Raw genomic sequence first — 71,281 nt, 5'->3', positions numbered from 1 at the left:
TTCCTTAATTGTAGTTTACAGATAATTCCAGGTAGAGCAGGCATCATTAAAACCTCATTTGTCACTCCATAGTGACTGCAGTAACGTAGTGTCTCCTACTGTAACTAGTAGAAGGCTCCACAATAATTGCACATCCCCAGGCAGTGAACACCGAGAGTTTAATGGTGCCAACTGTAACTCTGTGTATGTTGTAGCAGAAGGATAAAAGCCCAGGGCGCATAGTACAGAGCGTGCTAACACGGCAAATCATCTTCTGGCGGATAACACCTTCCCAGATCTCTAATCCTTGAGCTGCTAACCTGGTCCTGAGATTCAAGTCTAGGCTCTAATGTAGGAAAAGCCCAATCCAAAGAGATGTGCATCTTCTCACGCCAGGGCTGATTAGAGCCACAGGGCTCAACTCATCGGAAGCCACACACAAGTGCAGAAGGCGGGAGCAGATTTGCTCTGGGCTCTTCCTCTTGTCGAAGGATGGAGGTGCTTGCCAAAGGAGCTGCAGCCACCTGCAAGCGGAGGGAGATGGCATTAAAAGGTTGCCTTTTGAGACTGAGAGCGCGCCACTTAAAATGTGACTGTCAGGACGGTAAATGTATTAAAGCAAATTAAATCCACTGGAGTGAGGGGAATGTTACAAGGAGAGAAGATAGCTTGTGTGGTTTGTATCATCGGGAGAGAAAGCAGCGGAGCAAAGCAAACTTTCACACCACCATTTATTAAGATTACACACAGCACTTTTCTCCCTTGCTTTAGAAACATTAACAGATCATTGGCCCTGTTCTCATCTCATCAGTAGGGAAACAGCGGCGCAGGATTAAGTGGCAATTTTAAGGGGAAGCAGATAGCTACAGGGAGCCCATGGGAGCCAGGACCAGAGCTGCAGGTAGAAATCCCAGTTACTTTGCACAGATATCGATCTGCTGGACCAAGGGGATGCGCAGCCTTGCAGCTGGCCTATTTAGTATAGGGAAGTGCCCAGCCCTGCTCGTAACACCATGGGCTGCATCGCCTCACCTAAAGTAAAAACAAACGCCATCCCTCCAAATGCGTGTTTCAACTAATCTTGCACCAAGTGGAGCAAACGCCACCAAAATACTTAACTACCAAGCTTTGAAAGCACTGATTGAATCAGGCTCAAATATGAGAGTCGGCAAAGGAAGTCTGTCCCTCAGCAGGATCTGAAGTTTTCCCTTGCTTTTCCATTTTTATATAAAAAAATTACAGGGGCACCAGAAAGCAAATTTCCAGGTGGTGGTGGGGATTCTAACCATTTGGACATGAGCTGGCACTGATAGGAAAACAAGAACTTTTCTTGACTTCTTATGCTTCAATGTTTGTCATCCATGCATGGGATTTTAATCCATGTACTTAGTGATGGGTTAGGCAGAATAAAGCAAAAATCAGAGGCCTGATTAGTGGATGTGCATGAAGAAGGAGGAAGAGTTAGTATAATTAGAACATAATCAGTGGATGAATTGGGAATAATTACACCCAGGTCCATTGCTGTGATCTTTATTCTGTCAAAACTTTTGCTGGCTTTCAGCATCTTACTGTACCGCCCTAGGCCAGCCTGAGCCTTGGGTCTATCCATTGGGGCAAAAATAAGCGAAATATTTCCTCGGCTCAGATCTTGTGCTCCGCGCTAACAACAGCCTCGGGGAGGAAGGCCAGATGGGTCTCACCGCTGCCTCCTCCCCCAGGGATGTGCTGAGGATGGCTGCACGAAGAGCGCCCGCAGGTCTGCGTTTCCTGCGGGGAAACGCTGCGCGTTGCACCTCTCGCACGAGAGACCTGCCCTGGTTTCACGGCATCTGTGATTCTCTGCTCCCAGAGAAGCAGGAGGGCAGGAGTAGGAGGCCCTTCATGTGAACGAGGAATAAAAATGGCAATTTGCATATAATGAAAGGCATTCTGAGTCAATGCCATATCCAATGGAAGGAGTGGCGGGAATGGCAATGAAATTTATAAGTGGAAAACTCTTTAAGGCTTATTTGCCAAAAATGGTTATTTAGATACGTATTCTATTTATGCACGGTGCTCTGTACAGTGGTCTCCAAATGGTGCTTTTAGGTGAAACAACAGTACGCATAATAAATAAAAATAACAGGAGAGACCTGGAAAGCCATAAACTTGTGCCATTGCCAAGAACAGCATTGCTCAAATGCTGTTTTTAATCCTCTTCTGGTTTTTATGGGTCTGAAGACGTACCTTATTGCCTCACAGGGAACAACTAAACCTCATCAACTTATTCAAAATTCTTTTATGTTCAAAAAAAGGAAAAAAACAAGACAAGTAACTGGTATGAATCCCCTTCTGATAGAGCGGCACACACCTGCCTTTCATTCCCCCATCGCCAATACTATGTTCATTCTGGAAGCAGAATCTAGGCAAAAATGATGCTTCAGGTATTGATTAAACAAACATTAAAAATGTGCCCAAAATGGAGCACAACCAGACAATCATTTTGACAGGGGAGGGAGTAAGCATAAAACTGCTGGGAAAGCTTTGGAAATTATTTTGTGACTTTGGAAACACTCAGAGGTGGTATCCCAGTGGACCTCCCAAGGAGAGAAAGAGAGCCTGGCTATCAGATTAGTTTTGCAATGCATTTTAAGGGATGGAAAGACCTGTAAGACCATGCACCTCGAGCTGCATAAGCTGCAAGAACTTGTTTTTGTCTAGAGCACGCCTTCCGGAAAGGCATCGTTCCTGGTGTGATGCTGCTGAGGCTAGCATCACGCACAAAGCAGGTGGTGGCCTAGATCAGAAAATTAACAGAGGTGGCAAAATCATCACTGTCGGTGGGAGAGGCCAGATGGGTTTCAAAAAACGGGCTGCTCCAGAATATTCGCTTCACGAAGTGATACCCTCACCACATGCCTGGAAATGGAGGGAACTCCTCAATCACAAGTGACCATGGCCCCGCTGGCTGGGAGGGAGAAATGGGTGCTGTTAGTGTGCGATGTACCTGACCTGCTCTTGGCATTTACTCAAGGATCAAACAAATAGCTTCCTAAAAGTGCCCATTTCTCTCCTCAGACCAAAAACAGAGGTCAAGTGACTTACAGGATTTTGTGAGGCCTGGAGGACCTCAGTTTGCAGCAAGGCAGTAGATGCACTTTCTGCTGCATTTTAGCACTCGTGTGTTTACTCACGAAGAATGGGAACTAGATGCCATCTTTGGTATGGCTTTGCCCTGAAATGAAGCTTCCAGGAAGTGAGACATTCCCCTTTCCTACAGAACTATATAAATCTGTGTGCTTTTCCCACTCTCTTGACGTGACAAATTCAGAAAGGAGCAATAGTTGTAGGGACGTGTTTCCATGTGTGATACTTTGCATTTACAGCCAGCAGGCAGTTTACAAGTGCAGTGATTTCTCACTAGGGAGATCTGCCTCCACTGCCCATGGTGCAAGGGAGCACCAACCCCACCATCCCCTCCTGCGGTGCAGGACGTGCCCGCAGTACTGCTCTGCTCATACAGAGCATCCCCCCAACACACCCAAACTAGCCTCTCCTTTGGCCAAGGCACCAATATCTGGCCTATGAGTTGGGTGGCTGTGAAAGAAAGCCCCAGCGTGAAGACACCACCACTGCCGTCGTGATTTTCATCAATAAACTGGACCCACTGAATTCATTGCCATGTCCTAGGAGCCAGGTACGCAGTCTCTCCCTCCTCCTCCTCTTCTCTCTGACAGCACACTCCCCTCCTCACACCCACACATCTCCTGTCCTGCAGGATTATCTTCATGCAAAAGGTCATCTAGATCTGAGGTGTCCAAACAAAAGGTCAAAGTCAGGTGTTCCCCAGGAAGAAGTTACCCTTGGGGCAGAAGATGCAGATATTTAGTAATGCTTGGTGATTTAAAGGTTCCTCCTCTCTCTGCAGCTCCCATAATTTGGCAATACTTACCTTTAATAAGGTATTGCCAAAGGCTTCCAGTCCCACTTACCTCAGTTCTGAGTTCCAGCATGATTCAAACGAAGCCCAAACCTTGGGCAGGATGCGTAGGGGACCAGATGGTTGTGTTTTATATCTCTGTCATACGAGGGAGTTTATTGGAAAAGCGCTGAAATCTCTGTCTCTCTTGCCCACACTAATAAAATAAACTTGGGCCCGTGACTAGGTAAAAAATGTTTATAGCAAAATTTTTTTTAGGGCCTGATTTTGGAAAGAGCAGATGACAGGAACTTCAGATGCTCAGCTCTGCTAATATCTGGCCTCTTCATGGAGGTGTTTAACCTGATCTTTCCAAAATCTGGCCACTTAATCAGGTTCTAGAAGGAAACTATTATATGGATTTAGAAAAATCTAGCCCAGTAATTAATTACTCTTGGGGGTGTCTGTTTGGCGATAGCATTTCAAAGACCTCCACAGTAAATTGCAAGATAACAAGAAAAATGATAGCCCTTTAATTTTTGATCTAATCAAACAGCTTTTATTTACATGATCTACTAGTTAGTTCCACCATATTGAAGCTGACAGACTGTCCAAGTTACTTCAGTCCCTAATTACTGAAATGAAGCAAGCACCTCCGCTGAATGACGTGTATTTTTTCCTGTCACCATAAAAGAGACCCCCCTCCGGGTGATTTAATCAGACCCATGTCCTTTCTGTAAATAACATTTAATCATCTTAGCCAACCTCATTTTTATAACGGCCTCTTTCACTGGAGCTCAGAAAGATATTAATCCATGATCACAGACGCAAAAAAAGGATTGTTTCTCAGGATCAGGAGATACTTGCATTCTTTTGATGGCTTATTTACAAGGAATTATTTTCAAGATCAGATTAAATGAGTGCACCACAGAAAAATTTGTGCATTTTTTCCAAAGCTTGTCCTTGTTCCCATCCAGCAGTTGATCCATATGAGCTTGCACCTTCTGGCAACAACCCGTGATGGCACATCGCTAACTTTGTAACCTGCTCTGGGCTATGGTTTCTCACAGCGCTCTTCTTAAATTAATAAGGATTTTTAAAAATCATCAGGAAACTTAAGAACTCTTCTCAACTCTTGTGTTACTCGGCAAAAACTTCAGTCACAAACTTTCCCCAAATACATGATATTTCCTCAGCACTGGGGAACCTTCAGAGCATTCCCAGCCCCATCCAGCTCCAGGTAGAGAGCAGGAGCGCAGGATGGCTCCATGTGCTGCATGCAATAGTGAGAAGTACAAATACAATCAACTTTTTAAGAGCTTGATCAATTCATATAAACCCTTGGTATTATGAAACAAATAAAAGAAGAACTAGTTTATGTTCTTTCATAGCTCTAAAAGGTACCATGGGTGAAACTGTATTTAAACAATACGAATTTCCTCTCAAAATACTATGATTAAATTTTGGCCATTTGGCCAGAATAAGTTTGTTATAACATGAGCCACATGGTGCAGCGCTATCTGGTTTCACCCACAGGGAGAAGAACGAACTTTTCTGTAGCATAGCTACTCCAGTAAAATACATTTTTCTTTATGTGCTAATGTGAAATGGGATACTATAATGAAAAAACAAAATGAAAAGCCATGAAGATCAGGGTGGGCATAGAAGATATGTAAAGCTGTTTTAAAAGATTAGAAGGGACAGGGAACAGAAATGTTCCGCAAATTCATGGAAACATTAACAATAAGATCTGGAGACCAAAGGGAGCAATTTGGTGTCTCAATGCTAAAAGAGCAATTCAAAGATCAGGGACCTCCATGGGAGATTTTGCCTTGAAAGAAGTTTTTTCTACATATCCTTTTTACTAGGAAATCCAGAGACAACACTTCCAGAAAGACAGACTAAAAGATAACTTAGATGAAAAAATATACATCAGGTAAATGTGAAATGCTCAGAAAGAAAACAAATGTCACATCTGGAGATTTCCTCTAAAATCAAGAAATACTTGGCATCCAATACCTCAGAGGACTGTGCCAGAAGACCTGGAATCTGACTACAGAAATGGTGTCTAAACCTTGCAGGGAATCACTGGCATCCCTCCCCAACACCCACCAACCAAATTTCCCTTTCTGGAAAATCAGGTCACTGATCCAGAGTAAAAGTTTAAAGGAGAAAAGGGAAGAGCCAAGTTATTAACTTTATGTATATTCAGAGCTTGAAATAATTTCCCCTTGACAATTTTAAAGCACATATCCCAGCTCGCATTTGGCTGCCTTTCACAGATCAGTATGACTAGGAGAACGAGTTTCAGGTCTGCTTGACATCAGCACCGGTTTCACCACCCACTTCAAGAGCTGCAAAGCCAGCCCTCACTCTGGAGCTCCAAAACACCAATGCTGCAGGTCTGTCCCACCAAGTGGATGGGCTACCAAACTCCTTAAATATGTGCTGGGACAACCCCAGCTATTCAAAAGTGCATCTTTTACTCTAGTTGCCTATAGCAAACCAGAAACAGAGCAAGACATTGTCTTCTCTGGTACTTAGGGGTCTCAGAGTGTTTTTTAGGATTCTTATTCTGCTTTCAAACTCCATGGTGGGATATGAATAAACATTATATTGCCAAATCTTCTGTAAAATGAGTATCAGAGAAGCCAAGGAAGGTGCTTAGGGAAGCCAAGAGCTGGTGGAAGAGGCAAAGCCACGGTGCAAACTCCATGACTCTTAGGTCTTCCCTTAAATTACTAAAATAGTCTTGAACTCAAAGGAAGTGTCCTTGTTTAGCCAGTTCAAATACTCCTGAACAGGGAAATGAACTCCACCGCAAAACCTGATTTTCCTCACTTCAGTGACAGAGTATATACTACTAAAGAGGGCTGCACAGACAAGCTTCCTGCTTTGTATGTCTCTAACGGGCAGGAGTTGCGTTTCCCAGATTCAGGCTTGGATTTTGGAGACACAGCAACATTAGCATTGGCTAATAGTCAAAGCGACCGAACGAAGAGAAGAAGGAGACTCTTGTATCTTCCACATACAACCTCCTGGGGGAGCTTCGCAGCTCAACGTGCTCAATTTGCAAATGAAGACCACCTTTGCAAGTACAGTCTTGTATCCATATCTAGTGCTGTGCTCCTTTGTTTCCTGCCTTACGGCAGCTCAAAAATGACAACAAAAAGGATGAAGCATGAGCAAGCAAGTGCCTTCTGCACTGAGAAGAATGGGAAAAAATGTTTGACTTAATGGCAGTAATTCCTTTCCCAAAATAGTCCTGAATCTCCTTTGCTGCTGCAGTAGGCTTAAGATCATGTAGGAATGTGGAGTTATTATTATGTTATTTCATTACAGCAGTATTAGGGTTTATGATTCTCACGTATTTCTCATCCCAGACAAGAGGGTACAACCAGCCATTCATCCATACAAACACAGGCATGGCTCACGCAAACGCTCTGCCTCCCCAGCAGCTGCCGCCATGCAACTTTGATGATTATACCTCTCGTGATAAGATCTACAAAACTTCCAAAAGTTGTGCTGACATAGCAATAATCTGGAAATATCCCTTTGGAGGAGCCTATTGATTGCCGCTGTGGGCGGATTATACAAGGAATCTATCTTAATTACCAGAAACTATCTACTTGGAATGGCCAGCAATGTAGCAAAAATGCTACACGAGGAGATCCATTACTCTCAGGGAAAGGTCAATCCGATAGGATGTATGTTTGCATTCAGGTCAAGTGATGGCTAGTCCATCACCACGCTCTCTTCTCACTGCCCTGTCAGCTCCGTAATGGCTTCACCTCTCCTCCGTACCTCTCACCTCCCTCTCCCCAGCGCCAGACGGATAACACGAATTAGGGCAGCTGGAGGTAACGGGGCACGGCTGTATTATCGCAGATGATAAACAGTGTCAAAGACAATTACGGGAGCTGCAGAGAGAGGAGGAACCTCTGAAACATGGCTCTTTCTTTCCAGGCTATGGAAGGACCATAAGGACCATAAGGAGAGCAGAAAAGGGGAGGTGGAAGAAGGAGAACAGCTTTGCTGCCTCTTCCTCTGCAAAAAGCTTTCTCCCCTTTGAGCATTTCTCTGCTCTGTTGGAAACCCAGATCTGAAGAAGTGCCACAGAGCAGGGCAGGGAGACCTGAGCAGAAGGGACCTCACCGCAATGGGAGCAAGACAGGGTTCAGAAAGGAGTTTCGTGTTGGTGGAGGCACAGACATATCCAAAATGGTCATAATTACCTCTGTCAGCACCCAGCTAAATGATATTAATGTTAGGCAAAGAAGCTTGCTAGAGGCTTGCTGCTCTAGTCTCAGGCACTAAGGAAGGGTGTGCTCAACACCCCTGCTCAATGCCCAGGGGCAATGTGGAAAATTCAGGTGCCACCCAGGATCCTCCAGAGCATGTGCAAAACTCAGATTTTCAGAGGCTTATAAATTGCCTGGGTTTGGGTGGCTTTTTCCACAGGAGTGGCAAAAGACAAACGCCTCGCTCCAGCATTATGCCTTGCCTGATCTCACACCTGTGGGCACTTTGGAGCCACCTCTAATGAGAAGCAAAATGCGTTTACCCCGAGAGCAATGTCATATGGAAACAGGAATAGTTTTGAATCAATTTTGACTTTTCTCCCCCAAGCTAACACATTTGGGAGGAGAGCAGAAGCCAGGCTAGAAAAAGTGAAGCTTGCTCATCATTGCACTTCTGCAAAGCCACTGGTGAGTTCCCCCTTGGCATGGCCACCAACCTGGAATACCTTCAAGGTCTCTCCCCTTCTTTCACTCCCATTCCCCATCTATTTCACAAAAAGACTCCATCTGGAATGGAAGCCAAAAGGATTTTGCAAAATTGGATCTTCCCACCTCTGCCTACCAACTCTTCCCATCACAACCCTCCCAAAATTTTTTGGGAACCAGCACAGACACTTTCTAGGTAACCAGCATGGGTGTACTCCAGCAGTCTTAGTGATGGCCTCATTTGGAATTGCTTTATTAATATTTATTAAGCGATCACTAGCTGCAGGTACATTCTTTAATAACTTATTTATAAAGCATGCTATAAAACACATTAAAAATACATTCTTTAACAGATAACGCCATAACAAGGTGCTGTAAAGCAAATGACAAAACGTAAATGACAGTTGTACCTGATCTGAAAACTCACTGGAGGCCAGGAGCAAGGAAGAGAGAGAGAAGAGGAAGCCGTTCCTAACATGACTGAGAACTAAGATTACCTTTTGGTGGAGCAGAGGATTCAGTAAAATGACATTTAAAAGGATAAATACAGAGCACTGGCCTGTTTCAACCTGTGGCTATGGATGAGCAGAGGGGAAAGCATGGTTGCCAGAAAAATATTTCCAGGCAGGGTGTGAAAGGGCTCCTAGTGATGGATCCCCCAGGATCCCCTTCAGGTACCTCTGCGCCTGCTGCTTTCCACTCTCCCGTTCTTCCCTTTCCTCCATGCTCTCCTCCTCCTCCTCTCCCCCTTTTTCCCTCTCTCACGTTCCTGTGCTTTGTCCTTCATCTTTTTGGCTTGTCTGTGATATTTTCTCACCCCGGTCCAGAGGGTGAGAAATGGTCTGGCAAGGACTACGTCCAGCAACAGATCCCAGCAAGGGCTTTTGCCCTGCTGCACCACGTGTGTCTCTCTATATATATATTTATATTCCCTCTCTTGCCTAACACAGCCGTGTTACTGAGGGTGCCAGGCAATGTCTTGACTCCATCTTCAGTGCCTCTGGACAATTTGGTTAAGCTTTATAAAAGGGTTACGGAAAGGCTACGCCTACCTGTACTTACCTTCCAGAAAATAGCTCCTAACCGGCCAAGTGTACCAAAACCCAGCCACAAAAACAGCGGGCACATGCCACTTTTCTTTTTACCTGCCTTTTTCTCTCACTCTGGAGCAAGGAAATGTCAATTTTTTAACTGTGGGAGAGTCCAGCCGTCTGTCAGACAGGTTTGTCCATCTGCGCCAGCTGCCCCGGTTCCCGTCAGAGCAAGGGAGGAAGATCGGCACGTCCAAGGGACGGCTCCCAGGAGCCTGGGGTGGGCAAATCCTGCCCCCGACAAGCTCCTGGGTCAGGCCCTCCAATCCTGCAAGTCTCTGCCCTTGCAAGAGAAATGACCCTTTTTTAGGCTTCGCCAAATATTTGTGAGCAACGTTAATTTGTGTGCGTGTTTGGACCACAGCTCCGATTCCCGAGGTTTGCACGGTCAAGGAGAGGCCGGAGAGGGGCCGCGGGTCCTGCCCAGCCCTTTGCATCAGCCACATTTCCAGCTCTGAGGTCTTCTCGTGTGATCCATGAGCTAAAAAAATGGAGACAGCAAATATTTGCTGAGATATTAAAAAAAAAAAAAAAAAAAGCCACTCATGGAAAAGCACAATTTGTTCCCAGACAGAACCCGGAGCTGACCTGGCCAAGATGTTATTTGCCACCAAAAACCTCTCTCCCATTTTCACCTGGGATCCCAAGGACATTCCATTTTTTTGTGAAACCAGCCTCGATTCAGGACACCTCGGTCTCTTCATTTCCTCCTTCCAGGGTTATTAAAACCTCTCTCACAGCCTTTTCCCTTTCCCTCTCCCCTCTCCTCCTGCTGCAAGCTAAAATGGCAAGACTAATTTCATTTCTTTTGCTTTAGTTTGTCTATCTGTGACAACCCTTTTCATGCATTTAATTCATTCTCAATTTCTCATAATCAGGCAAAAGGTGTCCCCTAAGGTTAGGAGAGAGCTTGTCAAAAAGGCAGCGTAAATTTGCAGAGGTAATCACCAGTCTATCTCCTTTTCCCACTGCCCGTGGAACTATTAACTAATATCACCGTCTAATCTTTTTTGTACTTATTTATTTTGCAGCGAGAAACTAGTGTTATAAACACCCCTACTGTCAAAACTTGTCATCCTCATTACCTCAAGGCGGGCTCCATCTCAGTTATTCTAATTTCATAGTTTCTCGAATTTACAGCCGCTGGAAATTGAGTACAAAATCCATTATCATTTGTATATTTTAATTATGCAAATGAGGCAGCTCAGCTGCTCTGGCCGGGACCTGCAGGGATGCCTAACTTCAGTCTGGGTGATTACAATTTATCCAGTCGAGTCACTTTAATTGTAACAAGCTAATTACATTGTTTCATTTGGCTTTAACAAAAGAAGAGGAGACGGAAGGCGCCTAATGGCAAAGGCCCGGCGTCGCGCGGCTCCTTGCGGGCGAGCGCCCCGGCGCCGACGCCAGCCCCGTCCCCGCACGCCTGCACCGAGCGCGTCGGAGCAGCCCAGGAAATTCGGGAAAATCCGGGAAATTCGGGAAAAGGCGCTCGCCGGGCTCCTCCGTCGCCGGCTCGGAGCGAGCCGTCGCCAACCACGGCGCTCGCAGCCTCGAGGGCTGGATTGATCCCTCCGGATGAGCCGAAATAGGAACCCTAGGAGCCGTCAAGAGTGAGCCGGCTTGTGCCTCATCAACTCCCCCAGCACCTATAGGGAGAACCAATGTGCACGTATTAAGGACCGACTTTGGTAGGGTAAATCCCAGCCCCGCTTCCCGGGGTTGGGAATAATCCTGTACCGCTGCTCCCGCAATCCCGACGGCCCCTGAGAACCCCTGGGAAAAAGCGATGGGATTTCACAGAGACGCCTCTGAGCCTCAGCTAAGGTCTCCAGCACTGTTAGGTGAAGCCCCTAGGTGTCAACCCTCACCGCCTCTGAAAGAAATATATTATCTGCATTTATAGGCATTTCATTCAGGTACCAAAAAAAAATAAAAATAAAAAATCTCACCACCTCCAGCAGCCCAGCTCAGCAATTACTTTCTCAGCCCCACAGTAAATGCTCAATACCTAAATTAAATACCCAGGAGAGGTGTAATATGGCTGCCCACACCTTCACGGAGGCCGTTAATAAATAATTACTCCTCTTGCACTGGCCATCTGAGGATCTCCAGACCTTTGGCAAGCATTAACGAAGGAAGCCTCGGCATGGCGGAGCGTGTTCTCATCAGCTCTTTATTAATGAGCAACGAAGGTTGCGGAGAGGCGAAGCGGCCGTCAGAGGTTTCACAGGAAGCGCTGGATTTAGGATCCAGATTTAGGATCCACGACTGCCACCGCGGGCCCTGGCCGCTGGCTCCGGCAACCGGATGCACATGCCGAGCGCAGGGGGAAAAAAGCAAAAGCAGTGGAAAGTTAAGCCTCTCTCCGCCCTCGGAAAAACACCTCCCTTCTCCAAAATCTCCGCCTGCCGGTTGTGGGTTTAACGGGCGAGGAGAATAATCGTTCCTCGGCAGAGAGCAGATGAGAGACCCGCGCAGATCTTCGCCTCCAGTTGCCATGGACGTGCACGATTACTGTTATTGTTATTTCCTTTGATACACGGCATTCAATTAATTTCCTCCGGCGCCCGCTGATGGGGCTCCGAGGAGCGGTCCAGGCGCGCTGCTTATCCAGCCCCGAGCATCCCGCGCGCCTGCATTTTGTGCCGTTTCGGTTGCTCGGAGCGGGGAGGAGGGAGGCAAAGGGGGGGAGACCATTCCCAAAGGGAAGCCGGCGCCCTGGGCGAGTGGCCCGGGCCCTGCTCGCGCCACCCCCAGGCCACCACTCGCACGGTCCCGTTCGATGGAGCAGCGGTACCCACCATCCCGCGGCATTCCCTTGCCAGCTGCCAAACCGCGGCGGGGAGAGGAAATCGAGCCCATTAAACACGCGCGCAGATGCCTTCATGCCGTTGCCCCGCTCAGGAGGGGAGCGAGGAGCTGCTATTAATTTTTCTTTTTTTTTTTCCCCCCTATTGCACCTTTACCAAGTGCAGATGTTTAATCATTAAGAAGAGAGAAGGGTAGGGGGGGAACAGGGGGCACCTTCGGGTATCCGGGACAGACAGCATATTCCAGGGTGAGCAGACCTGACAGCACGAAGGATTAAGTGCGTATCTAAGAGCACAAGAGGAGGCACCACTGAGTCAGACCAGAAGCTTCGCCCCAATTCCCATCTCAAACAGTGGCCGTAAAGAGACGCCAAGAGAAAAGTAAGAGCAGAGCAAGCATACATACACACTTCCATCAGCTACCGTCCGGCTCCCCAGCCATTTTCAGGGACGTCCTGTGCCAGATGCAGCTTCTCCACCCTCCCTCGCGTGCCGTGCATGTCTCCTCGTTCCTCCGTCCCCCGCTGAGCACACATAAAGCGTTAGCACCAGCCTATAATGCAGCATACGGCTTCTTATGCGCAGAAACCAAGCGAGCAGAAAGGCCTGAACATGCAAAACATGCAAGTCTGGGAAACTGTGGGGTGACACCAAAGATGTAGTCGTACATATAATTTTTTAGCCTAGATATTAAATGCACTTTCAATCCAAAGAGGGATGAGACCCTACCTGCCTTAAACCGAGGCTTTAACCCAGCCCACCTGAGCAAGTCTGTGTTTAAAAGTTATTGTGGTTTATGGAGAGTGACAGGCAAACAATTTGCGCAAAGCTCAGCTCAACTGAGGGCTGAGCTCAGGCAAAAAACAGATTTATTCCATGAAAGTCCTACCGCGACTAAAGGCTCAAAAGGGTGAAACTTTTGCTCTCAAACACACCTTTAAAAATAGCAGCACTTCTGACAGCTTTCCACCCCCTCTAGCAAGCAGGTAGAGCGCCTTCGTGCCGTGATGGGTCTGGCGGGGTGACGTGTCCGAGAGATGCCGAATGCATCAGTGCACAGAGTTATGCGCGGTCTCAGAAAGCCAGCCGTGCCCCGCGTGGTGAAGCACACTCTGTACAGCCGAGTGCCTAGCGCCTATACCCTGCTCTCCAGCATCCCGGCTAAACACCGCCAGATCATTTTACTTAGGCCTCCATCAGATGTTAACACAATAACCTCTCCTATGGGTTTTTAATGTTTGCTATTTCGCACAGTACTACCGTTGACATAGGAGGTACGTTCTGCTATATGGCGCTAATGGTATATGAGTAAAACGCCCGGAGAAATAAATAATAATAAGTTCTTTTACGGCTTCATATACTGGCAGATCTCAGATTAATTGGAATTATATGCCTTATGCCTGCTCATCCTCAGGACGGAGATTAAAATGGGAAACGATCTTTTGCAGCTACGTAGACGAGAATGCGAGGTGGGATTTTTCTGACAGTCTGAAGTATTTGGCTTCACTTTGTTTAGCATTGCAAAGGCCTACACGAAGTCCCGTTCCCGAAGGCGAGTGAGGCTGCTCAGAGCCTCCGTCCCATTCGTTTGCCCCAAGACAAGCCCACGCACGCCTGCGTGGCTTTGGAAAGTGAAAATCACTTGAGTTTTGTAACGTTCAACAGAGATGCTCCTAAATCCTTATAGGATTAAGTGATATAAAGGCCTAAATCCTAGCACGGGCTCATAGGAACCACATTTCTAAATGGGCTGGAGTGCGGGCGATACAGGGATGTCCCAATGCGGTGGGTCACCATTAGCCCTTGCCAGAAGGTCACTCAGTGTCACCACCACCGGTGGGGTGGTCGGTAGAAGGCCAGCGCCATCTGCCAGACTCAGAGCTTCAGGCTGTTACAGCTCGTGGGAACCGGGGGAGATCTGAAATGAGAAGTGAGATGGGACAGATTTGGGTCCACCTGGAGAAGAAGGAATTTCCTTTAAGGTCTGATACCGAAATAACACCACTGGGAGGCAACCAATCCTACTGTTGAATTCAAGTGACTGCTTCAGACGTAAGAAAGAATTAGCCCAACGTTTCAGGAGAAAAAAATGCTTTTTCCACTTTTTTGAGTGGAATTAATTATCTTCCTTTTTTTTTTTTTTTTTTTTTAAGATTTTAGATTTAGATAGAAAAGTATTTCAAGACCTAAAACCAAAATGGAGACATTTTACTTTGGTTCAAAAGTGGAAAAAATGGAGATGAGATAATTTGGGTAAACCTAAGGCAACTCTTTATTCAATTTTTTTGGCAGATAAGATGTCAATCCAGCTGTTATAATTTCATAAGCAGTATGTATAGATTTTAAAAAAGCAAAAACATTGAATATGTCTCATGGCCTAGGCTCTTTTTATTATTTTAGGTAGTAAGGGACACCGATTCCAGTTAGGGGTTGCAGCTATGGCTGCATAATTTGTTAACAACAGCAGTGATTCCTGTATCACAAGCATAAGATTTTTTCCTTCAAAATTTCTGCCACCTTCCATGTTTAAATTTTCATTTTCCAGGAGATAAAGTGATGGGGAAACAGTTTTCTAAACATTAATAGCAAAAAGGGTACCTAGATTTTGGGGTTCAGCTTTATAATGTTACAATAACAGAATTTGAGACATATTCCTTTGCATTTCATTTAGATTTGTTAAAGAGTTTCCATCCCCTAGAAAGACAGGGAAACTTTGGGACAGTACTTCTATAGCTATAATGATCTCTATGGATAATACATTCATTTTACTCTGTAGCCTTACACTAATCTATACTCATAAAGTCTTAGCACTCTTCTCTCTAATGTCCTCTCTATTAATTGCTGTTCGCATCAAAAATAAAATTGCTATTGTCAATAATTTATATTCCATTGATGTTAAAAAAAAATACTATTGCTGGGCAGGAAAGTGCTGCAACCATGAAGAGAAACGTTTTATTCCAAGAAATATTCTTCTGGCTAATTTAGCTCGTGTTGCAGAGGAACCCAAGTACTGCAATAGCAGCTCCACCTACCATGTGTTGTGCACTGCGGTCATGCTAATGTGTCTGAATATCGGTTTGATGGCTGAGGCAAACATAGCGTCGTCCGTGAATTCCAGCAGGCGCTCGCATGAACATCGCGCAGGCAGCCGGCATTTCACGTAATTAAACAGCCAAGTAGGCAAACCCGGACAAAAGAGCCGTAAGTTGTTGACAGTCAGCTTGTAAGGCCATATATCATGGCTGATATACGGCACAGCTGATGTTATGTTGCTACCAGCAAAAAAAAAAAAAACTTGGATTTTTTTCGCTAAAGGTTTGGAGGTGAGGGAGAGAGAAACGTTTGAACTTCTTCGTTGTCGCCGCTGCTGCTAACAAGGATGCCTCATTGATTATGAAGTTGGCAGCCTCAATCTTGCTTCCCAGCCTCATTTTTACACGGCGCCATGGGATCTTGACTCAAGGGACTCATCCAGGATGGACTCTCAGGATTTACATGCAGCGGTCACAACGCAAGGGAGCACGGGGCTCCCCTGCCCACGAACAACGGCGACGGCACCACCACCCTCGCCTCCGGACTTTTGTCGATCCCGCGGAATAGGAAAGGACTGCATAAGACGGTTCTTATTTAAATTAATGCCATTCCTGGGGAAGCGAAAAAAAAAAAAAAGCCTGTCGAGTAGCATGAAGGAGGTAGAAACTCCTTGCAGCAGGCCCGAGCCTGCCCTGCAATAGATGGAGGGCCGTAAATAATTAAAGAGAATCATTTTGTAATGCACTGACCCCTGAGCATTGCCCATCAGTCATGCGGATCCCGTCTCCCTCTCATCCAGCCCGTATAGGTCTCCCGTTCACTGTACGCACCATTAATGACCTTTTATGAGAATTAACTGATACTAACGCATCAGCTCCACGTCTACTGCATTTTTAAAAAGCGCCGGCATAGTTCAGCTACTTGTTTGCCCGCGTAGATTAGTTTTGTAAAAACAATTACAGTGATTTAAACCGCTGGTTATGGAAATGGCTATTGAGCTGCCAGGCAGAATTTTCTGCTCTGTTTATGGAAAGCATTAGAGCGTCACCAAAAAAAGGAGGATCTCATCCTGGTAAGCCTGTAAAAGGAGCTAATTATGGCAAGTGCATTGGCAAGTCCTGAATGGAGGAGACTCAAACCCAGAGGGCAATTCAGGGATTTTCTTATTTTGGTTCACTTTGTCCTATGTGAGTATCTAGACAGCTAGAAAGGTGAACGGCTGGACAGATGGACAGTGAACAGAAGAGTCTTCTCCACCGCTCTAGGGCATCCTTTTCTCCTTGGGCAGCACCTGGGACATCCAGCCACGGTGTCGTGCTCTGGGGTGGTCACCAGGGTAGAGACACAGAGCAAAAAGCTGGTCTCGGTCCCTGAAGGCACACAGTCAAGCCTGAAAATAAAACTGCAGGCCTAGAGACCTAAGCGAAAATAAACCACAACAACTCCGCTCACGCTGCAGCTTAGAAATTCAGATCACCATAAACGGATGAGACATTTCCAGCGTTCGTGTGCTCCCTGGCCATCCCAAAGGCTTTTCCCCTTCAAGATTTATTTAAACGCACAGGAATGTAAGTGATCACGTTAGCAGCAACAACGTTAGGTGTTTCTATTGCATGTTCAGTGTCCAGGTCCCTGGGCTCTTTATGAGCATTAGCTAAATAGACAACACGGCATAATAGGCTTTGTACCAATGTTACTGGTCAGGAAGGCAAAGCCCGGAGAGGTGAGCATTTCTCCAAGGTTGCACGTGTGTAGGCAGCTGAATGAGGAAGTAAATGCAGGTTTTCTGCGTTCGGTGGAAGGTCCCAGGAAGATGCGTGCACCCACCAAGATGCTTTCCCTAGAGCGGGTTGCAAAGGTGCCTGAGACAAAGCCAACCAGTGCTGTAAAGCATGTGAAGGACATGGGTACTTCACAGAAAAGACATAAAACGTGAAAAAGATATATGTCTGAGTTGCAGCAAAATTACAATGTTTTCCTCCCAGAATTTCTTCCTGAACAGAGCATCGGCATTTCAGAGCGAGGAGGAAGAGTGACCCTGTGGAAGGGATTTGCCTGGATTTTGTTCCCAAATCCTCAGGGTAACGGCACAGAGAAGGGCTGTTTGAACATAAGATGGGCAATGGCCACAACGTGCTCTGGTGCACTGGTCCTTTCCCACTCTGCAGACCTAAGGATAGACACCCACTTCGGCAAAGCATCGCGAAAGACCATTGTAAGTCAGTGTCCACAGGTTCCAGGAGGAGATAGAGGAGGGGAGAGACGTTTCAAGCTAGGAAGTGATTAAAAGACAAGCTACTTATCAGCTGACTATTATATGAAAGCTGATCTTGCTTCTCAACATCTAACTGCGTACTTTGGTTCAGCGTTCAGCGAGGGGCTTGCTGCTGAGTGTGACAGCACAGGCAGGCTGGATAATGAGGAAGAAGGCAGAAAAATGGAAATTGCCACCTTTAAGATGTAAAAAGTCATGAAGAAATTAATGCAGTCTAGGTGAAGGCGCTGCAGGATCTCCATCCCAGAGTCCCCCCAGAAAGGCATGATGAGGTTTCTAATAAATCTATTTTATGAGGGTGGTGTATAAGACAGTGGAAGAGCAGCTCCAGAGCTTAAATTTTACAGCTTAAAAAGTGCTTTGGCCTCAGTAAAGTGACAAAATTGGAAGCAAATTCGGAGAAAAGAATGGCTACAGAGGTAGTGCTAAGATCTTAAATATAACTTGGGTTTTCCAAAGATAGACTGTGTCACTTGTGTTTAGCATATTCCTTTGATAAGAGGCCTGATGCTTAGAAAAGGAAATGAAACAGGTCTCACTTATCTGGGTTTCGGAGAGGGATTAGCTGGATTAGTAAAGTTGGAGAAACTGGGGATTAGAACAAAAACTATAAGGTGTTTACCTGTAAGGAAAATAAGAATCTCTAGTAACAGAAGAAGTACTGAACTGGGGACAGTATATTAATGGAGTTCCTCAAGGATTGGGTTTTGAGTGGTCATATTTAAAATGTTTGCGAGTGACCTTGGTACAAAAAGTAGACATATTCTAATGGTGTTTGCTGAAAATGCAAAACACTTCAGTTCGGGGACAACTGGCACATTGTGCAGGAAGAACTGGGTGACCTTGAGAACAGGATTAACAGAAACAGAGTGACAGCACTGAGGCACAAGTTAAAAAAACCTCTGCCATGGTCTGGGGATGACTGAAAAAATACTTGAGTGCATTAGCAGATCATGGATTCTTTCCATTTAATGAATGAACTTGGAAGGGTTAAGACCATGCAGGAGATCCCCTAAGATTAGAGCTGCTACCAAATCATTCATTTGACCAGCATTTCCCTGGGTAAGTAGAAGTTCTTCAGCAGAGAAGGATATTCCTTCATACAGGCAAATGTGGCTCACACCAGCAGCCCTCCTAACCTGAAGCAATTGTAAAGACATCAGTGTGACCAGAATGAACCATCCCACAAGCAGCTACTAGAAACCAGAAGGTTTTCCCATCAAAATCAAATCAACACAATATTTTTCCCATTTTCTCAACTCTCACACTGAAACTGCAGTTGGTGAGCAGTCCAAATCAATACTGAAGTGAGTAGAAAGCCACAGGCAAATTCTTGATGGCTGGAAATCTTTCAAGAGTCTTTTATTTGCTCAAAGTTTCTTCTGAGTCACAAAGCAACGTGCTCCATTTTCCCACCCTTTTTTTTAGTGAAAGTGTCCCTGGTTGGGGCATGGAATAATGCAAGATTTCTTTAATACACTGAACATTAGTGTCAAAGAAAGCAAAGTTTCCCCTAGTTCTGGCTATGTTTCATATGAAAGGTTGCATACTAATCATAATTTATCATCATCTTCATATATTCTTATATAAGTAATACAAATCACCACAGTCAATTAATCAATCTGTAATTAGGAACTGACATGAACATTTACTACCATCAGGCATAATTTATATGATTACAGATGATTAAATAAAATGTAATTGAGTGAACAGGCAATTTGTTAAGCACATGTAAATTCAGCCATACCACCTCAGGCTGTGATCTTGTCAGATCTCAGCAGCTAAACAGGGTCAGGATGGGTCAGTGCTTCGATGAGAAACCTCAAGGGAGAAAGTCAGGTGTTGCAAGAAGTGGTGACGGTTAAGAGGTAGTGCCCTCCTTGCTGAGACCATGTTGGAAGCAAAGTATCTCCAACATGTTACAGGAGCGATGGACGTAGCCTGCCTGAGCAGTTCTTGAGAGAGGTGGGAATTTGTCTCCTGGACTTGGGTTAACATAATTTCACGTAGAGCACACATCTGGCCAGTCACTGGGAGGAGACAGTAAACCATGGTACCTCGATGCTTGCTGCTCTTCAACAGAGCCAGAAGACATGTGGCTTTGGTGACTCAGCCTGCCCAATGCAGATATCTCCACCTTGTTTTTTTAGGGAGGAGGCTTCCTCTTAAAAAAAAGATATAAATTCTTCTTCTGCTCAGCAGAGAGGGGCAAGTCCTTCTGAAAGCCAATGAAGGGAGAACCTGTCTGCCTAACTCAGGTGGTTGATCTCCTGCAAAGATACGTATGTCCCTCCACTGACTGTATGGGGAAGTCAGTCACATACATTAGGACAACTGCTTCATTACAGTGTGGGCATAAATTGGATCACAGTCCCAGATGTTTCTGCAGTGTAGAGCATTGAGGAGGAACAAAGACTACAAGCCAGCCAAGGGCAGCTGGTACCAAGAACAAGGAAATGAAAAGAGTTTGTTCCTACTGCTCTATCCAAAACCAGCTGACATTGGTAGACAGCCCCATGGGAATTGCTAAATGCAACTCCAGGAGAGTGCTTTTCTTTTATTCTTTATACTGTTTTATTGCATCAGGACAAAATCCAACTAAGTGAATGACTTTTGAGAAGTTCAGTGCATTTCCAAATTGGTTTTGGTCACACAGCCAGAGAAATGCAAGAGATTTTCCTTAATGATTTCACAAAAATAAACTTGAACTATTAGGATCAATTCCATTTCTGTAGTCTTAAACAAGAATATTTTTGCTTCCTTTGTTTTTAGTTTCTGCACAGCTTGTGCCAAGACATCTCTTTTAAAATAATTAAAACCATTTGTTTTAATATAGCACAGCAGTTCCTGCACTGCTTTGACTGTGCATCTATTTGTATTTTCCTCAAGTCCAGTGTTACTCCTAGTGGCAACTGGAGCAGCCATCTGACAGATAAGAGGCATGAATGAAATCACTCCACCTTCTCTTAGTGGAGGGCGGGCAGACAGTCCAAGTGGATATAAAACAAAATGATCCTTGATTATTAAATGGATACTTATGTAGATGGATAATCAGATGTGTTTGACAGTGGATGTGAAAAGCATGGTGGGGAATACCTCAGGATTAAAGCAGAAAGTAACACAAGCTTTCTTCTCTCAAACAATTAGTGAAATCACTTTCTGGATGTTAAGAGCCCTGCATGTGCAACATTATATGTTGGGCCTGCACAACCAATTTGGGTCAGTAGGATGTTTAAACTCTTAAGTGGTACCACTAATCTCCATTAATCTGACTTCAAAGATGAGACTAAATGCTCAATACAAGAGCCTAAGAGTTGTTAATGCACGTTCCTCGGCTGGAACGTTAATACCCAACTCATACAGAAAGAACAGGATCTTGCAGGCTTGCATGTGAGGGTTAAAAATAAAAATCTATTTAGGGATCTTTCCAGAACAGCTCTATTCTTTGGGTCCTTTCCATTCAATTATGCCCTTGGCCACTGCTAGTGCAAGGGCAGGCCCTGAGGATGTCCTTTCACTTGGATTATTTTGCTCCCCCCGCCCCCAAAATACTCAGAACTGTCATTTGCTTGTGAAGCCTACGTGACGAACCGCTGATCTCATTAACACCAGGAGGAGTTTGGGCAGCAAGTCATGGATTTATCCCAAAGCACATGGGATGGAGAAAACAAGGTCGGTCAACCAAGGTTGAATCTGTTCTCCACCCCATGGTTATCACTCAGGAATGACTACAGAAGTCAATGGAATGATACTGGTGTAAAGCACATAACTGAGAGAAAAATCTTGGGAGACTGATTTCACGTGAGAAAAACAGCTTTGAGAATTCTCCTCTTTTTCTTATTCCAATGTAAAGGGTAGTTTCATGGTGGATCTCAAAGGGAGTAAAAAGAATCACCATTCTGGCTGAGCAAGACAGTTTTGTGCATTCCTAACATCTCTTGGAAAATGTTTGTCTTTATATGCAGTACTTCTTGGGGAAGAACAGTATTTTTTGTTTAAAAATATCAAAATTTCCTTTTTTTCTAATTTCACAGGCTTTGAAATAGATGCAGCTCTCTGTACACTTGTTCCAGCATGTTATTGAAATCTTTCCCAAAGTAATTTATTGAAATTCAAAATTTACAAAAATCAGGGAGAAAGAGGCAGTGTTTTCTTTAGAAGAAAAATGATAATACCTTTCTTAACTGAGGTAATTTTGATTAAAAAATAAAATTTGTTTGGCTTACAAAACAAATAATAAAAGCTACATCTTCAGCCTCAAATGCTTTGTCTGAATAATTTTAACCAGCTTTAGTTAAAGGCAAGCCTGGGGGGAAAGGTCCTGTCTAATTTTGCCAGACTCAATCCCTGATGTTGTAAATGTTATGAGATCTTTCGAAGAAAGGCGTAATCACCTAAGCACAAATTTATAAAACTCAAGCAAAAGCTAAATGGTACTTAATCTGTGCATTACTGAGACATAGTTGTCTATAAATTGAGAAAAATGTTAAAACCATTTAATTTACATCCTGATATAAAACATCCATTTCAACAGAGGTGGAAACTTTAACTGGAGTACAGTCTCCCCAGGTTGTGTGCCAGGCATCTACTGCCACCAAAAGCTCCCAGTCTGACCATGGCTTTCCTAATACAGTGTCCGTTTTGCCTTTGCCTTTCCTCTGGCCAGCATTTCGTGCCCTCCTTCCTACCATGTTCCCCAGCAGATCGTTAAGTAAGATTTCAGACATCACTGAAATTCTCACTTGTCCCCAGGGAATTCACCAAGGGAGACGGTGGCTGTGAAAAAGCTACTGGGATCCATGAATAAACAATCTGGTTATTCTCTGCAGTCCTCTGAGATCTCCATGTCTGCTGCTCAGATGGCTTGAGTGCAGCAAACTAATTATAAAATTATTTAGTTAATAAAGGCAGGTAGGAAAGTTTCTGATTATCCCTGTGATAAAACTCTCCCTTCTTTCCAATGTGCAGCTTTGGATTGGTTTTACTCTGCAGCAAGGTGGAACGCATCTCCTCTAGCTTTGGCCATGCAGAGGTCAGAGTTTAGGGTGGATTTGGGTCCACATGTAGACACGTGGGGCTCAATTCAGCTGCCAAAAAGGGGCACCTCACGCTAGCAGAGACACTCCAGATGGGGCAGACATCCATGCAGGGCTGAGAAGGGTCAACTGCAGAGCCGCACTGCTCCAATGGGTAGCTGAGAGGCCAGAGAGCACAGCCTGGTGGGGTCCAAATGCTGCAGACCCTCAATGAAGCCCCTTGTTGAAGACAGCTGTCTAGTTTTTAGATGGTCTCATTAGATAGGTCCTGCCGTTAGCAAAACTGCTGTTTTGCTGCTGATCCCATCAGCAAAACTTCCCTTGACTTCAGCCCAGCCCAGGTGTCACACCATAACTCGTTCCTATTGATTGCACAGAAAGGAGGTGCGGGTCTTGTTGAAGACAAATGAGGAGAGTTTCTTCCACACCTTCCCTTGCAAATTTTACTTTCCCCATACATTGCCAATACAGAATCTCATTTTTGGGTCTACTTTTGGGGAAGACAAAGGTGACCTCCCAAAACGAGAGCAGGCTGCCCAGGTTTGACAAACGCCATCAAATGCTGTTTGTGCACACAGGGTGTCAGAGAGGAAATAAGACGTTGGCTGAGGTTTTACATGGGGTTTTACAAGGTAGTAACACAGACTGTAAGCTGGGGCATTGAGGTGTCTGGGTGGGAAAATGTATAAAGAATATATGAGAGATTTCTATAAGAAATGCAGTTCACTCGTGTTTCATACTCTTTTTTTTTTTTTTAATGAAATTGTCCTAAGGAATTTGTTTGGGCCTGAAGAGAAAGCACGTGTTCAGTAAGTGAATTTGGCCGCTGATTTCAGGGTCCTTAAGTACTCATTGACACAAGAGGCGACGACAGCTCTGAAGGAACCTTTATGGGTCTCTCAGGGTTGTTGGTTTTTCAAGCCTGTGTATTACGGATTTCCACAACAGGTGTTAACAGCACAAAGCATCTTAATGCCTATTGGATTAAATAATGTACATTTTTAAAATTGCATGAAGTCTTTCCCACTGGGAAATGCTATCTTTTCTGCCTGTATCTTTTAAGCTAAAATAAAGCATGTGTTTGAAAAATTACCAAAGAAGTGGCTAAAATCTGCCTCCAAAGCAACACAGAAGCTGAGCTGAACTTCTCTATTTTGCTCACTCCTCCTTCACCCAAGCCCTAAGGCTCGGGTGGCAGGTCAGAGCAGAGAGGGGATGTCATATAACCACATGCGCTGCCAAGAATGGCCAGAAAGGGTTAAAAACAGTGGGAAAATGGACCAGAGCCCTGTGAAATCAGTTTAGGGTCTTTGGTGCTCTTACACCAATTCAGCTCGTGTACACCAGCTGAAGATCTGGGCTTTCGCTGGAAGGAAAAATGGGAGAATGAACCCGTTATTATGAGCGGGGAGAAACTGGCTCTCCTTGGGGAGGTCCACCTGGTCCGATGGGTGACCGCTGTGGGATCTGGCACATCCCACCAGGTACTGCCTTCTCCTCCCAGGGTCCCACCGGGCCCCTGGACCCCTCACTGAGGGGGCGATGGCCACCCCGACATCTGTGCATGGCCAGATGGGCCCGGGTGTTCCCCCAAGTCTCGCTGCACAGTCAGGACCCCTCGGCAGGGCGATGGAGCAGGAGCCATGGACACAGCCCACCGATGCAGACCTGGTGCCCCCTGGGGCACCCGTTTCAGGGAGCTCTTCTGCAAAAAGCAGGGCTTGCTTTGTTAAAAGTTGGCTGTCATTTCAGCATTAATCATGGGTCTAGGAGTGTTTATTAATGCCCTGTTGATAGCTAATAGTGAAGCACTGCTGTCCCCCCTCCTCCTTGAGCGATATGCAAACAGTGGTGATTAAGCACCAGATTAAACATCTTCATGAATATTTAAAAGGCTGTTTTTGAAAGTTTCCTGTCCTTTTACACTAATAGCCCCATTAAAACCTGTTTACAAGCCAGTCATGAGAGTAACTGTGTGCACTTAAAACACGAGAGAGTTCCCCTAGAGGAGTGCTTTAACCACGTGAGAATGGCAGCTGATCAATAGGGATCTTAAAGTAAGACTGTCTGCCTAAACCCAGTGGAAACAACCCTTATAATATAGATACAAAGAGCTGGCAAGTGCCCAACTGGTTAATTAGGGAGGCAAAACAGTAATAATAACAACGATAATATTTGCTTGAAGGTCCGACTGTCCCGGTCCTGGGTGTCTGGCTGCCGCAGGACTTCTCAGAAGCTGCCTTGAAGATGTTAACGGCAGCCAGGAAAAGGGCATGGAAAGTTTTAAACAAACTTAACAGCTTAGCGTTTCCTGGATCTTCTTATCGTTTACACATCAGCCCCTGACAGCACACAGCCAGCTCCTGCCACAGGGATGCAGACACCAAATGATAGTTATTAATAATTCATATAGTCTGCATCCCATATAGAAATAAGGTTGAATTAACACAGGTCCTATGTACATGGCATGTACGTACTTAATAGAAGAAGCGGGCATATTCAATCACTGCTCTAAGTCCAGACTACAGCTATGGTGCCGTACCCTCGTACACCAAGATTGCTCTTGGCCCATTGCCTATTACTTACCGTGCATTATAGACCTCTCGATGTCTTCATTGCCTTGCTCTGAGTTAAGGGGCCATGACACAGCAAAGCAGCTTGGTAAAGGTATTTGTGCTCAACATGGGAGGCAGGTGCTTAAATACCGTGAAAAACCCGGGCCTTTGTGTCTGTTCTGGTGCCACCGAGTGCACCAGAAAAAAAAAAAAAAATCTATTGACATCAGTAGGCTTTGGATTAGGCTCCTGCTGTGTTATTAAGTGAATTATTAATTATTAATAATAACATAACAGAAATCACATGTTGCCTTATTCAACCATTCAATTTTGCCTTATGCGGAGGTTTTTGAAAATACAGTCGCCAAGTTTAAGTACAAGTGTGGATTGATTGCTCAGCCTCCTTACTCATTGCCAAGGAGAGAGTATGCTTACATATGGGTGTCCAGTTTTAAATGAATATTGATTGACTGAAATTCATGCCGTCTGCTTCAGTTTAACTGTTTGGCAAAACTAAAGATGTCAATAAAACTGGATTGAATTTTGAACGGTATTAAAACTTTCTGGAGCCAAGGTAATCATAATGGAAAAAAGTAATAAATGGCTGGAGACCTTACAAGCAGGAGGGTTTTCCTGCTGCTGTGAAGCCCGCCAGGGACAGGGGTGTTTAGACCCAGCATTAAAGAACCAGTAGAGCTGCTAAAGGTCTTTCTGTCCTCTCAGCTCCAGCAAATATAGATAAGCAAAGTAGACGCTAGAACACATTTCCTCCTTAAACCTGGCAAAACAAACGCCTTTATAGTGATTCTTGCCTCTAGATAACCAGGTTTGGGAAAATGTCTCCTGTCAAGTGAGCAAAAGATGTCCTGGCGATCTTCTCTGAGGTTGCCCATGTATGCAAAGAGACAGCTCCACTGTAACCCAGCAAGGTCAGGGTCAAAGGATGGTGTCCTGCAGTGCAAAAAGCAGCGAGACTGCGCTTAGCTTGAAGCCACTTGTGCAAAACCCCTCTCACTGGCTTCTAGGCTCTGCGGTGGCTAGCGACACTTTTTCCTGGGAATTGGATCGAGGCTTTACTAAATAACACAAGGAAAGTCAGTCTGCAGTCTCTTCGTGTTTCTATGCAGAGCTGTCATAGCCAGTGTCCATGTTTATTACCTACCGACTAATTAACAATCATGAATGAAAGCAGATGGGAAACACTTTAATTTCTGGGCCAAACTCATCTGTAATGGTACTCCTTTGAAATTAGTTATGGGCTTGCTTTATTTCCAAGCATTGGTTCACCAATGTATTTTAGCTTTGTTGCAAAATAAAAGGTCTTATTTAAGATGCGCAATATAGTGACAAGTTTTCTCATTGGGATAAATTAGAGGTATGGATACACGCTAGGATTCTTCTGGTGTCAGAAACAGCTAAAGATGCTTTTACGCCCCTTTCTCTGAATTTTATCATATTCTCCATTGTGATGAAGAACCCTTGTCCTGTGCAAGTAGAGAATTTTGTTTGCCCTGGAGCTTTCCACTGTTCCGGGTGGGAGGACGACCCTGCCGACAGGTCCCTTATCACAGATAAATGGGGCTAAACCATAGTGGAGGAGCTGGAATAAGAGGCAGAGGGTGAGGAAAGGGAAGACGGAAATCAAGCACGCTCTGGCACCAGTAACAACTCACAACCCCTCGAAATTTGCTATTACACTGCTGAAGTCCTAAATGATAATTAGCGGCATGGCAGGAACCAAAGAAATAGCAGAGTAGAAATAGAGGCGGTTAGGCAAGGCGATGACAAGGCTTCCGTAAGTGGTCCTAACCCCAGGCATGAGATGTGGGGAGCATCAGGCAGAAGGAAGGGCTGTAGGGCTGGAAAAGGCTTGGACACAGAGGCACAGAGGCTATTTGGGGGGCAGCAACGAGGGGTGGAAAGAGCAGGGACAGAGGTGGCTCTCAAAAAGGGTTGAAGTCCCTGGGGTCTTAGATGTGGAATTTGAACAGAAGTTTGAGGTTCTAGGGGAAGAAAAGCACATGGAAGAGGACCAAGGTTGGAGGTGACGGGCATCCCCACTGGGCATTCACCACAGCAATTTTAAACAGAACCCTAATTTGGAGGTGCTTGAGTGGAGAATCACTGCACCTCTTGCCCCACCACACCCCCTGCTTTGCTCCTTGAGAGGGGTCATCTCTAACGGTAGTTTAGATGTCTGTGAGACAAGGGCTGTAGTGGATCTGTAACACATATGTGTGAGGAAGTCCATGAAAATATATCTGAATTCATAGGAGAAAAAACTTCCTGCTGCTGCTTCTGCACCTAAAATTGCTGTTACCTACCAAGAGCTAACCCTGTTGGCTTTTCTCAGATGGTCTGAAGAGAAATTACTGCCACTAGTAGGATGGACCTAGGATGAACTGATGGACCCAGGAGGACTCCAGCAGTAGGGACCACGAACGCACCGGAGACTTCTACCCACCCAAACCCCAGGGCCAACCAACCTGTTATTTCCCAATTCCCTTCCTAAAGCACCTGTCAGGATGGTCAGTCCTGTGTTCTTCCAAAAAGAGGGGCATTCTGCAAGGTGTCCCCGTGTTTGTGCAGAGCTGGTGATGGCAAGGAACCTGCAGCTAAGCCCAACGTGGGATTCAGGCCCCCACTGCAAGGGGCAAGAAGGAACCATTAAGCAGGACTCTCAGGATGAGGGACAGCCAGCTTAGTCCTTGTCAACATTTGGGAAGATACAGCAATGGACAGTGTTTGGTAGGGTTTTGAACCCTCAGAGAACATCACATTGCTCTGCTTTCCACCGTATAGCGAAGTCCCCCACCAAGACATGTCCTAGTCTTCCCACTAGTCCCATCACAGGGTTGTAGCTGAAGTGCTCAGCCCCTTCACAAGGTGATCAGTACCTCTCCTGGTATATTTTTTAGAGGTTGCTCCCTGCCACCAGCCTCTCAGAGCAGCTGAAATCAGTACTCCCCTTCGTGAGCAATACATCCATCTGAAAAATTCCCAGCCATGGAATTGCAGCCCTTGGAAAAGCAGCAACACCATGGCAGGACCTGGCAGCAAGTACCTGCCCTGGGTGTCCCGAACAGCCTGGAGCCTCTGAGCAGCTCCGTCCCCAGGTAGGAAATGACCTCATGGCTCAGCGAAGAGTGCAGGCACTGAAGGTGGGGGCAGGTGATGTACAGCCTAGGCAAATGCCATAAATCCAGTGGGATCCTTGTGCAGTCAGAAACGCCAATACATCGAGCAAGGCTGAGCACAGCAGAGCGCAGGGCTTCGTTTTGCTTTTTTCCCCAGCAATCGCAGCAGTACTAGAAGAGATGAGAGCACCATGTCTGATATATCATGATCAACCATGTTACCTTACCCCTCCAGTAGCTCCTCAAGACTGGCCACTATGAAAAAAAAATTATTTTGAGACTACAGGAAGGCGTGAGCACTGGGATCCCACAGAGGAAAAGTTCAAAGGCACACGCTAAAGGCGAAGAACATGACTTTTTTTTCCACCCTGTTGACTGCGGGGTGGAAAAACTTCATTCACATCCAGTAGATTCCTTGGCTCAGACTGCAAAGCCGTGCATCCGAGGAGTCACTGAAATAGAGTCTGCTTGGGGGTGAGCACACTAGTGTGGTATATTGGTGTATGTCTCAGGACTGTACCCGTAAAGGCTGGGGATTTTTAATGCTAATAGTAAACTAAACAATAGCAACAAGTTGAATAGTAAGAGTAATAGCAGTAATAACAAAAAGATGGAATTGTAATGACTGGACACAGAAGAATATCAGGACTTTGAAGAAATCTTCATTCATACATATCCAGCAAATCCAGGTGCTCTCAGAGAACCTATTTTAGCCATATTAAATGAAGGTTGGCTGCTGGACTCTCTGAATAAATTCTGTTTGTGTGTCATCCAAATAGCAATGCAGATAAGTGCTTGGTTACAGTTAATAATGTGGTATTAAAACTACATATGCCAATTATTCCATATATAATCCAAGCACACATTTCATCACTGATAGGATATTACTGAGCTGCCTGAAGCAGAGACTAGCCAGCATGAGACAAAATACTTCTCTTTTTGCCAAAAATTCAAGATGAGTTGGAGAAATTCTACAATAGGTGTAGGTGTCATAGAATATGATGCAACGAGCTTTGAAAATCTCCCTGCCTCCGTTATAAAGACTGACTCTCTGAGGGTTAGGACATGCTGGAACTTTTATCATCTTTGTCCTAGCAGTGTGTCTGAATTTGGCAAACAAATTGGAAGGAGAGCTTTCCTTTAAATGCTTTCAAGCCTACCAAAGGAGCAGATCGGAAGGTGGATTGATCTTACAGCCGTGACCTTGAAATCGGATTGTTCCAAGAGGTAAGTGCACGGGATCCGCTCCCGCGGCTGAGTTCAAAGTGGAGACAGGAGACAGTTATTACTGACTCGCTTTCAGTGCCACAGGGGCTTTCGGCTTGGGTTTCGACTGCTCCGTAGCTGATCTGATGAAACGGCCTCTGCTCAGCGCGCTGTAGGTGTGTATGTGATGGGGAAGCGTCACAGCACTGTATCGACCATGTACTGCAGTCGGAGAATCTGCACCTCATTTACAGCATCTTTGCAGCGTGTTCAGTTAAAGGTTTGACGACAAGGAAGGAAGGTTGGCAGTGATCCGCTGTCCCAAAGAGCTTGGAAACCATGGAGTCAAATCATGGAGTCACTACATCGTTTTTAAGCTCTTGAGAATTTCATTTTCTGTATCTTTTCGGTGAAGCTTTTAGCTATGATTGATCCTTCTTTTTTTCAACTGAACTACGAAGGGAGCAAGAAGGCTCCGATATGAGAGATTTTCAACTCAACTAAATTTTACAAAATCGCTCTGAGATGCTTGTAGATAAATGGTTCGCCCTACTCACATCCACACACACACACCTTTCCCAGATGTGTAAACTGAGACTTGAAGAAGAGGTCATATTTTTCAACCTTAGGTATCTCAACTGAGAAAGCTCAATCCAAAGGAGATTGATTTTCAGAAATGCCCGGTCTGGACAGATGGGCAGCAAGACAGATTACTCACAGGACACTCTTATTTGAGAGCTTATCTTTAAAAGGTTGGTCTCTAAATGGCTTTCTGCAAGGTCACATAATAGTAATTCATTGATCTAAAGACTAAGATTCCAGGATCCTGGGTGTCCTCTGGCATGATCATACCACTATACCTTACCTCACAAATACGATTACTTGTGGAGTTATTTCAGTTATTTTCTTATTTCACACCGAAACAGAGAGTTCCAGGCTTGAGAAACTGGATGATCCCTCCACTATAACCTGTTCCAGTGCCCCAAAAATTTTCTGCTTGCTTCAGTCCATTGGCTCCTGGTCCTGACAGCCTGGGACTTGGAGCACAAACGCCTACATGGAGCACACATGGATCACGGTTGGGTGAGGGAATCTGACTTCCCAAACACCAAAAGCTGCTTGTGATGTTGGTTAAGCAAAGCAATAGAGGGACCCTTAGCCCACGAGTCCCATCCTGTCGCTGCTGATTTCAAAAGGAAAAATAGTTCCCTCCGTCTTTAAAATAACTGTTTAAAAAGACTCGGTGCATGGTATGCTTACTTTAAGTGCTGAAATAGAAATTAAACTGCTTGAAACAGCTTCTTAGGGGGACAGAAGTGAAACCTTCCCTTGCCTGCTCCAGTCCCTCTGCCTAGCTCACCAGGTACCATTAAAAAGAGAGCATCAATATTGCCGCAATATTCCAGCACCGCTTGAAAATCACCCCTACAACCGTTCCGAAACAGGTGAAACTTCCTCGGGGCCAAAAGAAGGGGCTGTGCTCATCGAAAGACAGTCTTTCCTCTCTAAAGTTGTCCTAGATTGCTGGGTCCTGAGTGGCTGCAAATTTGGGATTCGTCATCCTTTCTATTTCAGCGTTGATCGTGCAGCGCTGAGCTGCCTTGTGCCCGACTGATCCAGCCGTTCCTCAGGCTCCCAGCCTCCCTCTAACTCCAACGGGAGTCTCAGGTGCACAAAGCAGAGCCTTTAATGGATTAAACAAATAGAGCAAAAGAAAGACGTAGAGCATATATATCCGCGGTGCGCGTGTGCATGTCTGCGAGTGTACGTACACACGTACAAGCATTTATACGCACAGAGGCACAGGGTGAGGGGGAGCAGCAAAACACCCCGGCACATTTTTGGAAAAGGTTTCCTCTGGAGTTTAGCTTCACGCAGCAGCACGGTGTACAGATCCTTTAGTTCTGCATCGTTTCTGTGCCGTGGTCAAAAGGTATTATTCTGCTCTAAATTACATCTGTGTAAATCTGGAGGAATTCCCACGAGCCCCGTTTACCTCGAAGATTTTGCCTATGTAGGGACACTCAGGAAAATAACCTAAATTAGTTGAAGGTGAGAATTTAAAAGTGGATTAATTAAACTGCATGAAACCCCTGTGAAGGTTGCTCTTGCTCAGAATTCAGGTGGTCTTCAGTCAATTTAATTTAATTCACTTTGGAAATTAATTCAGATTAATTGTCCTAACAGTCTTTATGTACCGATTCTAGATTAACACTGGGGTAATAAAATGAATTGTAGCCCACTGGCTTCAAGATGCTTTTTAGATTTATATCAGAAGGCTCTGGAGAAAAATTGTCCCCTGCGTGACCGTCCTATTCTGGAAGCTGGTGTTTTGCTAATCAAGACAAAAGACTGGGGAATGTTTCTGGAAATAGAAAAGCAGTATTCTTGTGGCTTTTTTGACTTTTTTTTTTTTAATGATTGCTACTAATGCAAAGGAGGTGATAGTGACAGTATTGCAACAGGTTAAATACTACTGCTGTTGATCCCTGAGGAAGAAGACCACAGACTTGCCTTCCCCCAGGGCCAGATCCTGCACTTATCATGCTCTCTTGGAAAAAAATTCCTCTGCCATCAAGAGGAACAATATCCAAATCTCCTAATTCCAGACAGTCCGATTTTGCAAGCCCGGGGCCAAATGAAAATCAGGACTACAGGATAGGGACCTCTATTTGGGGGGAAAAAAAGAAATGCTTTAAAGAGATAACTGCTCAAAATCTAGTCCCCAGAGAAGGAGTTCTTGCTGAGGGCTTCTTCTCGAGATGTCTGCCTGGAGACTGCTTCAGAAGGGATTTGGTCTCTTATAACTCGGCTCTGGGGTTGGAGGCCCCCCCATTACCCCCCACGCTAGTTCGTAGCTCCTGCGCAGCAAAGAGCGCAGCCAAGCAGAAGCAAGGGAGGAAAGAAATCTGAATCTTCCTGCGACAAGTCAAACACCGACGCAGGCAGAAAAACTTATTCCAGAAAGGCTTTTGGCAGTTTTCTGTGTCTTCCCCTGAAGCATCTGGCACTGGTCACTGCAAGAGAGAGGGGATCGGGCCGAAGGGGCTCTAGTCCGTTAAATCCTCTTTGCCCATATTCGTATTTTCAATGTCAAACATTGCTGCAAAAATGGGAAGAAACTTTCCCTCAGTCCAGCCCAATAAACGCAACCTCCAGCGCTGTGATAAAACACTAACTACGAGTATAACGCAAATAACAGAAGCTGCAAGACGACTGGGATGGGATTTGGGCTGGGAAAAGCAAAGGGAAATTCGGGATCCCACCCCCCAAAAAACAAACCTTTTTGCTGCTGCGGCGGCCCCGGGCAGGAGCAGCCCGGCAGCGGCGGAGGCGCGGCGCAAAGGCGCGCAGAGATGCGCACGGGGCGGCGCAGCCGCTCGCTGCGGGGGGAGCTGCCGCACGGGCGTTTTTGGGGGGGACTCCCCCCCCCCTCCCGGCGCCTGGCAGCGCCCCGGTGCCCCGACACCCCCCCCCAGCTCCGGCGGGCAGAGAGGCAGGATCCGACCCTGCGGACCCCTGGCAAAGCAAATTTTGCTGCTCGGGCGAATTTGACCTGTTTCTTGTCCCAGATACGTTGCAAACGCCTCCCCCGTTAAAAATAAAAAAATAAAAAAAATTAAAAAAATTAAAAGGGTGGGGGGGCTTTTTGGCTGCAGAAGCGCCGCTGTTCAAGATGCGAGGAGGGCAGAGGTGGTGCCCAAACGCCTGGGGACAAACCTTGCCCCGAAGCGAGGCCGTCCGGGAGCAAAGGGACCGGGAAGGAAACGGCCCGGCGGGCAGGGGAGGGGGCAGGACACCGCGGCGACAGGGTCGCCCCCGCCGCGCAGCCTGGGCCATGCCCGTAAATTGGGCAAAGAGGGGTCGGAGCGGTCGCTTGGGCGGCGAAGACACCCCCGGGACCCCTCTCTTCCTCCGCCGCAGGCTCCATCCCGTCTCCTTCGGGTGCCGCTCCCCGACGGCGGGGGAAGCTGCTGGGGGGGCCCCCTTTTCCGGAGGGGGGGGGGACCCCCCTCCCGGCCCCCCGCTACCTGGGGGGATGCGCCTAGCGGAACCGCACAGGCTGCGGTGCTCCTCTCCTTGCAGCCAGCTAAAGGCTGTTCTCTTAATGAATTACTAATGAGTTAAAATTGGACAGCCGGCTTAATTAAAGCGTAGAGGCAATGTGTTTACCACATTGTAATTGAACTCATTAGGGCTCCGGCTTTGTGTTTTTAAGCAGCCGCCTTGCTCCGCGCGTCGAGTGATCCGTGGGAAGCGCTCGCCGGGGCCGGCCCGGGGCGCGCGGGGGGGGGGGACCGGGGGGGGGGCGGCCGTGCCCCGTCCCCTGCCCTCCCGCGGGGGGGGGGGGTGCGCGGAGCCGCGCTGCGGAGCACCGCGGAGGTTGCTCGGAGCCTTTTTTTTTGTTCTTCTTCTTTTTCCAGGGGAAAGCAGGGAAGGGGGCAAAAAGTTTGGGGGGAGGTGTCGGGATTTTTTTTTTTGAGGGGGGGGTGGAGGGGGGAGTTGGGCAAAGCGGAGCCCGCCCCTGCAACAGGGTCCCGCTGGGCCTCCCCAACCTCAGCTTATAAGGTGGGGGGTGACCTCCCCCGCGGCCGTCGGGGCGGACCTGCCCCGGGGGGTGCCGGCGGGGCGGGGGCGGCCCCCCCCCACACACAACCCCCCCAGCCGGCGGCGAGGGGAGGGGGCCGGGGAAGGGGGCGGCATCCCCGCGCCGCTTGCAGGGCGCTGCCTGACTGCTAGAAGGCGTCCGAGACCCGACCCACCCGCGGCACAGCCGCCGCGGCGCAGGCGGCAGCCAAACTTCCCCCGCGCTGCGCTGCGCAGCGGCCGCGGAGCGCGGCGCGGCCCGGCCGCCCCCTTGCAGCCACCCCGCCGGCCCGGGGCGCCCATGGAGCTCGGGCGGCCAGGTAAGCCGGGCTGGGGGGGGGGGGCTTGGGGGGGGGTGTCTCGATTTCATTGCCTTCCTCCCCTCCCGGAGCAAATGGTCCGTAATTTGTTGCTAAAAAAGGCTGGAAGGTGGCTGGTGGAGGCGATTAATCGTCGCTTACGGGGCGGTGCTGTCGCTCGCAGGGGAAAGGCCCCTGGCGGGCACCGCGGCCGGGTTGCGCGTGTGCGTGGGGAGGGCGGGGGGGGGCTGCTCGCAGGGCGCCCCGGTGCGCGGGGCCCGTCGCTTCGTGGCCGCGTCCCGCGAGTCGGGGCTGCGGCGGGGGGACGCGTGAGCCCGCGGCTCGGCTGGCCGCTGCGCTCGGAGGAGCTGCGCGTCCATTCGTTCCTTTTTCGTAGATGTGTGATTTACCTTTAAGTTTTTTATATTTCTATACATATATATATATATAAAATTTCCCTTTGCAATGGTGAACTTGGGAGGGCGGGCGGCGAGGAGCAGCGCTGGCTTGTCCCCGTGGCGGCTGCGGGCCGGGGGATGCGCTGCGCCCCGGCGCTGCCCGCTCAGCACGGCGCCCGCGCAACCTGCGCCCCGCTCCGCCCGCCGCGGGCCTGCCGCGTCCTGCCGGGGAAGCGAGCGGGGCTCGGCTTCACCCCGCTGCAGCGCTGCGGGTTTTTTTTTTTTTTTTTTTTTCCCCGGAGCCGGGCGTGCTCGCCTTTTCCCACCCGAAAGGATCCTCCCGGCCGGGAAGGGAGCTGCTGGCCTGGACGGAGAGGGGAAGCGGAGCTGAGCGACCCCAAAAGAGGGCGAGGAGGGGGTCAAAGAGCCGGATCCCCCAGCCACGAAGCTCCGCGGAGAGGCGTCTCCTCTGCTTTGTCAGTGCCTCGCAGGTGTAACACCGGGTGGGACAGGTTTTATTTATTTTTTTATATATATATATATATATATATATATTTTTTTTTTTTTACCCGGTTGCATCCCGAGGTTTTTGCAGCGGCGTGGAGGTCCGAGGGCGGTGGGAAACACTCGCAGTGCCGCCCTGCCTTCGGGCAAGCCGTTTGCCTCCCGGCGTGGCTCGGCTCTTTGCCGGGCGGACTGGCCGCTTGTTGCACCGACGGCAGCCCTATAGCCGTCCACAACCCGCTTGATACACCTATATACAGCTTATATATTCACGGAGAGCCTCCTTATAGCATAATACACCCTCCCTGGCAAATCACTTTTAACGCAGTAATGAAATCATGGCGAGGGGAGGAGGGGGGGGGATGTGGTAGTGGGAGAGGGGAGAAGTTGCTTTTGGTAGTAGAAAGGCAGAAGGTGACTAGCCAGACCCGTAAGTGGCTGCTGTGAACTGTCAAAGAGCGCAGGAGCGTAAAAGCCGAACGATCACAATCCCCATAGGTTGGTTATTCCTCGTAAAATACAACTCTACATAGCAGGAAGTTACTGCAAACATTTATCAATAATGAATGAATCTCCTGTAATAAAATACTTACATAATTAGCTACAGGCGAGTATGTGCATTATGCCAAGCCTTTTGCAACTCTTTGTTGAAAATCCGAGTTGATAAATTCTCCGAAATACCCTTCTGAAGAGGGGAAAAAATAGGAGCAAGCCAGCACCCAGCCTTTCTCCTTCTTTTATGCCGCTTCTGAAACCCAAAACGTAACTACTCCTGAAATATAACAGAAAACTCTTTGGTGAATTCAGAAGAGTCATTAACATTCAGCTTTAAGTGAATGTTAACAGTAAATAAAGAAATCTCTTGATTGTAATAGTAGTAACAAAGCAATAATAAACCAGTGGGTGGTCATCAGTAATGATAAATGTATCATTATTACTGTGTGTTTGGGAACTGGGTTTGGAAAGTACTTCAGACTTTTTAGTGGCAAGCTTGGTGGCAATTCGTTTCTTAGCCTGGAAAAAAAAAAGCCATATAATTTTATACACAATTTAGGTGAAAATAAATTTAAATCTGTATATTACATTTTTAATTTCAAGATAGTAATTAAAGCTGCTTCATTATATCTCCGCTGAAACTCTCAGCGCTCATCTTAATTGCCTGTTTGTACAATCTGCTTTCTAAGACACCCAAGGTTACTGGGTTCTGGAAAGACGCAAAATTGAATTATTTACTAACGCGATGCGTCTTCGCGTGATAACGTCATGTTTCCTTCGGAAGTTTGGACCCGCTTGTCCCCATCGCAGTGTGGCTGCATTTTCTGCCGTGGAAGTTTGTTCTGCATTTAAATACTTCGAGATAGGCACGCCTCTCACTGAAGACGTTCAGAGGGCTTTAATTTATGCATTTGGAAGATGAATCAATAGCTGAGGTGTTTTTAGGGTTGTTTGTTTTTTTTTTTACTTTTTTTTTTTCCTTCCCCTGGGAGTTAATTCACCCCCATCTAAATTTGCAGCTGTTTCCACAGACCGGACTGCCCAAATATAGCCCCTCGCGGGTTTTTTGGGGCGCTAATGAGCGTGAGGGAGGGATCCGCAGCCGGGATCTTCCCCGGGGCTGCAGGTCCGCTCTCCTGCGAGGGGTTCAGACCGGGCTGCGTCTCTAGCGCCGTCGCGTTTGGGCAGCACCCGCGCAGCGTGTCGCGCCGCGGAGTTAACGGAGCTGCCGCAGACAAAAGATGCTGGCAGCGGTGGCTTCCAGCCGCCGGAGGGCTACCAAACCGCCCAGAAATACCTGGTCGCTAAACTCTCCCAGTGCCCTCAAAAGTGCCGGCGGAACATCGCGCTGAGTCTTTTTTTTTTTTTCCTTCCCCCCCCAATTATTAGGGTTGTAGATGCGTCTTTTAGAGGCGTCCTCTTGCCAGCGAGGAACTCCACGTCGATCCCTGCCCTTTTGTTGTGTCTAGCTAGGTTATTCAAGAGCAGAGACAAAAGCCCGAAGTGATGTGATATAAATGAGCTCCGGGGTTTTCCAGATGGGACCACCTCTATTTCAAATGCCCTCTCCGCTTTCAGCGCTTAATATAAGAAAATACGATTAAAAAAAAAAATTTTTTTTAAGGCTTTGCTGTAGACCAAACAGCGCGGCGAAATCTATCCGGAAGTCTTTTAAAACCCTCCTTTATTGCCTAAATTTATTAGGGAAAGAGGGTTTATAACGGTACCTTGTGTGTCTGTTACTTGCATGGCCGTAAGTTTCAATGGGATGTGGAGGGGTGGTGGGAGGAGGGAATGGATCCGCGCGGGGGGTGGTTTTCTTTGTGGGTTTTAAACGCAGTAAGGTTATCTTGCACCTCGTGGCCGGTCTGCTACACTATTTAAGAGCTGTGGAAGTAAATAAAGGCCGCGGGAGTGGGTTGGGGTGGCTTAAACTTGGGGATCGCTGGACCCTTTTCTCAGCTGCTCCTTTCGACGCGAAGCAAGCCGCAGTGAGAGGATTTGCTTCTGCTTTCTCCTTACTTGAGCCGTTCCGAGGCAGAATCGCGGTAGAGAAGGGAAGAGGAGCGAGGACTCAATTTTATCCCTTCCAGGCTCCCGGGAGAAGTTTGTCCGCCTTCCCCTCTCCTCTCGAGGGAGGCGACTCCCGCCGAGCCAGTGCGGACGGCAAGAGCAAATAACGAAATGGACGGGAGCACCTCGAGGAGGCAGCAGGACACGAGCCCAGCCCGCAGCTCCCCGGGCGGGGGGGCGCAGGGACCCCTCCGCAGCCGGGCTTGCCCCCGCCGGGGCGCGGGCTGCGCTCCGGGGCCGCCCCGCGGAGGCGGCGATCGCGTCCGCCGCGGCCGGGGCCACCGCGCGGGCCTCGCCCGCCCCGGGGCCACCTGCGGCAGCGGCCCGGCCGCTGGGGGGACGGGCCTTTTTCCGGCAAGCCGAGCCGGCCCCGCGCAGCTGCTGGGGGTCGCGCTTCCTCCGCGAGGTTTCCCGACAAAACTCGAATAGAAAAGCACCCGGGTATATCCTTGTCCCTCTTCTCCAAGGTGCTGGTGCGGGGTAGTGTCTTCCCCCCTCCCTCCCTCCGCAGACGCAGCTCCGGGCGCTTCCCTGTGACACGCGGTGTCCTGCACCTTCTCCTAAAGAGCACAAATCCCCACGGGTTTCGGCTTTCTCTGCAGAGAAAACTGAGGGGACCCCTCAAACGAGCCGATTGTAGGGAGGCCATTAGCACCCATCAGGTGAACAAGCAACTTTGGCCTCTTTTCTTCTTTTCTTTTCTTTTCTTTTCTTTTCTTTTCTTTTCTTTTCTTTTCTTTTCTTTTCTTTTCTTTTCTTTTCTTTTCTTTTCTTTTCTTTTCTTTTCTTTTCTTTTTTCACCGCAAAATAAACGGCAGGCGCTGGCTAATGACTTCCCCGGATCGAGCGTGCGTTTTTTAACCTCTCTCGGGTTGCGAGGACGCAGCTCCCGGGGCGGCTTCGTTGCAGGTGCCTTGCCAACCCCTGCCGCCGCCTGCGACCAGGCGGGGTGACCCGCTTCTCCCTCTCTCCCCACGCCAGGATCAGAGCCCGGGGGAGGCTCTTTAGCACCGTTTCGCTTGGGAATGGACAGGGGAAAAACCACGCGGCGACCGAGCGGGTCCCGCCGCTCCCCGGGGACCGGGCTGATGCCCCCGACGGCGGGGCCGGGACCCCGGAGCACCCGCCGCAGCGGGCGACATCCCCCCCGAAAACACCCCTGAACTCGGCGAAGCACCGAGGGAGCGAAGACAGGCGGGGAAATTTCCTCCGTGGCGTGGCCATAGATCACGCAAAGCGTGACACGGGCTTAACCAATAAAACAATTTGAATCAATTAGCCGTCGGAGGCGACTTTCGGAGTGTAAAATTCCTGTCAGCCTGGCTAGGAAGCATTGATTAAAATGTCACCCGTGCGAGGCTCGTAGCGACTGCTCAGGCGAAAGCAGCGGGCCCGGGGGAGAGCCCGGGGGAGTGGGGGGGGGGGCTCCGGGTGGCCGTCGCTGCACGGGGGGCAGCAGGCTTTAAGGAGAAGTGGCAGAAGTGCTCAAGAGAGGGGTGATTTTTTTTTTTAAAGTTAGCCAGGACCCAAGCGATCGGGGGCCTCCGCGGGGAAGAGCAGAAAGAGGTTTGGTTTGGTTTGGTTAATTTGGGGGGGGGGGGGGGCCGTCCCGGCGCGGAGAGTTTCGCCTGGCTCCGCGATGCCTTGCAAAAAAAAAAAAAAAAAAAAACCCTCACTGGGAACCCCACGTTTTCGTGGCTTGGAAGTGCGCGGAAAGGTTTGACATTGCTCATGTGCCCGGACAGAAAAACAGAGAGATGGGAGCATCATTTGTGTTAAAAAAATTTTTTTTTTAAATCAGAGCTGTATTAGGAAATATCCGGCCGCTCCAGTTTTTTTTTTTCCCGGTTCAGCTAGAAGGCAGGTTTGGTGTTTTTTTTTTTTTTTTTTTTTTTTTTGGGGGGGGGGGTGGGTATGGTTTTTGTGCTCCGCTCTGCAGACGTGCTCGAGGCCGAGCAGCTGGATCCCCCTTCGTCCTCAGCCAGACCTGCCGGGGACGGTACAGCGAGAGAAGGGGCTGGGGGGGGGGGGGGGGCTGCAGAGCTCCCCCAAAAGGAGGCAAAACCCGGCTGGCCTTGGGGCGGGGAGGGTCTGTATCACAGCAAGCGGGGCAGGAGAGAAAACGGCAAGAAAATGGCTATTTTTCCTTGCTATGTTGCATTTATTTTTCGGGGAGGTCTTGAAATACCTGCATTTTTGCTGCACCGCATTCACCTGCTTCGGGGGGATAAAACAGGGAGGCCGCGCCGGAGCCGCGTGTTATTCGCGTTTCTTTTGCTAGGTCGAGGCATGAGGCAATGAGAAAAATACAACATTTGCGCCGTGTTAACGCTGCGGGCGTTTAAGGGAGAATCTCGCTCCTTTTGAGGCCGGTTTGAACGGATCGCTCGGGTTTCGCCGTTTGGGGGAGGGCAGGGGGCCGCTCCCGGCTGCCGGCACCTATTCGCGCCCCCGAGGACGGCTCGCTGCGGCCGAAATCAACTTTTTTTCCCCCCTCCTCTCCCCTCCCCTCCCTTCCCTTCCCGCCGCCCGGAATTTGTGACAGTTCCCTTAAAAAAATAACGTTTCCGAAAGGACGTGGCTTCGATGTGCAAATTGAATATATTCAATTTCTTGGAAGCGACCGCGCTCAGACACTGGGGTGGGGGGGGGGATTAAAAAGGGGGGGGAAAAGCACAATCCGATTTAATACGTTTCGTAGAGGAGTTCGGCGTCCTGGCGGCGTGAATCGGGGAGCAAATCGTTGGCGAAGCCGGCGCGGACCCGACGGCGGATTAATCCTCCCCCCCCCCCCCCCCGCTCCAATTGCGCCGCCGCGGAGGCGACTCCGCGCAGCCCCGCACCGACGGCGCGGCCCGACCCCCCCCCTCCCCTCCCCACGCGGGGCGGGGAGGCGAGGCCGGGCCCGCTGACGTCACGGCGCCCACGGGGGGCCGCGGCGCGCGGCTGCCCCGCGTCCAGACACGCGCGGAGGCTGCGCGCCGCCGCGCCGCGCTGCGCTGCGCTGCGCGGGGGGCGGCGGGGATGCGCCTCCCTGGCGGCGGCGGCGGCGCTGCTAGAGCGCCCCGGGAGCGGCGGAGGTAAGCGGCGGCGCGGAGCGGTGCGCGGGCGCCCGCGGAGACGATAAACTTTTTTTTCCGCCTCTCGGCTGCGTGTTGCACCGGGAGCCGTCGGAAGGCGCCCGCGGCCGGTGCCGGGGGGGGGGGCAGGTAGAGCGGCCCCGCAGCGGCGGGTTCCCCCGGACGGGGGGGGGGGCGATGCGGGTTTTGGGAGTCGCCGCGCGTAGCATGTATGGGGGACGCCCCGAAACGGGGGGGGGGGGATATTTGGTAATTTGCCGTAATCTCTGCGCCTGAGCCGAGCTGCGCCCGGCGGGGTCTCTACCGGCAATGAGGGGGCCGTCGGGGGGGAATCGGGGCCGCGAAAGCTGGCGATAACGTCGGGGGAAATAACTCCGTGCGGGGGCCGCCTCGCTCCTTCCGCATCTCGCTTTATTCTTAAAAATCGCGGGCTCTTTCTCCGACGGCGGGTCGCTCCGTGGGGCGTCGGGGGGGGGGGCGGCTGGGCACGGAGGGGGCCGCGCTGACGGCGTCTCCCTTTCCGCCCTCGCTCCGCAGCTGGCGCAGAGGAGCCCCCCCGGCGCTGAGGCGATGGCGACGAGCCCGCTGCCCGCCCCCACGGACATCCTGCTGCCGTCGCCGTCCAGCACGTACCCGCCGGAGCCCATGAGCCAGCCGCGGGCCGGCCACGCGGCCATGAAGCCCAACCAGGTGGGGCAGGTGATCCTCTACGGCATCCCCATCGTGTCGCTGGTCATCGACGGGCAGGAGCGGCTGTGCCTGGCGCAGATCTCCAACACGCTGCTGAAAAACTTCAGCTACAACGAGATCCACAACCGTCGCGTGGCGCTGGGCATCACCTGCGTGCAGTGCACGCCCGTGCAGCTGGAGATCCTGCGGCGGGCCGGGGCCATGCCCATCTCCTCCCGCCGCTGCGGCATGATCACCAAGCGGGAGGCCGAGCGGCTGTGCAAGTCCTTCCTGGGCGAGAACCGGCCGCCCAAGCTGCCGGATAACTTCGCCTTCGACGTGTCGCACGAGTGCGCCTGGGGCTGCCGCGGCAGCTTCATCCCGGCGCGCTACAACAGCTCGCGCGCCAAGTGCATCAAGTGCAGCTACTGCAGCATGTACTTCTCGCCCAACAAGTTCATCTTCCACTCGCACCGCACCCCCGACGCCAAGTACACGCAGCCCGACGCCGCCAACTTCAACTCGTGGCGCCGCCACCTCAAGCTCACCGACAAGAGCCCCCAGGACGAGCTGGTCTTCGCCTGGGAGGACGTCAAGGCCATGTTCAACGGCGGCAGCCGCAAGCGGGCCCTGCCGCCGCCGCCGCCCGCCGCCGCCGCCGCCGCCCCGTCGTGCCACCCGCTGGGCGCCGTGAAGGCGGCGGCGGCGGCGGCGGTGGTGGGCGGCGGGCTGCTGAGCCCGCACCTGCTGGCGGCGCCGCCGGAGCTGCACCAGAAGCGGCCGCGCTTCGAGGAGGACGAGGAGCTGCAGGAGGCCGTGGCGGCGGCGGCGGCGTCGGGGCACGGCGGCAAGAGCCCGCGCAGCTACCCGGTGATCCCGGTGCCCAGCAAGGGCTCCTTCGGCGGCGTGCTCCAGAAGTTCCCGGCCTGCGGCGGCCTCTTCCCGCATCCCTACGGCTTCCCCGCCGCCGCCTTCGGCCTCTGCCACAAGAAGGAGGAGGGCGGCGAGGGGCTCGGCGCGGCGGCGCACAAGGGCGGCGGCGCGGGCGGCGGCGGCGGCGGGGGGCTGTCGGGGCTCTTCTGGCCCGGCAGGAAGGACGCCGCCTTCTACCCGCCCTTCTGCATGTTCTGGCCGCCGCGCACGCCGGGCGGGCTGCCCGTGCCCACCTACCTGCAGCCGCCGCCACCGCCGCAGCCGCCGCCGCCGCCGCCCCCCCCGGGCGCCCTGGGCTGCGCGCTGGGCGACGGCGCCGGGCTGCTGCGCCAGGCCTTCCTGGAGCTGCCCGAGCCCGGCGGCGAGGCGGCGGCGGCCGCGGGGCTGGGCTCGCCGCCCGCCGCCCCGCCGCCGCCCGCTGCTGCCGCCGCCGCCGCCGCCGCGCGGGACCCGCTCTTCGAGGCGCCCCCTGGCGGCGGCGGCGGCGGCGAACCCGCCTCGCCCCCTGCCCCGGAGGGTGGCGGCGGCGGCCGCGTCCCCGCGCACCACCCGCACCTGCTGGAGGCGGCGGCGGCGGCAGCGGGGCGCAAGGCGGGCGGCGGCGGGTACCACCACTCCAGCGCCTTCCGGCCCGTGGGCGGCAAGGAGGACTCGGAGAGCCTGGCCAAGCTGCACGGCCCGCCGCGCCCGGCCTCGCCGCTGCTGCTCCTGCCGCCGCCCCGCGCCGCCGCCGCCGCCGAGGAGGAGGAGGAGGAGGAAGAGGTGGTGGCGGCGGGCTGCCCGCGCCACCCGCTCCCCCCGCACCGCCTCCTCTCGCCCGCCGGCAGCTTCGCCAGCGAGGACAGCAGCGAGGAGGAGGAGGAGGACGAGGCGGAGGTGGACGTCGAGGGGCACAAGCCCCCCGAGGAGGAGGAGGACGACGACGACGACGGCGAGGACGATGACGACGAGGAAGAGGGCGAGCGGCCGCCGCAGCCGCGCGGCGCCGACCCCCTCACGGCCGGCGGCCGCTTCCCGCCGGGCCGCGGCGTGGCGGACAAGGGCGGCCGGGAGCGCCCTGCTGCCGCCACCGGCCCCTTTCCTGCTGCCCGGCCACCGCCGGAGGAGAGGCCGGCGGAGGGCCAGGCCCCGGGGCCCCCCAAGGCCGGCAGTGGCGGCAGCAGCCCGGCGCACCACCCCGCCCTGGAGGAGCAGCCCCCCTACAAAGATGTAAATACCCCCTTCAGGCTCTTTCCGCCTGAGTTAGCGTCATTAAAATCCCCCCCGCACCCACGCACGCACACGGCGAGGCGGGAGGAAGATGGAGCGCCCGGGTGCGTCGTCGTCGCCTCCCCCCCCCCCCGCCATCTTGGCCGCCATTTCACGCCTGGGTGAGGCCCGGGCGCCATGTTGGGCCCGGTTCCTCATGGGGACGTCAGGCCCCACCGCGCCTCCCCGCCAAAAAACCGCCTGTCTGACCCAAACCGCCTCACTGCCTTAGAGCAGGCCGAGCACGCCAAGGCCACCATGCGTCTTGCTGTGGTTAAACACCAGCCCTAATGTTGGCCAAAACCAAAAAAAAGCAGGTTTTCTCCATTGCCGGTCCCTGAGGTGCGCGGCTGCTGATGGGCAGCGCAGAAGGGTCTTTCCAGGTGTTTCTAGGTGGCCCAACCTCACACAAAATAATCCAGGCCTCGGAGCTGCCCAGGCGTTGCCCGGCACGCGGTGCTTGTCCTTCCCAAAAAAGCGTGTTTGTGAAGGAAAATTATCTTGGGAAATGCCACCGGGGGGTGGGGTCTTCCCATTGGTGCTTTTTTTTGCGCGTGCTGTAGCTGTCTGCCCGCGACCATGTATCTGCACGTAATTGTTTTTCCCCTATTGATTTTGTGCGTTTTCGCTTTCTGCTCCTCTAGAATCAGAAGAGCAAGGAGAGTAATCAAGTCATGTTGCCTACGAAAGAGGATAACTTCTCAGGTAAGAACAAACCGAGGTCTAGCCCGCTCACCGTAACGTGAAAGAATTCACAGTTCTGTGAGTTGTAGCAGTTTCTTCTCTATCACTTGATTTAAACAAAAATAAATCACTTCCATGATTTCAATTAAAAAAATCCATTAAACATTCTAATAGTCTCTCTATGGTGGTAATTTAGCATTATATTCATCCACATCCAAAATGTGTCTCTGTGTGTGCTGAATATACAAATATATATGCTTCTTTCTGGATTCTAATATTCATCTTGCTTTGTGGTTTCTTGCTGGTAAAAGCATTTTAAGCGCTGCGTTTTGTTTGGATTTCAGATAAGAACAAGGAGCATAATTTTTTCATCACAGATTCAGAGCCTTCAGGAGGAGACTTCTGGAGAGATATAGCAGGTAGGCTCAGAAGAAGGAGGCAGAGGATAAAGAGGCAGAGGCTTAAATTCATAATCAAATGTCTGAATATTTAGTACAAGGGTAAAGATAAAAACAATTCCAAGCAAATATAACTGAGAAAAATGCAAATAGGTGGAAAGCAGTGACATTAATAGGAATAAGATTATTAATTGCTGGGCATATTTCAGCAGAAATTTCAGAAATATATCAGGTTACACAATGAAACAGGCTGGAAAAGCATAAAATGACAATAATTGAAATGTTCTCTTTGAAACCTTCCATTAAAAAGGATCACAGCTTATTGCTTTTAATATCTGTCAGAAAGACATTAAAGGTGTTTTATGACATCTATGCCAACATTTATATTATCTCCATGATAATGATCTCTACACAAAATGTATAATACATTTACAAAAATTACATTATACAAATTAAATGAAACCACCTTTTACTGATTGCTAAATGTCTCCAAGGGGTTTGGGAAAGACGTGATTAGAAGTTTTGATACTAAGTTGTCTATTGCAGTGTCTTAAGGAGAGGGTTTTGTTTCTTGGGAAAAAGGAATCTAATTTTCCATTTATGTAATGCAAACTGCCTTGGCTTTGACTATTCACGGTTAATTGACTGTCAAACGAGGTTGTTATCCTCAGGCAATGTCTGCAAATTTGCCTGTCAAATGAGACAGAGAGAGCAAGCAGGGAGAGAGAGAGTTGTACAAGAAGTGGAAATGAAGAAATGGGATCTTACAGAAATCTTATATAATAGCAGAGAACAATTGAAAGATCACAAACATTTCTAGATGTGTTCCCTTTTAGAGGACGTTTCTTAGAAATACTTAACAATACTAATTCCTACTTTAGGTACGGTATGTGAAGAAAACAAAATCAACGTTTTAGGTTTTGGGACTGTCTGCTTGCGAGGGAGCAAGGTTGTGGACCAATGGATAGCGCTAATTATCTTCTGTACCTTCAAATAATTACCATGGATAATATAGCAATGATAGTAGCAGAACTAAGCCTTAAGAACCTAAGAATTATTAGGAGTACAGTATGCTGTGCATTGTCTGTATCCTGCACTGGGGCCAATTTATTTTGAGAAATAGGGGTTTTTTTTGTCTTTTAGAAAATGAGTCTATCCATGCTCATATTAAAATCTAAATTACGATGATATTTTGCTTTTTCCTTAGATGTTATAGCTCATATCTCTGTATAAAAACTCCAAATGTGTTGTATGTGTTGTATTCATTGATATTGCTAGTCCATGATAGCTATATGGTTATCTTCATGGTAGATTTAAATTTAAATCTTACTTTTCAAAGATGTGTACTACCTTGTATACTTTGAGCCTGTGGAGAATCTTAAAGATAATAAGCAAGCTGAGAGCAGCACCTGGGTGAAAGTCTCAGGACTGGAACGGAGGTGAATTGACTGTAAAGAAATGCAAAATGTTTGAGGGCTTGTTTCTGAAAATGCTTTCTGTGTGCTCTCTAAGCGAGAGCAGTCCCACTGTCTTCAGTGGGCTTCATACCAATGTGTTTTTGTAGGATTGGGCCTTCTTAATCTTGCACGGAATTAGAGTGTTATGTTCACCGAGCTTTTTCTGCTTGATTGTCAAACCCTTTTGCAGAATATTCTAGCTGTCCAGTTTGTTCAGTATACTTGAGACATTTATGAGTTACTTAACCCTGTGCCTTCCTAATACGGTTAAGACAGATGAAATGATCCTGGAAATACTTCACAATGTGAGATCAACTTATATTTATTAACCAGTAAAAGCAGGCTTAAGACAAATGCAGTATTTTCTGTGTCAGAGAGGATTATTTGCAAGTGCATATGTTTGCTTGTTATTCTCAGGGCATCAGTGAGCTCGAAGATTCATATTAACCTGAGCTATTTCCAAGGCTGAAGTAGATTAGATACAGGCTTGACGATCCTGGAGCCGTTTGCACCGCGTAGCCAGGAAACTGTCAGTGAAAATTCCCTTTTCAGTCAGACAGTGCTCCGAAAGAGCTCTAAATTATTCAAATTCCCACGGCAGTTTTGCCAGATATCTGTGACTAACTTACGTAACTGGTCCAGTTCTTTAGGAAAGCTGCAGTTTGCCATCCCGACCCTCCTTCAGCACCTGGAGCTGAAGGGTAGAGCGGCGGCGTGTGCCTAGCATGCAATGGCATTGCAACACTGCCTCGCAAATGCTGCGTATTTTTTGAAGAGAAGTTCAGTTCAGTGAGCCTTTCCCAAACCTATCCGAATTTTCATCTGTTTCAATGAGAAACGTGAGCTCTACAGTGGGTGTTCGTAACAGCTAGAAGTCAGTTTTTCAAATACTACCATTTCCTCATTTTTGGTTTTTGATTTGTAAAAAAGGCATGGCAGTTATTTCAGGAAAATTCAGACTAGGAGCAGTGAGCCAAATTCTTCTTTCATTTACTCATATATATCCAGAATAACTCTGCTAACGTTGGTGGATTTACAGCAGTTCATAGATGGTCGAAAACAGCCCAGTGTTTATTTTGCACAGCAAACTGGACTAGTTGTATAGCCTTTACTGAGGTAAATGCTAAAGGTTGCCGCATTGGATCCAGAAGTTAAATGACATAAACTTTATTACAGAAGGTGTTTGCAAAAAAATGAAAAAGTTAAAGGTTAGACGGGGGAAGACAAGGCAAAATTTAGACGTGAAGCCCAATCCTGCATATGAGAGATGAGACTGTGTATGAGTACATGGCTCTGCGTGGCAGACGAACCTGCAGACAAATTGTAGGATCTAGTCCTTATTTACTCTTACTGTGTCTTTTCTCTTCTGCTATTACTAAAGAGCTCAGTCTCTTTGAATTATTAATAGAGGGTGGAGGTTTTTTTAATTTCATAATTTTTTTTGCAAGTTGATCTTTGCAAGTTGTCTTGATCTTCGGTGTTTTCTTAAAGCCCCATCTTCTGGAATCCCATGAGAATCTCACCTTCTGTTTAAAACAAACCCAAAACAGAAATCTGCTAGCTCTCAGGCTTTTAGAATAAATTTATGAAACACTTCTCAGATGTATGCATAAGGTTCAGACCAAAAGGCAACTGATTTGTTGTCTCTCTAAAACATGTCGTATTTTTAAGTCAGTCACAATTTCTGAATGTTCAGGTTTGAAATCCTGAAACCCTATTTCCCTCTATACCTTGTACTTTAACACAGATTTTTTTTTTTTAATCAGATGGCTGTGTTAAAGTTTAAATGGAGGTTATAAAATAGACTTTATCTGTGCAAAAATAGAACTAGTTTGTTTTAAAGCTAAACCACTTTCAGGACAAATTAACATTTTGTAAGATTTTGTAAGGCGTATGTATTTCGGCCCCAATATAGAAAAGCACTTAGGAATATGCTCATTAAGTTTCTTAAAATAGGCATGTTTTCCCGAGTCCTGATTGGTGTATTGACTATTCATCCCCCAAAATGTGGCGTAGCTCCTTTTCGAGATGCATGAATATTTTCAGTAAGTTTGTGTTTTGCTAGGATTTCTTCAAGACATACACAAGAACTGTGCATGTTTTAAAGTGAGTAAGTAACTGTTAAAAGAAGCTTTTGGAGCTCTCAAAGCCTGCCAGTTCACATCTGCCGATATTTTTTCATGGGTATATATTTATACCCGGAAGATAGTGACATCTTCCCTACTGCAGCCTTTGTGTCTGTACACGACATTCCCTCCAGCTAAAAATACCGGTGGACTTCTACGTTACGATGTTCCTGGCAGAACGTTGATGCTGCAGGCTTCATAATAGTAAAGCTCGCCTCGTAGGAGCGAGCTACAGAGCTGTCTGGGAGATGGGGACCTCGCATGCTCCGTGATATTTAGGACTGTCTTGGAATAATAAGGCCCATGCCAAGCCGCAGATGGGGCGAATGACTGGAGTTGGTACTATCCGGAAGTGCAGAAGTAGTGAGAAAGGGGAATAGGCGTTGCTTGGGAACAAGGCACGGGACCGAGAGTCGGGAGAGCGGAGTTACACTGCTGGTCCATCATAGGTCTGCTTTGGTCACATTGCTCATCCTTCTGCACATCATTTGCCCATCAGCGTAACTGAGTTGCCTGGGCTGGCATGGAAATTTTTAGCTGGTGTTTAAAGAACACCTTGAACTTCCCAAGGAAGGACTGCGGAAGAGCGGAGTGTGCCCTAGGTGGTACAGAATGAAGAAGTAGCCTGAGTATGTCTGGTTTGGTTTTTTGCTATGAAGAGAGGAAACGTGCATTCATTTGGGGGTGAGGAGCTGCAGAAACGTTTTGGTTAATTTTTTATTAAAAATTCAAATTTTAGCTACTCCAGTGGGCGTAGAGCTAATAAAACGGTGGCGTCACAAGAGGTGAGGTTACGTCAACATACAAATCAGCACCTCTTATTTTCAGATTGTTGATTAAGTAATTTGAAGGATGTTTACCCACAGATGTCACTTCTCATTTCCTCCGTGGGGGGATATTCGTGTTCCAGAATAACAGTGCCATTTATTTAGCCCCAAAATATAACGCACATACTTTCATTCCAGAATATACGGGTCAACACACCTGAGCTATTCGGGAAGAACACAGGTAACAAAAACATCAGCTGAGCCCCTGCAAACTGGAACACTTTCCAACCTCATCGCCGTATCCAGCAAACTATTTTTAGTTTGAATTCTTTTTTCCGACTAAACTGAAATTGGGAACTCTTAAACAAAACCTATGTGTCCGCACAGGGGGGTTCCGCAGCTTTCAGTGCTTCTGGGTTAAATGCTGCTGAACAGGCACAAGTTTGTGTGTAGACAAGGCCCAAGAGAGTTATGTGAAGCTATTACAAGGGGAAGTGATTTTTTCCTAGACTGATTAAAATTCTTTGGGCTTTCTGTTTGTTTGTTTTTAAACACCTATTTAGCTTTTAATTAACATTTAAGAGAAAGGAAGCTGATTAAATATTCAATACCTCCTCCCTTTCAATTAAGGTGTAAGAGTACACAACACATGATGAGGCCTCTGGGAAGTATGGAAAAACTGAGAAGAGCAGTTTCCTGATTATCATTTTGAGGGGAGGCTGGAAAGGTGAAACCCATCGAAGTATTATTATTACTATTAATGATGGTAATGTCAAGACATTTTTGAATATCAGAAAGCAGTTTAAAAATACAGTTGAGCCTTTAAAGTCATATATGCTATTTTTTTTCTTTAAATATCCTCACCCTTCCCATCCTCTTCATTCCTATTTCGGCGGCAAGGATGGGGGATTTTCTAATAAGCCTTTCTGTAGCTTAGTGGGGATGCTGCAGAGGCTGAAGAGGTTATTCTTCATGCTACATGCTCTTATTTTCATCTTGACGCAGTTCTTTCGGTCCCAGCGAGTCGGCGGCTTCAAACCACACAGCCCTGAAAGCTCAGCCAAGCAATTGGGGAAGAGCCGTCTGTGTTGCCGCCGCGCTGTATGCTAGGATCTAGTCCCTTCCCCTTTCTCTTCCTCCCCCTTGGAGAATCCAATTACCTTCTATCTGTGAGTCTGTTCTCCCTCGAAATAGCTCATGAAACATTCAGGAAAAAAAGCTAAGTGAAAGAAGCTGATAGGGAGAAAAATACTAGTGTTTATAATTTAACAAATATTCTTCCTATAACTTAAATTTTTCTTTTAGATTTTTTTTTATTAGCAGTCCTGTTCAAAATGGAATTGTTAACTAAAAAAAAAAAAATCATTTTACCTTATGCAAACACCTCAAACCTCTGTCCAACGAGTGATATATTTTTCTTGTGAGTTTTAAGCTTGTTATTTCTTTTAATGGTGTGAAACAAATTGCCTGAAGAAAATACTTTATTTATATCAAATATATATTAAAAAAAAATTGTGTAATTGTGTTATGTAAACAATTTTTTTAATGGAAATGCTGGCAGCAGATACCAGTTGTTTAAATGTATATGCCTGGATAAGTTTTTTTTGTTAGGAAAGAAGAAGAGAGATGCTAAAATGCATAGATACAGGATATGTTTCATATACTATAATATGACTTAAAGGTTTATGGGATATAGGAACACATTGAGTTTGAAAGTAAAAATACATGTTTTGCAAAAAGATTTCTGACTGCATGTAAAACAAGACCTTCCAGTTGGACTTTAAAATTAACTCAGTGTCACGACCTCCTATCAAATGCGTGGTGATAGTAAGAATTCTTTAAGTAGTTGCTATCTTATCTGTTACCTGGTGACCTATTCCTTGCTATACCTTTGTATATTCCAAAAAAGCAGGGTATTTCCTCCATGACTCTTTTCTTCAAACGCATAAGCACATGAGTAGCTTTACACGTGTATCTTCAGTGTGATTGCTCATTACTAGAGTTAATGACGTGTATTTACTGGCTGGACTAAAACAGGAGTTAGTTCAATAATTGGCTACTTATCTAATATTTTGTTAATTATTAAGAGGCCATTTCTACTTCAACTGTAGGTAATAGAAAATCTCCCATTAATTTCCGTGCAAGTGGTATTTTGTCTTTTAAAAACCTGTTTTCATGGCTTTTCGTTTCAAAACTCTGTTCATAGAAATTAGAGGAAAATTTCAGAGTTCCAGAGGGTAATTAAATTACAGTCTGTCAGAAGGTGCATATTTAGTTAAACTGTCATCCAGGTGAACTTAATGCATTGGGGGTTTTCTGCTTGTTTGTTTTTGATTTTGTTTTTTTTTTTTTTCATTTGTAAGGAAAAAGATTGCAAGAAGCTGTGTGTATATATCTAGAAATAATCAAATTCTGTAATCCAGAAAATTCACTCTTACTTTATTATTAAAAGGTATGTAAGTGACCAAAGACACAAGTCTCTGAATTTGTTGCCTTCAGAGCTGTGTCCTTCGGATTCTTTCTCAGCTGGATATAAAATATAATCAGATATAACCACCCCATGCCATAGGACTGTAAAAAAGTTAAAGAGCTGAAGAAGGCAGAGAGGCTGGTGCAAAAGGAGTTTTACTTGAAAAATTTGGGATGGGAAAGGGTCTGCCCAGCTGGATAGCATTCGACTTCCCTTTGTGAAGAGAGATGAGACTCTAGAGAAGGCTCTGCCCCGTTCCCTGCTCACCTCTAGGCATTTTCCAGTAAGTGCATCTTCAGGAGGGGTTAGAGGGAGAGCATGACTCGGTCTGGCAGGATATGTGCAAGAAGGGCTCTCCTAGGCACCCAGGAGACCTCAAGTCTCCTCTAGGAGTTGGAGAAGGCGGAGGGAGAAATGGCTGTCTGTGGCGTAGGGAGATACTTTACTAAACAAGAAGCAAATCCGAGTCCTGCAAACACTTGTGCTCACGTATGCTAGGCAACATGGAGATAGACTGTGCTGATGAGATATGTCTACGGAGTAAAATTTCAGCGAGAGTGTTTCTGGAGCCGAGAGTATTGGAGCAGAACGCGATAGCACCCTGGAGATCCTGAGAGGAGCCAGAGCTTCAGAGGAGTGTGGGTAGTACCCAGTCCAAATCTGAGAGTCTTTACCCGTAAAGACAAAATGTCTTTGGTCCCAAAGCGGGCTTGTTCTGTTCAGGAGCGGCCTCTGAAAGTTGTGCAGAAACCTTTCTTCTTCTTTTTTTTTAATTTTCTTTTTCTTTTTTTTAATCTCCAGACTCTGAAGCAGTTACACAGTAAGGACAGTACTGATAAAAAGCAATATTGGTAAATCAATAACTTTTTTGTTTTCTGTTTTTTAAGGCGAACACACGCAAGAAACCAATTCACCTCATTCACTGAAGAAGGATGTAGAAAACATGGGAAAAGGTAAAATAAATAAGTGCCTCTTATGTTATAAAACTGCTCTTTGTTTTAATAGAATATGAGGATAATAGGGGCATTTTTGTTCTGCACCATATTTTAAGCTTGTCAAGTAACATATGAATAATATATGGACCTTTGGGTGGATATAATTGAGATTAATGCATATATATCAATCAATACATGACACTGTAATATAATACTTTAAAATAATATATTACATTGATTTATATTCATGGCTTTTTGCACAAAATCTATTGTAGGTCTATGCAACACTTTCTTTTTTTTATAACTGCTAAAATATTTTGTCTTATAGTAATGAATTGCTCTGCAACTGTTCTCTCAAGAATTATTTATACAGATTAGTAAAACCACTTTTCTTTCTTCTTTGTCAGAGGAACTCCAGAAGGTTTTGTTTGAACAAATCGACTTACGAAGGAGACTAGAACAGGAATTCCAGGTGTTGAAAGGAAACGCGCCTTTCCCAGTGTTCAGTAAGACATGTATCTGTGGTTTTGGTGTTACTTGTGGGTTGTTGTTTGTTGTCACATTGTTGAAGAGGGAGTGGTATGTTCTCAGTTGGGTTGGCGGTATCTTTGGCTTGGTTCTGCTGGGGTTGATGGGACTTTTGCTGTGGATTTACAGGCTTCCAAAGCAGGTCTTTTGGGGGGAAAATCTGAAGCTGGATGTCTGTTTTGATGTATATTTTACTGGATTTGAAAAAACGTGTTGCCCACGTATTGAATATACTGAGGCCCCAGGAGTAGAGAATGAGTGGTATGTCTGCCTCCCTGTAAACTTTGATCCCAGAACTAATAAAAACTGTTAAAGCCCGCTGGAAAGAGGGTCTTCCAGCACAGGGCCATCATACTGCTTCCTGTGCTACACTCCCTGTCTGCTGGAAGGAATGACTGAGTATAGCGAAACATGTCTGGGGGTTTTGGGTCCATTGATGTCAGTCGTCTTAACCACCTTCCTGGAGGCCTTTGAAACCAATGTAATTTATCAGGACCTTCAGATGGTTCCAGCCGATGCTGGAGGACTGATCTGGCCTATGTTTCAGGAACACAAAGACCTGTTTGGATTTTTTTCTCTTGAAATGGGCTGTCTGAGATGGTTCTTTCACCATGGCTCATAAGCAGGGTGCTGCCCAGGGGTGCTGGAATGTGCCAGGCATGTATTTAATAAAAAAAAACTAAATGGAAGATTGGAAGGGTTTTCACGAAGCTGCCAGAAAGTTGAATTTCCTACACCGGGATACGGTAAAAGACCTATTGCTTGAGGCCTTTCGAATTATGCTGGCGGCAGCAGCAGTGGAAAATGTGCTTCCAGAAGAAAGCCCACATAGGTCAGGACAAGCTAGAAGATACAGTAAGGGCTCTCCAACTCTTAATGAACGTAGGGTTATGGAGCTGCAATGACCACGGTATCTCCTTTGCTCTTTGCCAGTCTGTAACAGAGCACAGCGTAGAGTTCGATACTGTAGTGCAGCCTTTGCTGTGTCTAGCTGCCACAGCTCTGCAGCTGCCTGCCCAGTCTTCTGAGTTCGGTGTTAAATTCAGCCTAAAGGAAAAAGCCTGTTTGTGCCCATTTTTTTGCTTCTTCATGAAGTCCAAAAAACACCTAACAGCATCTTCATTCAGTATTTTCCTGATATTGATGGTGGTTTTTTTTTTCAAACCTGCTTTTTAAAACTCTGACTTTTCATCCTGATTTTCCTATAAGACTATACATGGATGGAGCACTGTGGAGTAATATGAGTCACAGCAAGCCAAGATATATACTTTAAAACCGGACTAATTGCCAGGCTGTTCTGCATTTTGTTAACTTCTGTTAACCCTTACAAAACAAAACTAGCTGCCACAAGCTGAGGAATGTTGCTTCTCTTTGGCTCACAGAAAAAGGTGGGAACACAGACAGTTTTTCCTACTATTTAAAGCAAATTTCCCCCACCCCCCCCTTTCTGTAACATCAGATAGGGTAAGTTCAGGGAAGCAAAGAAGTGCGAGACAAGACTCCGGGAATGACTCCATCTTTAGCCCAGATATCAAAAGATGTAGACAGCTTCATAAATAAAGGAGAAGAAGAGCCTGAGGTGATACAGATATTAATGAAAGAAGGGTAACCTCATCCTTCAATATAAATTCAGTCATTACTTGGGTTTGGGAGTGAGATAATTTTCAAATAATTTGTGTAGATCAAAACACTGATGTGTGGTATTGGTGAAATGGCATCTTGGAGCTTTGCCATTCAGGGCACTCATTTATCCTTTTGTTCTTCTACAGTAAAATTAATGCTCTGTCATTGCCGTGTAAATAAACACTGCAATTAAACCACATGAAATACAATTCAAATAAAAGAAAAGAACACATATGGCCGACCAAGGAAGTGGCATCTGTGTATGCTGTCTTGAAAAATATGTGGTTTCAACGTACCACAAAGTAGTGGTCAATTTTGTTCAGGATTAAAATAGAAAACACATAATGCGCTATAAACAATATATGCAAGTGACCGTAAAACCTATGTACAGATTTAGATTTACCAAAAAATAGCCCTCCTCCACATATAATAAAATGAGAAAACAGGCCTTTGCAAAGCAAGTAAGTGTAAAATGCAAGATAGGTGTGGTTTGTGCTCTAGAGCAGTATGAGATCCACCTAAAGAGAAGGGATCTGCTCCAGGCTCTCACTGCTAGTCCAGGCTGCTGCTTTAGGACAGATATTAGAAACTGTGTTTATTTTACCATATTTCCCAAATTTCTGTCCACCTGTGCTGTTGTCAGAAAGGAGCTAGGGAGAGAAAACTTATGAGGCCCAACTAAGGGAAAGTGAAGGTTAAATGGTTTGGACTTAAGGTTGTGTTGATGAACCTGTCGTGGCTTGGAGACACCCAAGGCTAAAGGAGGGAGTTAAGAGCAGGCAGGCAGCAAGCCTTGAATTCGAGTCCGGCTCATCGCAGCATTGGGCAGAGGGCTGAGTGGCCATGGGGACTGAATCTCTGTCCTGTCCCTAAAGCTGCCGAGGACAGAAACACACTGACGGGTAATTTTCACTCGCAGGGGTGGAGGTTCTCCCTGTGCTTTGCACTGTCTGTGGATAAATAAGAGGCCTTTGGCTTTTAAGTCTTCTCAACTTTTTTTTAAAAAGAGGAGAGAATTTGTTCCTCTTCCAGCAGGGAACCAGCATGTGAGATAAGGAAGATAGCGCTACGTGTCTCAAAAATGTTTATGTCAGGCTCTCGGAAGTTATCTCCAAAGTTAACTTCTTCAGGTCTTGCTTTTGGAACTGAGCGTGTTTTGGTTATTACACATTAACAGCGCCGAACCACCGTCCGCAGCAGTGCTACGCAGTCCTGCATGCATGCTCTCCTCCTGGAAGTCACTGTTAAATGAGAACTGATCTGCTTTGCAAGCTCATTCAGTAGTACTATGACGTTTGCTTCTCCTTGGCTTGGCCTGCTTAAAATGTGGCCCAACAGGCCTTGTTTTCTGCTGTTTGCACCTTTATTTTTTTCTATTGCCGTTGTGCTTGAAAGCTGAAGATAAGGTCTCCCTTTTGCATATAAGGTCTCTCAACACACAGCCAAAAGATGTCTCAAAGAATTTGCAGTCCTAATAGGACTATATGCACCTGTGCATAGTGCAGCATAGCTGCATTTAACAACATGGGTAGTAAAACTGTGGAGACGTAGGCTGGATAGTTAGAAAGTATTTAAGTTTGTGTTAAGAAAACTCTTTAAATATTCATATCTTTCCTCCTGGGTATTGCTCATGGCTTTGTCTCTAAGCGTTCAGCCTCAAATAAGTGCTGCAGGAAAAACCATTATCCTTACCATTAACGCCCCATTTCCACAGCGAGCTCGAACATTTGCAGTGCAGCGCTGAACAGGGTTTCTGAGCTATTTGTTCTGGAGAGCGATGAGGCTGAGGGGAGGCAGTCAGGGAGGAAAGCACTGAGAAGTTGAGCGGAATTTCTCCGGGTAGCCTGTTCCTTCTGGTTCCTGTAAAAGTGAAACCGGAGGACCTACCTGGTGGCACAGATCTGTCAGGCTTTAGTGATGGGGACAGGAGGCCATCAGCTTTTTATACTGCACTGCTTTTTTGATAAGCAAGAGAAGAAGTGCAAACCTGCCTTCTTGCTGTCAGCTTTTTTCTCTTGCCAGGTTGGCGTGGAGGGAAGAGGCCGAAGAATTCCATAGGCTTTTACTTGAAATCTAAAGAAATTCATTCAGATGACAGTGTCATGTCCTTTCTATGTGGCCACGCTAGATTCCTGATGGCTTCAGCCTGACAAACTTTCTCCCTATTCGTTTGTTTAATTGCTAGTTTCCTGTCGTCCTAATGTGCCTCCTTACCTGTTAAACAACAACTTTTGCTCTTGGTTCAGAGAGGGCAAAATCCTCATGCGAAAGTTGGGAACAGAGCTCTGCTTCCCATTTCTTTCTACCAGCCCTTTTGCATGTTGTTTCTTGGCAGGGGCGTGTGCCCTCTCCCCGCCAGGTGACATCCATCCTTCCCTTCGTTCTCACCTGGACTTAAGTCCTTCCATTGCAATTTAGGTATTTCTGTGACTCTCAGTACCACACTAAGTACCTCACGGTTGTTTAACCTATTCATTGTCCCAGTGCACTTAGCAGATGAAGCAGTGCTACTACTCCTGCTTCATTGGTGATCAAATCAGGTGTGGAGAGACACTCACAGAGTCCAGCACAGCAGGGTATCAAGCCCAGGCTTCCTGAGATCTAGGCTAGTGTCCCAACAGCCAGCATGGCTATTTAACTCTTTTAATTGTGATTTGTAAATAAACCACTCTAGCTGCGTTGGCCTTGAAAGGTCTCCTCCAGCCCTTCTCCAGTTTGACAGCTCTGTTGAGGTGCTCTGTGCCATATTCTGTTGGTGTTCACCTCACTGCTTCCATGGTCCAGGTCAGGCTTCCATGTGCTGGATCAAAATGACATTATTTGGTTGGGTTTTCTTTCCTCTTCCATTTTATTGTCCATTGTGATGATGGGCAGGTCTCCCAGGTCACCTTCATGCTGGAGTTCTCCAACCTCATTTCTTCTTGTGAATAGTTTTATTTATATTCGCCTGTCTTTTTCCCCACCCTCCCACAGTAATGTTGTGGAGCACAGGCCAGCAGTTCATCTTCTATCGAAGAGAGGTTTTTATCTGAAATGGTTAGTGAAGAAGGAAATAGGGGAAGGAGGAGCTACCTGAGCAGGCAGGCTGGCCTGTGCTGTAACCCAGCTGTGCGGGAAGGCACGTTCTCTCTTTCAAAGACTTTAACCCTTCCAAGTTCCATGTCGCTGCTTACGGAGTTTTTTAGCTTTTCTGAGTTTTGTTTAAAGCTGTCAGCACTGTGTTATAACTGTAAATCAAATCCTACATCCTTTCATGCATTCTGTTCTCGTATTTTGGACATTCCTATTGAAGTCAAGAGCAGTTTTTGCTCTTCTCTTCAGTGTTTGTAGAAGTTTTGTCTGACTAATGACTGCAGAATCTGGCTCATTGAGAGTATCATTACAAGAATGAATGTTCACTACAGAAACTTAGCAGCCTATACTTGCTAATTTGGAAGATAGCTGAATCTGATTTTTTTTCCCAAGCTTTTCTGTTTCCTACAGCATCTTCTATTAGAGAAGAAGTTTCTGTTAAGCACAACTTTTAGTTGGCTGAAGGGCTTTGTAGTGCTTCGCAGTTCTTCAGTAGTGATCGGGTTTGATTTCATTTGATTTATATGAATTCTGTTGTGTGGGTCTCTTTTAATTACTGCATCTACATTTTCTTTCTCTTACAACCCACAGATAATTTTCAAGATCAGATGAAACGGGAGCTAGCATACAGAGAAGAAATGGTACAGCAGCTACAAATTGTAAGTTTTTGTATTCTACCAAAATGCTATGAGCTCTCTCCTTATGCTTTTTAAATGCACGCCTCAAACTTTTGCTTTGTGAGCCATGCAGATGTACGATCGCTGAGTTCATGTAACCTTATACATAGCAAGATGTAAGCATGCACTTCTCAGCTGGTTTAGAGTCTAATTACCTGGAGATTTACTTTTATACAGTAACCAGATGGGTCTTCATGTTTCAACTAAATGGCATGTGTTGACTCGGCACTGAGAGGTGCTTCTTCAGAGACATGAAGACTGAATCCAGTGAACCTTAAGCAGTTAAATGTTTCTGCCTTTCACAAGTTGCCAAGGGGTGAAATTCAGCCCTTGGTGCAAGGCCAGATTCTCACTGGCAAATAAACTTTAGGATGGGTCTCCTTCAAATTTCGGCCATCGAAAAAAGTGATTAACCCAGCAGTAAAGGATTCGGTTTTCAAAACACGGTTCAATGTATGCAGACATTGCTGTTTGGTCTTTTGTTTGTTTATGTTTAAAAACGAGGGATTTTGCGTGTATGTGTGAGTGTCAGTGCGACTCTAGATCCTTGCACTCATTTGGCCTGTTTTGAAAACTTGGCGTAGCGGGAATAACTTAATCCGGTACAAGCAACGGCCTGAGTATGTCAGGTTGTTTCTCACTCAGGTAGTTTTGCTAAGATGTTGCTTAGTGGAGCAGAAGTGTGTTATCCTGCATTAACAGCAGGATATCATAGTGACGGGAGGCTGTCAGCTAATGCTTTCTTTTGTTAGTGCTTTTCCTGTGATCAGTCTGACGTTATTCAGCAGGTTTTTTTGAGGCAGGCTTGCCGAATACCCCTGCTTACCTGCATCAGCCCTGTGCTCGAGCGTCTAAATTTTCCTTGTGTTTGTCACAGACCCTGGAGGAGGGGTCCTCCAGCCTTCTGGTGTTGTCATTTTTTAATAGATGGGTTAGGATAAAAAAAAAAAGATGCTGAAGGCCAGAGTTGTCAAACTTGTACACCTATGGATAGAGGCATTTAGGACTGGCCTTATTTTTAGAGCTGCCGAACATCCCTGCTCCCTGTTCCTGCTGACTTCAGAGATTTCAATGAGAGATGGAGGGTGCTAGAAGGAGGTTGTTTATGGAGAAATTCAAGTCCGGAACATGTTTGGAATTTTTTTGCTGCTGGTTTCCACTCTTTTCCTTTGAAAGCTCCGACCCATATCGTGTTCCCCTTTGCCTCCCAATGCGGAGCAGGGAGTTTTGCTGGATCTGTGAACTGCGCTGTCAGGTAAGATGGTATTTAGGAGTCATCCTCAACAGTACTTCCCCTGCTGCTTTGAACTTTAGGCATGCGACCTATCGACCCCTGCTGTGAAGCACGTTTAAACGCAAAGTTTGTGGGCCCACTTCAGCCTTTCTCTCTTGTGTCGGCTGAACCTCAGCTAACTAACCCTGCCTGCCACGGGGAGAATGAGTGGACCGTCTCTGCCGTTTAGTCTGTGGCAGAATCCTGACGTTGTTTCTGAAATGGGATCTCCCAGAGCTCCAGCGAGCCAGCTGTGATGGTTTTTCTGATTTACAAGAAGCAGAGAAATCACAAGGTTCAGTGTAGTGCGTTTTCTTGGGCAGGGAAAGAAATACGATCGTGTAATTCACACCCTTTTCACTTCCTGATGCGTGCTGCAGAAAGACTAAGAGTCATTTAATCGTTAAACAGAGCTACCTGAATGTACTTACAGGGACTGGTTTCAACAGCTAATGTACTGCACCAGCAATTCAGGACCTCTTCACTCGCTGTGGCTGCCTGAGTTTAATTATTGTTAATGGAAATGTTGTCAAAGCCTCAGCCTTTACGCTCACGTTTGGATATGCCTCCCGATCTCAGCGAGGCAGATTGAGTACCAGTGAGACCAATATAATAAAAGGATGTTTGCATTTCAAGAACTGAGAGACTCCAGCAAATAACAGTGTGTTTGTTTAAGCTGTGTGCGGAAATCTTCGCCGATGTTTTGGTTGATAGTTGAAATGGAGCCGGCGCTTTTGTCACGATAATCCTTGCAGTTACTCTAAGTCACTCCTACGTGAATATACTTTGAACGGTTATATCTAGCATAAAGATTAATGAGCTGAATGTGCTAATGATAGAACTCCATTGGCCTTCTTGGGTTATGCCAGGGATGAATTAAGCCTTTTGGTTCAGAATACACGAAAAGTATGGTTACTTTTTTTTTTAACGGGGGTAAATTGTTTTGTTTTGTGTGTATCCTGGGACATCATATTATTGCTTTAACAGAGCTGCCCACACCTAATTTTATTGTGTGCAAGAGAAGTGCAAAGAGAAAAACAGGAGTGTTTAATGCATATTCAAATCTTAATTTTATTTATAGTTCATAGGTGTATACCTTTGTACGATTAAACCCGAACTTTACTGGTTTAATTAGCCACAGAATTTGTCTTAATTGCTTTTTTATTTTAAAAATCATATAAATGCACAGAACCAGTTTCCGTTGGCTCTTCTCACCTGTGAAGGAATATGCAACTTTAATTAGTCCTTCTTGAAGAGTTATGCATGACCATGAAGGCATCTCTTTAACAACTCTATTGTGAAAGTGCGCAGTAGGTGTGCGCTTTGCAAAAATTCTGATTTTACTCATTTTAAACCAGAGTTCTGCAAGCTTTCCCTAGCTGAGTAAGTGAATAGTTAGTTACACTTTCAGAATAAACTGGTTTTGAGTATTTGAGGTGCCAAAAAATATCTGGAAAACAACATAGTGGAGCTAAGCATAAAAAAATTAACTAGATTTAATTGTCTTTGAAAAGCACTGCCTGTGAAAGTTAAAAGCATCTCCTTGACAAATATTACAACTTTTTAGGGCAAACGAAAGCTGTATCCTGGCTGTTACATGGAAGGACTATTTGAAAGTAGTGCATCAGACCCAACCAATACTTAACATTGAGCATAACTTTTTTTTTTTTTTATCACAGTTCTTGAATGACATTGTGAAACTGCAATGCAGAACATGATGATAAATCGCCACACCAGTGCACACATGCAGAGAAGTTGGGCTGAGCTGGGATGACAGGTCTGGGAGGCGATGGCTCGGGCTCCAAGTGCCCTCTGCTGTTACTGTGCAATCACTACACTGTGCAGTAGGCGGGCCACGATACAGGTTTAAATTCTTTTAAAAGCCTCAGTTAAAACAGCGTTTAATCAATTAATTTTAATTTTAATGCTTTGTCCACTCGGAACTTGTAAAAATTATTTTATGGCTTCCTGACAGTCAGGAGCAAGATTCGGGAAAATAGGGGGCTGGGTTCTTTCTATTAGATCCTCTTCAATGGATATTGACTTCCTTGGATATACCGTGGCTCGGTGCGCAGCTGGAGCAATTTGGCCCTGTGCGGCCTTCAGCAATTCCTGTTGAGAAAGGAGTTGGTCAGAGTGTCTGGAACAGCTATCAGGAAGTGTCGCAATCTGTGCCAAGGTTTCAGCCAAGTGCCAGGAAGGAACCGATCGTCATATTTAACAAGAAAATGGATCTTAAATCACTGAATGCGTTTTCTTCCTTTCCCTCCCTCAAGGTGTTGCCTCTCAAAATGGCAAAGTACAGCACATGTGCTTGGAGGTCATGTCTTATTGCAGGCGTGGATCATCTGTCTTCCCTTATTAAGCTGTACAGAAAGGACCGCTGAGAGGAAATCACTGCCTGGCAGATCGGGGTAAATTCAAACACAGCACACATGGTGCAGCTTCAGAAGAGTTCATCTGGCTTTAGAGTTGGCCTGTTTCCATCTAGTATGACCAGAATGTCATCTGTCAGGACAGCCTAGGCAACTTAAACTACTCAGCTCCTACTTGAGACTCTGTATCTGTTTGATACTGCCCTCTGAGCAATTGCTGTAAGTGGATCAAATGTAAAATGAATGAACTTTCTGCCTGCCTGCCTGGTGGGTGAAGCAGATCAGAAACTGCCTTTCAGTGCAATGATTTTTATCCTTCCTATTTTTGTGAGCTCCTCTGAAACATTACAGCAGAAGAGCAGAGCACCAAGTAGCAAATTTAAGTCCACTGCTATCAGGCTAGCTTCTCAAAATTTCCTTTCGTGGATCCCTTACAAGTAGTTTTTAGGCTCCCAGGGACCACTGACCACAGGTGGAGGACTGCCGTTGTAGCCTATCCATCGGGAAAGCCTAAGGTAGTGTTTGTCACCCCGCCATTGTGATTCAGACGACTAAGGTCAGGTAGTGATCCATCCCGCTACTTTAACATATGAATAAAAGGCAGCAAATCCTTGAGATGTGTTAGAAATGTGACTTATTCAGTCCATTGCCTTACCATCTCAAGTGAAAAGGTGGTTTGTTTTGTTTTTTTGGGTTTTTTTTTTTTCATTCCAGTGAATTGACTTCCCACTAGCCTAACTATGGGCTGATAATAATGTTCTGACCTCAAAACTGGGTCCAGCTAGAGCTCCTCTGATGTTTGATGGCCTCCTAGCCTCAGTGCTGTTTTGAATCAACTTTTGTTCTTCAGAGGCAGGCAATAAAATAAATCAGGAACTATCTGCCTGCAAAATTGATTTCTGTCCCTGCATTGTCTTTCATCCCAGCCTTTAAAGATTCACAAGGAGTATTCAGAGGAAGAAAAAATCCACCATGTGTTAAGATTGCTAGATCTTCAGAGGTATGAGATCATGTTCCTCTGGGTCCTACTGTAATTAAGAAAAGCACCAGTAGGTTTAGTTCCCATTTTATGTCGTGCATGAAAAATAGGTGCTTTGTACAACTAATGCGTTCATTGGGCCTGCAAGGATTATCCACATTTTTATGTGCAGAGGCCTTGGCCACCGCATGCCTGCCACTCCACATTCGATGAGTGGAAATAGGAAATAGCAGTGTTTTATTGGGATTTCTGTTTTGGTCCTCTGCTTAAAGTGGTCCAACTAGATTGATTGACCTTGACAAGAACGTTAGAGTCAAACATCGGTTCAGCAGACTGGCTCTTAGACTTCTTGAGCTGTGTCTTGTGCTGAAGCGTGTGTCCACTGACAGCCAGATAATAACGAGTATAAGAGCATTTGTGAACTCTCTGTTTACTGTGTCTTGCTGAGTCCGAGGAAGATTTCATTAACTTACCAAAAAAAAGAAAAAAGATATGTTTGTTTTCTGTCACACTAGTGTGCTTCTGCATATGTAGCCAAGTGCTCATGGACAATTTGGTACATGCAAACCCCATCTTTTTTCTTAGGTTTTTTTTTTTTCTGCATTAGAACAGAACATTAGGGACAATACTACAGATTTCTTTATGTATGTTCTGCGAGCCTGTTATCTTCATTTGATTTTGGTGGAATTACCTATATTTAAGGCAGAACGGAATTTAGTTCCACCGGATTCCAGTGCACAATCCCAGACAGAATTCAGTTCTTCTCCAGGTTTGGAGGTATGAATTGGCAAGAAGTCCTTTTGATGCTGAAGACAACATACAGATCCCTAAGTGTGTACAGAAAGCCGAGCTGTTGAGTAAACTGAAGCCATTTTCACTCAGTATTTTATTTGCTGATGACCACTTCTTAAAGACAGGTGAGCAAAACCTGTGTCTTGACAGTGCGTCTGGGTATACCTCGGGTTAATAGGGTGGAGCAATGCCGCTTTCCTTTAGAACTTGAAGAAATTCTGATAAAAAATTAATGTATATGTACCGAAGAGCCACGAGCCAGCCTGTGCTATTGCCTTTGTGCAAAATTCCTGTTCTGTGGCATTTGTGTGCTCCAATATTTAAATACAGAGAGGAGAGAGACTGCGTACTCCAGGCTTGACTCTCTACTGCCTCGCGCCCTGGGCAGGGCGTTACACTGCTGTGCACACATAGCACTGCCCACCCAGGAGGGAGGTCTCGGCACTCAGCCTACACAGCTGTAAGTATCCGCGCAGGGCAACAGTGGAGACTCGCCCTCCAGTGCAAGCTGCTGGTGCTTTGGTTCCTCCTCCAGCTGTCACAGGCTCAGTGCATGCTTTTTCTTCTATTTAATCCCACAAATTGTTATATCCAAAAGTAGCATGTGTGCAAAGAGAGGCTGTGGTTTTTCAGTGGCAGCTCAGATGTGGGGTAGTGGAGATTTCTTCTTCAAGCAGTGCAAGTCAGAGCGGCGTATAATTTCGTATTCCACTTAGAGGTCGGGTGCAAAGACAAAGTCTCCAAAAGCATATAGCATACAGAAACTTTTTTTGGTGTAGCTGGGGTCAGGAAATGATGCGTCTCCAGTCATACACATTAACAGTGCTTTGGCTCATGCTGTGGTGCAGCCTCACAGCTTGCAAACTGGCTTCCTTTTGGATGAACCCAACCAAGATGTGCTCCAGGAATGCGCCCGGTGTGCTCCAGTTCTTACCAGGTGATCACTTCCCAGGACCAGGCTAGAGCTAGCCCGAAGTAAAACCCCTGGCCGAAATGCAGCATGGACACTGGGTTCTTTGCACCAACTCCTGCACCCTACATCTGCTCCTATTGCACTGCATGACTTGGTGATACAGGGTCAGAAGAAACAAATTGCTTGATGCTAAAACCCAACCATCTGCCCTTTTTGCTGTTGCTGGCGGAGGTGTACACCCTTTCATAAGGGCTACGCACTGAATCTTCTCGCCTGGGTGAGCGCTGATCCTATCTTTGTTGCAGCAGTCACGATGGATACACAAAATGGGGCCATGTCATGAAGAGCCCTAAACGCTATTCTGCCACAGCACTGGAGTTATGAAATGCTCTTCCAACAGGAAAAGTAGAAGAAACAGCTGTAGGTGATTTAATTCATGAAGACAGCAGTAATTTCCTTGTTGAATACCCACCCCTTCTGGTTTCACTTATAACTAGAAGCATGGATAGACCAACACACGTTGAGAAGATGCTGATGTGCCAGATGTAGCAGAGAAGTGGATTTAGCACAGTTAATTCCTGACAGCGTGTACCCCGCTGTATTATCTAGGTCAGTACGGCTTGGGAGTTGTCCTATATAACTGACCGCCATCCAAACTGACGTTGCCTGGTGGCCAGTGCGAGTGCGTGTGTGTGTATGAGCAGGAGAGAGGAAGACAGCGGCTGGTAGAAACATCACCAGTCTTGGCCAAAAAGCGCTCGTTCCAGCGGTTTGTCTGCGGCTCTCTTTGCTGCCAGATTTGGACGCATCCGGTCATCTTAGACGTAATGAATATAAATCATACAAATGGGTGATTTGGTGAACTGTTTCTTCGCAAACTACTCTCTGCTCCGGTTTAAAGGGATGGTAGTTGACCCGCCTGTGTAAACACTGTGCCCTGAAAGGCAGCTCTGTGCTGGGACTCCGTGACGGGGAGAGCTCTGCTGCGTTGGGGGATCTGTCAGCGGGTTTCCTAGTAGCTTCCAACGGCTGTGAAGGGCAGTGGCCATAAGAGTAGTCCCACGAAAAACTAGATCCCGGCCGTTTTCAGAGATGTAAAGGTCATCAGCGGTTCAGGCCTCTCCATTTGTACGTACCTGTTTTGCCCTTTTCCCAGGGCTGTGGGAATGCTGCCTTCGTTCAGCCAGACAGCTCATCTTTACAGTCGCTGCTGCTTCCTGGCAGTGCTTCTTTCGACCTGCTTGACCTCCTTTCCTGAGAGATTGAAGGGTTAGCTCCTGAGCTGCAGAGGTCCCTTTCTTTCCTCTCATCCTGAGCCTTCCCTGCTCTTTCCCGTATTAAGACAGGCTGGGATGGATACATTTGGTGATAGATGACACTGCAGATTCTGCAGCTTACACCAGCCCAGAGCGAGACACGCTGAGCACAATTCACACAAATGTCCTCGCACACCGTGGGCATAGTGTAATTAAAACCAAAACGAAGATGTAAAAAAATGCATGTTAGGTATATGGGCAGCCTGCGATATAGTGGATGTGGATGCAAATCTCTGTGCTTCTGGTATGCTGTTAGTGCGTGCAGAGCAGGTTGCTTGAACTCAGTGCTCCATTTGCTGTTCCTGCAGCTTCAGGCTTTGGTCCTGACTTCAGCCCAGCCTATTTGTCGGCCTACGCTGACGTATTTGACATTACCCATGAATATATTCTGGAGTGCTTGACAGCAGAAGCAGGTCACCTCGGTATGCAGTGGCACCTGGGAGTGCAGGAACGTATAGTTTGTGATCCCAACACAAATCCCTCCAAACAGTCCTTCCAAAAGGCAGCATCAAAGAATAGTGAATTTGTAGTCACTTGGATTCCCAGCTAGGGAGAAATCTCAGAGCAATTTAGTTTTGTTGCATCCTAAAAGCTCAGCACTGATAAAGAACAGCCCCTCGCAGTATTCCCAGTAGCCAGTGAGCACATCATTCCACTGTATTTCTAAATATAACTGTATTCCCTAGTATGCCTATGTTCTCTGTTTTCCTTTAATTATTTGTTCCACTTCAGTGGCTTCCCCTCAGATTGGTGCCAGTCAGAGATAACTATTATGAACTTCCTAATTATGGTGATATAAATATATGAAGACTCGTACTCCCAACCTGCTCTGTTTCAGCTGTGCAGATCAGTGGGTTTTGCCTGCATTATTACAGACAGATGGTTTTTATCATCTCAGATAGCAAAATGGACAGTCGGGTTTTTTTCAACAAGTGATGTAAACAAAATATCAAAAGAAATCTCCCCTGTTAACACTGGATTTTAAGATCTGTCATTTTAATTGGGGCACTTTTTCATTTGTTTCTGCTTCAGCATTCTTGCAGTTGTGTAAAGACTTCTGCCCTTTAATTTAAGGCACTTTCTCCTAAGATAATGTCGGGAGGCAAACAAAACCTCTCACTCCCAGGGTTTCCAGCTTTGATGTTTGGTTGGCAAAACCTTGGCTTAAAGCAGTGGCTTTGTTTTTGTGTCGTTGCAGATTCCCTATGCAGCAAGCTTGATCAGGAAAGAAAAACTCGGTGCACACCTCAGCAAAAGCTAAAGGTGAACTTGCGAAAGAAGAGATGCTGTTCTGACTGGCCTGGCCATCAGGTTTTTGTTTGCAGCTGTTGCAAGAATTAAGAGTCAGTCTGTTGCATGATGTTACTGATTCTGGTCTAAAAGCTCTGAGTGTGGACTGTGTTGTGCTGTGGTCCAAAGCTGATAAGTGACGTGTCACCCAGATAATGAGGTTTCACTGGGGTAGGACATAGCATTGATGAGTTGATCGTTCGGTGAATCCAGGCCTCGTGGCCTGAGCGTGTGCTTCTACTCTCTGGCACCGAAAAGTGACCTCAAGGTAACGTACCTTCAGTGAAAGGAGGGAAACTGCCTTGACGTGCCCCATGCGGTGAAGTTCACACCCAAGCAGTTAAGGGATGGGCTTTTCTGCCCATAACAGAGCTTCTGAGAAGAGGCTTCAGTTGAGCAAATGTCAAGAAAGGCCAGTATAGTTGGGGAACTTTTAAGAACGCCGAAGGTGGTGTTCTCTGTAGTTCAGTCTCCTGCAAATGCTGATTATACTGTTGCCCATGCGTAGGATCTTCCTAAATGCAGCACTGCATTTTTTCAGTGGTGTTTTTCAGTAGTGTTCAGTTAGAAGGAACAATGTTTCCGACATCAGTGGCCTGGGAGATTTCAGTTCCCAGTGCCAGAGCCGTAACATTTAAATCACCTTCTCTTTTTCTCTGGTAAGACAAGAGGATTGAGGCTTGGAGATGGAGAGGCAAAAAGTCTGTTGGCCTGGTACTGAGTTACGCTGCAGAATCTGGCTTGCGGATTCACTGAATAAATCCCCGAGGTGGAATAGGCAGATAAGAAAAAAGAGAGCTGTTCATACATAAAGACCTCAATAATCCACATAGGAAAGGAATTAAGCAGAAAGTCTGGGGCATTTGAACAAGGGTTTGATGAAGGTGAGGGAAGTTTGCCTGAGTTATGGAAGAAGCGGATATTTAAAAATAAAAACATTAGGAGTAAACATAAAATAACCAAATAACCAGTATCCTTGGCTCCAAACTCTGCCTACTGAGATAACGAGGTTAATCTAAGAATCAAATTGGTCTGTTTTGCCCTCTTGTGTATCCTTTCTTACTGACTGCCAGCATTTTCCAGTTGAGTTTACATTAATCTGTGCACCAATTTAAAATAAATTCAGTCATATTAATACCCTGGCTATCACAAATGAAAGCCCCCCTCTCTAAATGAGAGGCAGGGGGTCCTGCCCTATGCTCTTTGTCCAATGGATTGATCTAAAATAAAAGTCGGCCTGAGGATGGCAGCATCAGATGAACAGTGCCATTTGCTCTCGGCATAGTTTTTTGTCAGCTGACAATCCCTGCAAGGAAGGTGCCGGCATCGGAGCTACTGGCGTTTCCTGCTTATGCGCTGAGAGTGTGAAGGATGGATGCATTTCTCATGCTGGTTTTGTTTTCTGCGACACGCCATCCCTGCAGACAACAGGGATTTCTCTAAGTAGGCCCTCGTGCTTTTGAAAGATTAGTTGTTACTTAACTGCTAAGCTAAATCAGTCAAGCAGAGAATCGCAGCTATATTGTTCAGCAGCAATTTTGGATTCTCCATGTGCCAGGCAGCAAGGAGTTGCCTCGAGAAGAAACGTGCGTGCACATACACACGCACACGGTACGCCCAGGGAGTGAAGAACCTGTGCACTGCTGAGCAGCCGCTCAGCTCGTGCGCTGTGTTTCTCAGCAGTCCCGTGTTTCCCTTGTGGGGCTTTGTGCACCTTTCCACAGCAGGTCTTGTTGTGTTTAGTCCCACTTAAGTCACTTACGCTTCGCACTTCATCTTGAACAGGAGGATTTCTGTGTGATTTTGCGAACATTAGCTAGCTAAGTCTCAGGGGATGCCGCTGGAGCAGGTGACCGTTACGTGTATCCCTTTTTTAGAGGTTGTAAATAACTTTTGTTCATCTGTAACTGAAGAAATCTCAAACGTGGGTTTAGTGTTAGTAACATTTTCTCTTTTTTTTTTTATTCCTAGAAGCACAGAATCTTTTGCAGCTGTTACCTTGTAAGTTAAAACCCACCACTCAGCAATCTGACTTGTGTAAAGACTGAGAAAATGGAAGGGCTTGGGAATTTAAAGAACAAACAAAACAAATCAGGTTCCTCTGAACCCAAGGACAAGTGACCTCAAAGCATCATGGACAACCATGTAAAATAGAATGTAGCAGCCATTTATTAGTAAAAACAAAACAAAAAAAAATCAAAAAATGCCTGTCCTGGATCTTTTTTGGTGGTACCAAAGTTTAAGTCTTTGTGTTTTTAGAAGGACTACTGAACTTGATAGAGAAAATGCTTTTGATGAATTGTACAGATAATTGAAAGGAACTGCCGATCCTTTCAACGCCACAAACACTGACAACATCTGCCAGTTCATCTTTTGCTTTTGAATAGTGATTGTTTTATGGAAAGAAATGCGCGTCTTATCAGATGGGCCCGAACCACATTTGGATGGATGGATAGAAAAGCGTTAGCCATACACAGTGCTTTTTAAAAGCAGACTGGAAATTCTGACACCCCTTTCCTCCCGGCCCCTTCTTCCTCTGGTATTTTGCCTGCTGTATGAATTAAGATTGTACTCCTCTGGAAATATTTTACAATTTACTATTGAGTGTAATTAAGAATATAATCACTGTTATCAAAAAAGGTATTTAACTCTGTTGTAGTTTCTTTATCATTCATGTGGATAAAAAGTCTATAATAAAAAAAAGAAAACTATGAGATAATAGTTGAGCTTCCCTGTAATTTAATGCTATGCCTACCTACTAAAGAAAAGAATGAGGAAATTTATCCCCAGCAGTATCTTTTCAGAAGCATTTTAATTCATAAATATGTGAACCTGTTGAAGTATTTTACAGCAGACATCCTCCTCCTATGGTGATTAGAAAATGTTTGGAATTAGATTTGGTGGAATTTCAGGAAGTGCCTTGTGGATTTGATTTAACTCTTCTTCCACAGAAATAAAGGGAACAAAGTTAGTCAACTTCTGAAAACCACAGCCATAGTCTTTTAGGTCACTTCCCGATCATGTGGATCAGCACCCTGATTGCTAGAGCTTTGCCGAGTGGAATTTGTCTTCGTTCAGATGGCCTAAGTCCCAAGCACCCTATGATCCCTGAGTGCAGGACTATGTAGAAGATCTTCCCACCGGTATAGAATCACCAGAATTTGAAAGCGGTTTTGGCCACGCTCGCAGCAGCTGGATGTGTCACAGAGCTGCTCTGTCAATATTCCCCTCACTCCCAGAGAACCCTCAGGAGATTAAATCAGCTGTTTTTACAGTTCCTTAAGCAGCTTGACAGATCTGGAATGCAGAAGAAGAGGAAACGTGCAATCTGTTACAGTTTACACACTTTCCTGTGCATAGTTTGCTCTTGTAGTAGGTGAGCTTACAAGAATCGAATAACAGCTTTGAACTGGCAGCATTATGGCTTTTGTAGAGTGGAAAAAGCAATGAAAGTGCAAGAAGAGCTGTACCAGGTCAGACCAAAAGTCCATCTATGCCAGTACCCTGTTCCCCATAGTGGATGAAATCAGATACCTAGCAAAAACTGTAAAAGCACGGCAAGCAGTTAGA

General features: G+C 46.8%; 1 protein-coding gene across 1 annotated transcript; it reads left to right on the top strand.

Moving 5' to 3' along the window:
• Positions 1-41,716: 41,716 nt before the first annotated feature.
• SKOR2 (SKI family transcriptional corepressor 2) lies at positions 41,717-69,760 on the top strand. Its single transcript, XM_067315933.1, has 8 exons — positions 41,717-43,997; positions 44,681-44,741; positions 45,065-45,139; positions 52,826-52,891; positions 53,281-53,379; positions 58,688-58,755; positions 67,620-67,684; positions 69,683-69,760. Exons 1-7 carry the CDS (start codon positions 41,757-41,759, stop codon positions 67,680-67,682), a joined length of 2,673 nt encoding a protein of 890 aa, XP_067172034.1. The 5' UTR covers positions 41,717-41,756; the 3' UTR covers positions 67,683-67,684; positions 69,683-69,760.
• Positions 69,761-71,281: the final 1,521 nt, after the last annotated feature.

This window comes from Apteryx mantelli, chromosome Z (genome assembly GCF_036417845.1).
Source record: "Apteryx mantelli isolate bAptMan1 chromosome Z, bAptMan1.hap1, whole genome shotgun sequence".
Lineage (NCBI taxonomy): Eukaryota > Metazoa > Chordata > Aves > Apterygiformes > Apterygidae > Apteryx > Apteryx mantelli.
This window is presented reverse-complemented; position numbering and strand designations above follow the sequence as displayed.

Coding starts and splice junctions, on each gene's coding strand:
- SKOR2 (XM_067315933.1), top strand. CDS start 41,757: ATGGCGACGAGCCCGCTGCCCGCCCCCACGGACATCCTGCTGCCGTCG. Junction 45,140..52,825: donor CTTCTGGAGAGATATAGCAG/GTAGGCTCAGAA, acceptor CTGTTTTTTAAG/GCGAACACACGCAAGAAACC. Junction 58,756..67,619: donor TGGTACAGCAGCTACAAATT/GTAAGTTTTTGT, acceptor GTGTCGTTGCAG/ATTCCCTATGCAGCAAGCTT.